Raw genomic sequence first — 72,089 nt, 5'->3', positions numbered from 1 at the left:
AGGAAAAGTGCACCCAGAGCAGTGGGCATTTAACCCGGCTAAGCTAGGATTCATTAGGGGAAGGGCTGGAATTAGGCACAGACTCTTCTTGTCAGATGATCTGCTTATGGAGGTTGACCTTAAATATTGACATTATAATGACAAACACATGACCACTAACTAAGAAGTAATTAGAAACAGAGCCACACTTTCTATTTGGGAAAGGATTAATATAAAGTTGTACTATAAATAATGAGAGAAATATATAAAAGGATTAACTTGAAACTGTGCTCACAAAAGCTTTCTGAGTTCAGTGTTTATCCGCTGTTTCTTCCATTGATTTTGCTTTACACTGATATATATAATAAATCATGAAGCTGTAAATCCAGGTGGCTACACATACTGCTCTGGGCCAACCCACAGAGAACAATGAGAAAAAAAAAAAAAAAAAACAGTGTACAGAAAGATGTGTGAGGTTTTTAAAATCTTGAAATCCAAAAATAGTAGAAAAGTTGTTTGTTTTCAAGATTACTTTGCCCAACCCCTTCCATTTAAAGATGAGAAAACTCAGGCCTAGACAGATGAGGTTTGTCTAAGGTGCAAAGCCAACCAGAGCTCGAGCTGGTATAGAGCTGAGGTTGTCCATCTTTATAAAGCAATTGCACTCCTGCTGTTCCCGCGACTTCCATTGCACCCAAACTGCGTTTATCTGCATTTGACAAAGAGGCAGTTCTGTCCAGTTCGGTCATGATTTTATCTGAAGAGCAGTAATTTCTCCAGTTATATGTTAGACACTTGAAAGATAGTTTGTGGATTAAAATAGCTTTTCGGCATAATCCACAGAAGGACCACTTAATCGTGTTTTTCCCTTGGCGATGCAAACTGAACACTTGCTCCGTCAAAGTTGTGGTTGAATCCCTTCCAATCTGGAATGTTCCCTCTCTAATTAAGTACTTAATATCCATTATTTGCTGCTTTTAGTGAAAATGACTGGGATTCAAGCTGCTCTACAAGCTCTCATCTGCTCACTCTGACAGAGACATATGCTGATGAAAGTCTAATGCAGTTTTGCTAAAGGCTAAACTCAACACATCTGGTACAGCCTCACTTGGTCCCCAAACTCAAAACCTGCTATTCCAACAGCCTGCCATGAAATTAGGGCAAAGACTGGTAAAATACGTAAGCATCTATCTCTAAGGGGAAAAAGCAGAATTGTGAGCAATACTTGATAGAGAAAACAATTGCAAAGCTACTAACATTAAAAATTTAGACGTATTTAATATGATTCAGATTTTAAAAAGCCTTTTAGGTTTCTTAAGAAGCTTCTCCAATTTGGCTTTCATAACATACAATGACACTACAGAAGTTGCATGTGGTGTGGCAAAAAAAATAAGATATTCTCTTTAAGTGACCTTTAAAACAATCTGTTAAAAATAATTAAATGAGACTTGAAAACAGCAGGTTAGCAGGCAGCTGGAAGATACCGTTCTTTTTCTCAAGTGTAAGTAGCCAGACAGGTCTGATTCAGACGACCAAGAGGCTGCAGTATCTGTGATTAGAAGAGAAATGTACATGACATTTATAACTGCTGGCTATGGAGTAACTCGAAATGATATAACATCAAAATAAACCACAAAATATCTAAATAAACATTTCTTCGCTTAGAAAAGTGGCATTATTTGTGATATATACACACACACACACACACACACACACACACATCCACCTGATACTACACACTTAATCATCAAAGGACATTCCTGATATAAAATTGTTATTTTCCAAGCATTAAAACATTTTTCGTTTTGCAGAAATGATTTCTTGAGGGTACTAGTATTTAAATCAGCATTTCCTGAAATGTGTTCCATAGTTTAACTTTCTTTTTTGCATGATGCTGTGAGGTGTCCCACAAAAAAATTTAAAGTACAATGTTTCTCTGGTCTAATAACCTTGGGCAACAGTGTGTTGAGCAAAATCACGTTTCTTAACTGCAGGATCCTATAACATCCTACTAAACTATACTGTCTGTTTCTGAGTGGGGAACATAAGCGGAATCTCCCAAAGTTGATTGCATGGCCTGTTGTCTGTGCATACTACGCAGGCCTGATGTGCTGCAGTCACTTGGTGAAAGGTGATTAAAGACAGGTGTATCGCTCTTCCCAAAGACGTGAATAGGGCTTTTGCCATTGGTTTCCAAGGTGCCAATCTTAATGATTATATTTAAAATTTAAACAGAAAAAAAAAAAAAGAATCGCACAGCTTTCTCTGTATATCCATTACTGTATATACAAAAACAACAACAAAAAACTCACCTTGCCTTTTTCTCAAAAGAAGATAGTTGGAGAAAGAGTGAACCAGATACAAAGAGGTGGGCAAAGGTAGATTTACAGTTATAAGTACATGAAATAGTTTATTCTTGTATTATTTTTGTTAGTTATTATGTTATTTTTCATACAAACAACTGTAAACTTACTTTTGCCCGCACCATATTTTTAACTTATAATAGCTGTAATGTTGGCAGAATATTAACTCATTAATCAGATGGATAAAGCAGGCCAGGAAACTAGGATCTGTGTGTTGGCTGAATGGACTTGTAACTGGGGAGTCCCTTTGAGAAAATAATGCATCATAAGGGTCAAGAATTACATATATGTAATTTTATCTAAATTTACTTTCTGTTTTTCTGATGTTGCTATTTTGCTAGAGTCCTCAACATATAGACATTAGGATTTGTTACAGAAAGTTATTAAATGGCTCAAATAAAATTAACCATCTTGAGAAGGAATTTCCCAAATATTGGCCTCCCCCTTCACCATGTCAACCGTTCAGGTCATGCAATTCTCCACAGTGTGAATGGGACATCGCTGTCCATGGCTGTGGCCTTGAATGCCCATGGCAAAGAGAAATCCATGTCTCTTATTCTCCTGCTGCCACAAACATGCCAGTGGTCAGGCAATAAAGGCCTGAGGTTTAGATCTCTTGACACCTCCTCTTGGCTATAGCCAGGCTACATGGAGTTGCAGTGGGGCCTTGCAGTCACACGGAGGCAACACCACTAGGCCAATGGGCTCAATGACAGCCATGGAAGGGGACTTAGACATCTGAATCTAATGAAAACCAACACAAAACGGAGATACCAGCCAGTGTCCACTGAAGGTCCAGCAGAAGGTCAAGGAGTGACCTTCTCACCAAAATTATATTAGACCTCATACTACTAGATGCCACCTCCGGAAGTAAAGCAGGCACAGGAAAATGCTGGCTGGGCACCAGCGCAGTTTTATCTAAGAACAACGGTGCACCATCCATTACATGATTAATCTAAAATATGAACTAAGTCGGACTAAAATTCATTTTTTCCAGGTAATTACCAAGTGGAGTCTTGATCATAGAAATGAACAAGAAGATTTATTATAGACGAAATAAAGACATTCCATGACTCCTTCACATAACGCATTGTAGTAGAAGTTGAATCTACAACCCCATGTGCATCCTTCAGAGAATCAGAGTACAAAGCACATGTCATCGTTAAAAAGATGACACTTATTACATTAGGTGGGGTGGGGGAAGGAACTAACCCTGTCATCTCACATTAGAGATTAGCATCATTTTTACCTCCAAGGATAAATTCATCATCTCCAGAAAATGTCTATGTGATTCAGTCAAAGCTCATCCCCTGTATTATCACCACCTGCTAAGGAACCTGGTTACAATGAAGGATTAGACTTCAGAACCACCAAAGAAGGGAAACTCAATTTTGTTCCCTATCACATGAAATGACCACAAAATAGCCCCAAATCAGTCCAGTCCTGTCATGAATCTGACAAAATCCAGATGTGTCTAAGTTCTCCCTCAACTCTTTGATATTTAAATAAATATGACAAAGAAAGAGAGGAATGCAATTTTGTCCAGGTGCCTAAGCTTCTAGTTCTGTTAGAAATGTACTCTATGATGGTTGGCAACCTGTACTATCTTTTGATGTCTCTCCTCATGTAAAGTGAAGCTAATTTTTTTTTCATCTGTCAAGTGTTGTAAGGATCACTGAAATAAAGGAGAAGGGATACAAAAGAGATTCCTGAGGCCTGTTTTCAACAACAACAAAAAATAATGTAACTTTGCCTTCAAGAGGCCTCAGCAACCTGGCACAGTTCCCGTTGGACAATGAATTAAATGTCTGGAACATTTAGTAAAGAAAACAAGTGATCTATTCTATTTGGATACTAGCCCTGAAGGGGAGGGGGAGGCTCAATCCATCACGGAAAGAACTGTTTTCTTGGCAAAGACACGTGGAAATTCTAAAATGATGTTACTTCCTGTAATAACCACAAACAATTTTGATAATCCAGTGAACATCAGCAAGCGCTTCCTTCTGCTAGAAAAACTACCAGGGAATGAACTGAGGTCTTCATCTCACATACTCCCAAACTGGTGCCAGATTCTATAAGGAAAACTGTAACAGGGAGTGGAATTACATTGACGTAAACATTACCTTTACACCAGGTGTAAAGGTTATGACAGAAACCATGAACTGGATCTGATTATCTAAGGCAGATAGCTGCCTATGAATGCTTACATTTCCTGGCCACGCTTTGAATGAGCTGCAATCCCCTGAAGAATTGTGACCAGTGGGATCTGAGTGGAAATTATGTGCAACTTCCAAGATGTAGTCTTAGAGTGCACAAGCAAGCCCTCATTGTCCCTTTCCTATCTCCCACTGGCAGGATTGCAGGTAAGATAGTAAATTAATTACTCTACAAATAAAGGCAACACCCTATGGATGGTGACACAATAAAATAAAAGAACCTTAGATCCTTAACATCATGAAATGTCTAAAATATACCAGATTGTTGCATAAAAGAAAAGTAAACTTCTATCTTGCTTGTGTCAATAGTATTTGGAGTATTTGTTAGTGTTCAAAGTGACTTCCATCTGATAGAGAGGTGCTACTTGTCTGGGTTGCCTTCCTTCAGTGAATCTTTTCTGTTTATGTATTAGGTGTGAGGCACTACAGCAGTGATGGCGAACCTCTTGAGCTTGGCATGTCAGCATTTTGAAAAACCCTAACTTAACTCTGGTGCCGTGTCACATATAGAAATTTTTTGATATTTGCAACCATAGTAAAACAAAGACTTATATTTATTTTATATATTTAAATGCCATTTAACAAAGAAAAGTCAACCAAAAAAATGAGTTCGCGTGTCAGAGGTGTCATAGGTTCGCCATCACTGCCTTAGAGATAAAAAAGTGTACAGCTTTACAGGACAACAAGATACCTGGAGCACTGTCCCCATATTTGTGCTCATGGTACACAGAGAACAAAATAGAAAGTCATCAACTCCACATGTAGGGCTAAGAAGTGAAATTTTGGATAAAGAATATTCATTGATCTGATAACTAAATCAGTCACTTCTTCTAGCAATGCCTTACCTGAAGAGGCTTTTTAAAACATAGCAACAAAACAAAACACAGAACTATTAACTCTGAAGCACACACTAGATAATATGTATGTGTGTGATGTGTGTAGTGTGTGTGTATGTGTATATATATATTGGAGAGCCGGTTTTGACCTGATCCCTGAAGGTCAGGCCAAGGGACCCCATCTGCTGGAGGGACCCCACTCACTCCGCAGATGCCCTTTGAGCCACGGTGCCGTTCCAGGTGTGGCCGGCAGGGGAGGGACCATGGGAGGTTGGCTCCAGAGCATGTCTGGCCCATCTCACCCAGTCCCGTCCCACCAGCCACCTTCTAATTAATTTCCTATCTATTTCCTTTCAAATCCTGTGGGATTGGGCCTAAACTGGTGGTCGGACATCCTTCTCACAATCTGGGACTGCTGGCTCCTAACCACTCACCTGCCTGCCTGCCTCATTGCCCCTAACCCCTCTGTCTGCCTGTCTGATCACCCCTAACTGCCCTCCCTTGCAGTCCTAATCTCGCCCCCAACTGCCCTCCTCTGCCAGCCAATTTAGTTCTGATTGGTCAGTTTCTATGCCAGTCAGTGTCAAAAGCTCCGCCTCCTAGGCAGCCATTTGCTCCTCACAGTTGACCCAGATTTGGTTCTGATTGGTCAGTTTCTATGCCAGTCAGCGTCTCTGGGCCTATCAAAGGGGCCTGATCAGAAAGGCGGGGCTGATCAGCAGCCTGGGGTGGAGGCCTGGAGAGAAATGGAGGACACACTTGGCAAGGCTGGGAGAGAAAGAGAGGCAAGTTCTGATCAACAGTTGCCACAGAGGCTATGGATCAGATCCTGCCTCTCTCTCTGCAGGCCTCTCTCTGGGTCTGATCCGCAGCCCCCTAGGCAGTCAGTGCTGGGTCAGGGGTGGCAGCGGCCCCAGTCAGTGCTGGGTCCCCATAGCCATGGCAATGAATAGAAAACATTCCAAGAAAAAGTTATGTTGTTACCAATGTGTACTATGATGGTTGTATCTATGCAGAACATGTACAAACTTCATTTTTCTTGTAATTCTGTAAACAATACAGTATAACAGCTATTTACATATTTACATTGTATTAGGTTACATAAGTAATCTAAAGATAAGTTAAAGAATACAAGGGAAGCAAGTAACTTGTATAAGGGGAATTTGAACATCCTTAGATTTGAAAATGGGGAGGAGGGGGTTCCAGGAACCAATCCAGGTGGATACAGAGGCATGACTGTACAGTATATACACACACATTATATATGTGTACACACATACACGTATCACATATGTAATACACACATATAAGCATAGGCAACCTCCTCAAATATACTGCGGGGTTTAGATCTCACTACTTTCTTTCAACTCCAAATTACCTTGTATTTAACACTTCCCAATATAATGACTTACATCATAGTTACTTGTGTACATCTTATTTTTGTGCAAAAATTATAAATTCTTGGCAGAAAGGGTTATGTTTTATTCACTTTTGTGAGACAATAGTAACACAGATAGTGCTTGGGACAAAAGCAACTTAATATACACCTGTGAATAAGTGACTGACTGACTGAATGAATGAATAAGTAAATGACAGTTTGAAGGGTCATGCCAGGAAAGGAGAGAAGGCAGCCGAATACAGATTTTCTTCCTGAGTCGGGGTTTGTGAAATAAACTGGCATATAACTAGAAATTAGGAAACATCAGACATAACATGTAATAGCCACTTAACCAAATACTTATAATCCACATCAAGCCTTTCTACGGCAATAGGTCAAGTCCTTCAAAGAAAATGTGTATTTATTTATGGAAAGTGCCTCCATTATGGAGAAAGAGTTTCTTGATCTGTCCAAGTTAATAAAATGTGTCAAAGGCCAAAGTTAGGTTGCTTTCAGACTCAATTGCAAGTAAGCAGTTACACTGGAGTCCACTCATTCTGCTAGAATGCTGAAATGTCCTGATTTACCAAAACTTACTCTATAAATATAACTAACTAACAATGAAGGAAATCATAGGCAATTCATGATGAAACCAAGCTACCCTTAGAGCTTAAAACTTAGTCTTCAACATCTGCTGCAAATATAAATACTTGAGAGCCATGTGGGCAAGCATCCAAAGGGCCATGCAGACAGCAGCAGCCCAGTCCAGAATGGCCTCAGCCATCCTCACAAGCACCGGCCTTGAAGCCATTTACCTTCAACATCAATGATCAAGGGATTTTGACTTTTTTCTCTGAGACGTCCTGTATAATGCATACCACGTGTTTCTGAAAATAGGAAATGGTATGCCTACTGCTCTCCTCTCCAGGTAATGTTCATATGATTTATATTGTGCTTTGAATTTTTAGTTTAATTGATATATAGCAGAGTGGGAACCTGCCTTTATAAAATAAGGGGCTTGAATTTGATGATCTCTGTAAATTCCTTTCCAGCTCTAAAAGGATTTCTCTGCAATCATTCATAAATCCCAATAAAAATGCCATCCCAGGGAAAGTCAATGCAACCTTCCTTAGGTTTTTGTCCTCTTCTATTTTGTCTGCCTTTTTACAAAGTAAGTTATTAGGAGGTCTTAGAAAGAAAAATGTAAGAGTCAACAGTTACAAGGATATATAACAACAGTACTAACTTGTACGGGAAAAGTGGGATTCCATACCATAGTAACTGAGAACATGGGGGCGATTTTATACACCCAAAGGCCTTAATATTTTCAAATCTCACACAATTACAATCCAAATAATCACTAAATTCAATCTTCAATCTAACCTAGTTTTAAATCTGATGATACTTTTATCCACTGTTGCACAGGATCTAAAGTAGTGGACATGTTGAACTCTGCCCATTACCTCTGTCCATGTGCCATCCAGAGAAAATGCACACTGTCACTTATACGTGGAATCTAATGAACATAATAAACTGACGAACAAAACAGGCCCAGAGACATGAAAGCATGGAACAGACTGAGAATCTCAGAGGGCAGGAGGGAGGCAGGGGCCCAGAAGAGATTAACCAAAGAACTTTTATGCATATATGTATAACCCATGGACGCAGACAATAGTGCGGGGAAGGCCTGGGTTGGAGAAGGGGGGTGGCAGAAGTGGGGTGGAGGGGGTCAGTGGGGGGAAAAGGGGACTGTCATATTTTTTTAAATATATATTTTATTGATTTTTTTATAGAGAGGAAAGGAGAGAAATAGAGAGTTAGGAACATCGATCAGCTGCCTCCTGCACCCCCCCCCCCCCCGAGGAATGTGCCCACAACCAAGGCACATGCCCCTGACCGGAATCAAACCCAGGACCCTTCAGTCCGCAGGCCGACGCTCTATCCACTGAGCAAAACCAGTCAGGGTGGGACTGTCATATTTTTAACAACAAAGATACATTTTTTAAAAATCTATCTATATAAAACCCTAATATGCAAATAAACTGAACAGCGGAACAACCGAACAACCGATTGCTATGATGTGCGCTGATCACCAGGGGCCACATGCAGAACATGGCAGGGGTTGGCCATGGTGGGATGGTGGAGCAGGTGAACGGGGGCACTAGACCAAGACAGGGTGCCAGTCACTATCATTGAGGCGAGGCTCTGGTGGTTACTGAAAATTCTTTGCTCCCACGTGCTGTGGTCCCGCCCGGCGCTCGCATCTGCTGCCAGCGCCTGGCACTGATCCCAATAGCCCCTGAGGGCTTTTCCACCTCCCCATGCTCCTGAGGGGCGATTGGAGTCAGCAGCCATCTCTTGCACCTGCTGCCAGTGCCAGCCCTGCTCACACCTGCAGCCGGCGCCGTCACTCACACCTGCTGCCGATGCCCGGTGCCGGTCCCGATCACTCAGTGCAAGTCAGTGGGTGTGAGCGGCAGCTGCCAGCTCCAATAACCCCTGAGGGCTTCTCCACCTCCCCCTGCTCCAGAGGGGCAATCAGGGCAGCAGCTGCCACTCACATCCACTGACAGCAACAGCACTGCTCGCAGCTGCTGCTGGCGCCGGCCCCAATCGCTAACCGCCATCAGCAAGTGCGAGTGGGGCTAAGACTATCAGCTCATGGGAGCGGGGCTGCCAGAAGACACAGGACCAGGGGCCGTGGCAAGAGGGGCTGGGCGGGGGCACAGAAGATGGGTTGAGACCCACCCCTGTGTCCACTGCAGCCTCGTGGCCCACAGTTCCTTTCAAGATATATGAATTCATGCACTGGGCCCCTAGTAGTAAAATGAAAACCCAATTTTTGAAATGTGCACACACATAAAATATCCCAGGATAGATGAGTGTCCAGGGACGTCTACCACTTTTCATGTTTTCTAAGCAATTGAAATTTTCCACCTATTCTGCCTGGAATCATTTGAGGCAGAGAACTTAATATTGCCAAAAGAGGTAGGTTAGGACAGCCGAGGGACAGTGTTGTAGAGAAGGATTTTTAAAATCTCAGGAAGAATTCGGCTTATTAGTGGTTTTTTGTGTGTCTGTTAAAATCCACAGCCATTATTTTTCTAGAAGCAAAGTGTCAAGTTTGTCTATTCCCACGCAGTACATTATTAAATGGAAATGAGCCTAATTATTCACCTGTTAGTGGGTGGGATTGAGGAAAAGAGAAAATGAAAAGAATAACATTTCCCTTTCAACAGCTTGGTGCAGAATCTTATGCTCTAGTCCTATGAATAGCAATCTGGCCTTGTATGACTGGGTGATGGGATAATAATTTTAGGTGATACCCAAGGTTTCTTCTCACCCACAATTCCTTGCTCCCATTCCTACACCCCCTATTTCCTACCCATAATGCACCCGACTGTACCTTGCAGTCAGAGGAATCCATCCCCCCGAGAAAGGACTGTGTCAGCAGAAAAGCAAAGCAAGAAAAGCCAGATGGTCTTTGCTATGCTAGGATGGTGTTTAGGCCTTTAGGGAATTAGACACTTTCAAAAAAAATGTTACGTTTTCATATATATGCAACCTTGGGGGCGTGTGAAATTTGTATCTATACCAATAACGATAGTATTGTTGAGTCTTTCCCTAATAACAATAATGCACATTATTTTACATGTTGGGACTACATAGGACTCAGACATACTCTAGTGGACTTACTCTTTAGTTCCCTGAGACACGCTGACCAGTTTCCCCGAATCCTAACCTACTTCCAAGCTGTTCTGTGCATACACGCCAGCGTGAGCCAACAGCCCGATAATAAGCCTGAGAAGGCTCTCATTCACCCTTCCATGCTGAGGTATCAGTATCCTTTTGTCGAGGTTAAAAGGGAAACTGCACTACATATTAGAAATATGGACCTTTCTAAAGAGTTACTGAGGTCCTACACTACAAGTGATGCTCACCTAAGAGGACCTGGAATTTCATTTAGACCACAGAACCTAATAAAATAATTTTGTGCAAACTGTTTTACGAGGCCTTGTTTTTGTTTTTTAGTATTTATCTGGCTAAGTCAGGATGCTTATGAGAGTGAAATGAAGCAATATGACAACTCTCCTAACCTTTTCAAGCACACTGAGTTATCTGAATCAGAAATTCAGAAAATTTTATTAAATTTTAAAATGAAAATGTATGATCTCATATTTACCACCTTGAACTTTTTTTTTTTCAATGTTGCTGCCTCTTTTGGTTTTGAATGTCAAATATCAGGGAATTAAGAGGAAGGCATTAGCCCTGGCCTGGTAGCTCAGTTGGTTGGGGCATCATTCTGATAACCCTAGGTTGTGAGTTTGATCCCTGGTCAAGACACATACATGAATCAACCAATGGATGCATAAATATATGGAACAAGTCTCTCTCTCTCTCTCAAGTAAATAAAAGATGAAGGTATTGAACCTACTGAAGAAGGCAACAAAAAAGTTGACTCTTGAGATGACTCTTTATTGTGGAAGTGGCCATGGCATGATAGTATTTGATTAGTCCTCAAATCCTAATGTGAAATGCCTAAAGACTGCGGCTATCAAAATACCTTCTTACAAAATGCTGCCTTCTGAATCATGCAGATGAGCAGTAGCCCACAGTCTGATGTCCAAAAAAGATTCAGGTGGAACTGTTAGCATTTAAAAAATAGGATCATCTCTCACTCTTGGCAATGTTCCATTTCTTGAACCGGAAGGTGGATACGTGACTGTGCCCTCTTTGTGATAACACATCAAGCTTTTGATTTACGATGCATGCACTTTTCCTTGTATGTGTGTTTTGTTCAGTTAAACTTTAAAAAAATCATCTGTGCAACTAGGAAAATCTAAAGACTCTCTTAGAGCCCTAGCCAGTTTGTTCAGTGGTTAGAGCATTGGCCGATGGACTGAAGGGTTGTGGGTTCAATTCTGGTCAAGGGCACGTACCTCAGTTGCAGGCTCAATCCCCAGCCCCAGTCAGGGCGCTTGCGAGAGGCAACCAGTCGATGTGTGTCTCTCGCATCTTTGTTTCTCTCTCTGTCTCTCCCCCCTCCCTTTCCACTCTAAAAATCAATGCGAAAATATCCTCTGGTGAGGGTGAACAGCAAAAATGAAAATAAAAATAACGACTCTCCTGGAAACAAAGCACTAACTCTGTGCTATTCTTCGGACTTTGAAAACTGAAAAGGGTATAGCTAAATAAAAGTATAGCGGCAGCCCTGGCTGGTGTGGCTCAGTCAGTTGAGTGTCATCCCATGCACCAAAAGATTGCCAGTTTGATTCCTGGGGTCAGGGCACATACCTAGGTTGTGGTTTTGATCCCCAGTCAGGCTGCAAGCAGAAGGCAATCGATGTTTCTCTCTCTCTTCCTCTCCCTTCCTTCCTTCCTCTCTCTCAAAAAAAAAATAAAATAAAATCAGTAAAAACATATTCTTTTTAATTATAGAGACCATCCTGATATTGAAACATTTACAGTTTAAAAAGCACTTCCATATTCACAGTATTAGTTCTGTGAGAGATTTAGTACTTACATTTTAAAGAAGAAACTAAATTTCAAAGCAGATAAATGACTTTTGCAGGGTGGTTAATTTAATAAGCTTCAGAAATCTGTCTCATTCCCAACAATTTTCTATCTGAATATAGTAGTCTTCATGCCACAATTTCACAGAGGACTCTACTACAAAACCCTTATTAAAACTAATCCTGTTATTAAGCCAAAAGACAAAAGTTATATGATATTCCAAGAGGTACGAAAAAGGTCTTTTTATAAATTCCAGCACCTATTTTATAGTAGTTTAAAAAAATGTATTGTTAAACCTCTTTAATATGATAAATAATACTAATCTCAAAATAGCATTTGAGCCGAAACCAGTTTGGCTCAGTGGATAGAGCATTGGCCTGTGGACTGAGAGGTTCCAGGTTCGATTCCGGTCAAGGGCATGTACCTTGGTTGCGGGCACATCCCCGGTAGGAGGTGTGCAGGAGGCGGCTGATCGATGTTTCTCTCTCATTGATGTTTAACTCTCTATCTTTCTCCCTTCCTCTCTGTAAAAAATCAATAAAATATATTTTTAAAAAAATAGCATTTGACATTTTAAAAGAAGCATGCTCATTAATGGCAAAAATAACCTGACAATGTCTGTTATCACTGCTATTAAACACGCTACGATGTGCACTGACCACCAGGGAGGCAGATGCTCCAACTGGTAGGTTAGCTTGCTGCTGGGGTCCTGCCAATCGGGACTGAGCGAGATGGGCCAAACACTACCTGGAGTCCCCCTGCGGTCCCTCTCCAGCCCGATCGGGCACTGGTGGGGTCCCTCAGCCTGGCCTGTGCCCTCTCGCAATCCAGGACCCTCGGGGGATGTCAGAGACTGGTTTCAGCCCAATCCCGCAGTCCACTACCCTTGGGAGGGTGCCAGACACAAGCCTCTCTTGATCAGGACTGACTGGGCGCAAGCCCACCGCAGGCACTGTGAGGCCAGGATGAGCCGGAGCAGCAGGTAGAAGCTGCAGGCTGCGTTGGACTGCGGGTCTCAGCCCGATCCCTGCAGGCCACCCAGAGGGACCCCACCTGTGCACGAATTTGTGCACCGGGCCTCTAGTTTATGATAATAATAAAAATAAAAACCAACTAAATATTTGACAATAGGGAGTAGGTAAAATATGGTATAGTCATATAATAGTACGAACAGCCATAAAAATATATATAAAAATATTCCATGGCTTGGAAAAATGTTCAAGAGGGACAGTAAATTTTTTAAAAGTAGGTCATGAAATGATTTTTTTGTTAATGAAAAAAGAGAAAGAGAGCATGCTTTGTATTTGCATTGTATTCTGGAAATTGGGCACAGAAGTGATGAAAACACCATGCAAGTTTAAAACAAATTCTAAGAGTATTTTAAATTCTTAAGAGACCAGAGGTAGGGCTAGCTTGGGTTCTTATTTCAATAATACACAAGAGCTGAAATGCTGGTGGTCCACCATTCAAATATGGATTCAGCTCCGTAAAATCATTCTCCAAGACTATCTGGCTCCTGAAAGAGAGCATCGAATGCAATCTAAAAAATTATAATCAGTCTGGGTCCTAGGGAAACTGTAGGAAAGGACTTCCTTAACACCCCACTTAGAAAGTTAACCTTCCTTTTAAAAAATTCATCTCAGAAGTGCTGCATTTCATGCATACACATGAACAGCAATAGTTAAAACACAATCAATACGCTTTCAAGGAATACACCTCAGCATACGACATGATTCACATTTTTCCTTTCTTGGTGTGTAACACTGACTTCGGATCACGCTGAGGAAGCGGGCAAAATACGATTTACAAAATTTACCTCGTGATATATTTAACTACCTTGCAAAAGTTTTACATGCATTATGCCTTGCAATAAATACTGACATTTAGCATCTAAAATTCTCATTCATGCTAAAGGCAGGCTCGTTCTTGCACTTAGGTAGTAAAAATTTTAATATAGTATGTGCATGAGAAGGAAAGGGGAGTATCAAATATATTAAGTAATTCACTTGGCTATTAAACTACCAGAAACAGGACATCATTTTTATTTTCACATTTCTCAAGCAACACATTGTGCACCAAAGCCGCCAACCCATGGGAGGGTTCGGGCTGAGCTAACACATCAAGTTTACTGAGAAAAAAACATAGCACTGTGGGTGATTTCCACTTCCTCAATATTCACGATATTCTTATGGAAGAGCCAAAATAAACACCTGTTTGCCCCTCATCTAAACCAGGATTTCCACCTGTGGGTGATCGTAACTGAATCAGCAACAACCTCCACAACTACTTACGTTGGTAAAAAATGGAAACCTCATCACCCAAAAGCAGCTTCCTCCATTTTTTTCTTTCTATATGTCATCTAACAAACAGCATGTTATTTCCAAAGACAATTTTTTCCAAATGAATCACAGAACGGTGAGGCATGGACACATATGAAGGGAGCGAAAGAGGAGAGAGTATTTGAGGTAAAATTGAGCAGTTTGACAGAAAGTCAATTTTCTGTCGAGTATATATTTTCTTGGCTCCAAAGAGCTCACAAATATGCAGACGGATGATGTCGAATGTTACTGATTTGTGCATATGTTGTTCATTTAAGCATTTCATTGCTGGCATTTTTCTCTGTGGATGTTGCCAGTTCCACCTGAGCGAAGTTGATCATTTTACACTGAAATGAATGTGCACTTTAGGTGCAGGGGAGTCTCATTGGAATATTCCCTGTGGGTGCATAACTTCGGGTTGCCTTACAACAAGATATCTGAGGTTCTTCTAAAACCATCCTCCAAGGATAGATTTTTAAGACAGACTGACTACGTTAGTGAATTTTAGACCATAAATTTTAAAAATGAAACTCCAAAATTTAAAAATAAAATCAATTAGATGATTGTTCACCAAATATTTCCTTCTTTTTTTCTTGTGCTGTGGGCATAATATATGTTCCCACCCCAGTGGTGTTTGGGCTTGGCCAGGTGATGTCTTTGGTTAATGGAATATAAGAGACATAATAAAAACAAAGGCTTGAAAAATACTGACGTAGTAAAACTCGCCTAATCATGCTTTTGTCATTGCCATGCACCATGGCCTGAATGTTTGTGCACCCCCCCACACACACACCCTAAACCAGTATGTTAAAATCTTAACCCCCAAAGGGGATAGGGCCTTTGGGAGGTGCTTAAGTCATGAGGGTGGAACTCTCACGAATAGGGTTAATTTCATATAAAAAAGGATCCCGAGAGATGCCTAGCCCCTTCTGCCATGGGAGAATGCAATGAAGTCTGTGGCCTGGAAGAGGGCCCTCACCTGGACATGTTGGCCCCCTGATCTCGGACTGTCAGCCTCCAGAACTGTGAGCAATAAATGCCTGCTGTTTATAAGCAACCTAGCATCACAAATAGATTAAAAAACCATGGAATGACCACTCTTGGGTTGTCCCTTATTCCAAGGAGCAGAAGAGACCCATCAAACTGACTTGAACTCAGCCTGTGACTGGGAGTCAAGCTCATTTGAGCCCAAATTAGATCAGCTGACCTACAGCCACTGTACACATGGATAAATAAGAATAAAGGTTTTGTTTAAAGCTACTGCATTTGGGGTACTTTGTTACCAAGCACTACTGTGGCCATAGTTGACTGATATATACCTGGCTACCAACACATTGTTAACGTAGTAATTATAACATATAGGTAAGTCCTTGCACTGACTCTAAAGCAGTTATAATGTAGCAAAACTTAATGAATAACCACATTGTGTGCATATAACTAAAAATGTGATGTATGTCAAGCAATCGATTATCAAGATATTATGTTAAAGGAGAAATGACTGTGCATTTTGAGCTAGCAAAATATGCCTGGATAGCAGTCCTCTCTTTAAATAGGTGGATTTAATACTTTCCCAGTCCAGTTCTAAAGGGGGAATCCAACACCCTGATGAAGAACAAGAGAGGCAGCTTAATTTTAAGTGGCTATCCTGATGCTTAGTAAACCGAAGGGGGTATTTTCTAAACTGAGTTAACAGGGGGAAAAAAAAACTAGTAATAAATGAATACAAATTAAAGCTGCTAAAAATAATTTGTTAGTCATTTTAGACACCATATTAAGAATCAGATGATAAGTATTCAACACTAAGAATCAGATTATAAGTATTAGATATTATTATTCTTAAACAAATCTAGCCTGGTATAAACAGATCCAAATAAAAATTCTCAATTGTCAATACAGATGAAAAAAAAATTGTTTGTTTATATTGAATAAAGTTAAATGAATAAAGAAAAAAAGTTAAATATTTTTTATAATCCTCACCCAAGGATATGTTTTTATTAAACTGAGAGAGAAAGAGTAAGGGAAAGAGAGAGAGAGAGAGAACCATTGATGTGAGAGAGAAACATGGATTGGTTGCCTCACATCCTAACTGGAGATCGAACCTGCAGCCTGAAGTTGGCTTTTATTGTTTTAATTACCACTATAGCACCTTGATTAGAATGGCATATTTCATATAAACTACAAAAGAATACTAATAATTTGTCTTACAGTACCTTGGAAATGCTCTTTAGGCTTAAAATTCATGAAGAAAATTTGGGAGGAAACAAAATAGAGGAGTCAGATAACTCTTTTGGCCTGAATAATTAAAGATTGAGATTGACCACTGCCTATGATGGGAAAAACTATGAGTAGACTAAGGTGATTTTTTTGTTTGCTTGCTTGCTTTTAGTAATTTAGATTTAGATGACAATTTAAATAATATATTAAGTTTGAGATATTGGATGGAAGTGTTAAAAGTGGAAATGTTGAGAAGGTGGTTGGCATACACGTTGAAATTTAAGATTGAAATCTGGAATAGAAATATAGATCTGGGGTCTTCATAATATAAATGAGATTTAATTCATAAGACTTGATAAGCTTTCCAAGGATATAGGAGTAAATTAGAAGGAAAAATGTTCCTGAACCAAGCCCTCAGGCACTCCAACAATTAGTGGTTGGGGATATGAGACAGAATTAGCAGAGAAAACCAAAGGACCACCCAATAATGTAGGAAGGAAACCAAAAGTGTTGACACCTTCTCACTGAAAAGCCATGTTGAGTCAAGCATATCAAAAAGCTGCTACTGAAAATTCAAATGCTACTGAAAGATCACATAAATCTTTCAGGGAGTGAAAATTGATCCCTGAATTAGCAACATGGAAGTCAATGGTGGTCTTGAAAAAAAGAAATTATTATGGAGTAGGGAGGGCAAAAGTCTGTTTAGGAGAAAGAAATAGGAGAATGGGAGACAATTAGTATTGACAACTCTTTTAAGGGATTTTGCTTCAAAGGGGAACAAAATAATGGAGCAGTAACTAGAGAGGAAATGAGGGGGACAAAGCAGTTTTTTAAGAGACAATGAACAATCACTCTGTACTGATGGGAATCATTCTGTCTAGAGGTGGGGAGGTAGTGACATAGGTAGAAAGAGAATTGAATGAGAGCTGTCCTTGAGCAGAGAAGAGAGGGAAGCTATGGAGGAGCCAGCCCTAGATAGGAACACAAAGAGTTCATCTAGTTTTAAGAGAAGTTGAATGTTTGAAGAGAAACCAGGAATGTGAAAAGTCAGTTAGGAGAATGGAAAATAAATGAACTAAGAAAAAATTATTCCTAGGCAGCATTAAAAGTCCACATTGTTAGGGTGACTGAAGGGGAAACACACGAGGCCAAACGTGGTAAGGAATTATAAATGTACTAGAGGCCCGGTGCACGAAATTCGTGCATGGGAGAGAGGGGTCCCCTCAGCCCAGCCTGCACCCTCTCACAATCTGCAACCCCTCGGGGGATGTCCCTGAAGGATCGGGCCTAAACTGGCAGTCGGACATCCCTCTCACAATCCAGGACCACTGGCTCCTAACTGCTGGCCTGCCTGTCTCCCTGATCACCCCTAACCTCTCTGCCTGCCTGCCTCATAGCCCCTAACCACTCTCCTGCCTGCCTCATTGCTCCTAACTGCCTGTTCCAGCCTGCCTGACCACCCCAAACCCTCTGCCTGCCTGCCTGACCACCCCTAACCACTTGCCTTCCTGCCTGATTGCCCCTAACCACCTCTGCCTGCCTGCCTGCCTGATCACCCCTAACCACCTCTGCCTCGGCCCCCACCACTGCGGCTTTGACCTAAAGTGCATCCGGAAGATCATTCGGCTGTCTGGTCTAATTAGCATATTACGCTTTTATTATTATAGATATTATAGATTAGGTCATCTGGATACCAGATGGGCTGAGCCCCAAAATGGCACCAGCACCCAGGAACGGGGAGTTAGAGATTTTAAAGGACTCTAGGCAGGCTTTTTCTGGGCAGAGAATTCTCTGATTCTTTGGGCAGGTCCAGATCCTAGGAAGGTCTGAAGGGAAAGAATAATGGTCTTAGCAAGTGGAATGTGGTCTAAGAGAAAGGGAATGTCCATTGTAAAGTGGTCTAAAGGTCAGTTCCCAGGGGAGGGGATATTGATTCAATTTTTTAATCAGACCTAACACATAGGAGGCTTGTTCATGAAATTTAAGTCAGACCATTAATAAAATATATTTTTCTCCATCTATGTTTTGTGACTTTGCCTCTAGGTATAGATTATGGAGAAAATGTGAATTTTTCAAGTGAGTACCACAAAGTGAGAAAATGGCAAGAAAGTTAGATATGTGGGAAAGGGACTGAATGTAATTATTAACCACAAAATTTAAGCCATCTAAATGTTAGGGGCAAAAATAGAATATTGGAGACTAGCTATAGATAAAAGAAATATTAACTATGCTCTGTTAACTATGATTGCCTTGTTCTGGTTAAAGAATGGACATTCTAACCTGGCTGGGATTTGTACGCCCTGGGATCTAGAATCAACCTTGGAATGGGGTCCATTCTCATTCAAGAACTGCCTATTATCATGGAAAGATTAACAACCTAGTTGCCCAAACAGTGGAGTTCCTCCCCAGACTGCATAGCCTACTTCCCCATGCCTATAATTCTTACTTCCCCTAGTAATCTTTGTCCTACCCAATACAAGCAGCTGGTTTATGGGGGGGGGGGGGGAAGGGGGGGTGGTGCAGAGCAGATTTTTATGAATGACCTGCTGCTAAGCCCGGACCCATTTTGTCCAGTTACATAAGGAGAGGAATGAAAACTCCAAAGGATTTAGAGAAGATTAACATCAGTAGAAATGAGTAAATTAGAGGTCCCTGTAAGGTTGGCGGCTTTTTAGTCAGGATACAGTGAGAGTGAGCTGGAAAGAGAAAAAAGAGCTTATCAGAAAGTGCAATGCATGAAACTGAGGTTAGAGATAACTTGTAGTTATTAGTGATGCAAAGTCTGAGGCATGTTCATGAAGTGGCTGAGACAGGGGAGAGGAGAAAAGTTTAAGGAATTAGGAACACAAGGTTTGGGGAGGGTCATCTATGCATATTAACATCAACTGAATTACAACAAACAGGAGTAATGTAGATAGCAACAGTAAGCCAAAAGCTTTAATAAAAAAAAAAAATAGAGAAATAGCCTGTTTGGTTCAGTGTTGGCTGGTGGACTGAAAAGTCCTGGGTTCTATTCTGGTCAAGGGGCACAAACCTCAGTTGCAGGCACAATCCCCAGCCCTGGTTAGTGCACGTGGGAGAGGCAACCAATTGATGTGTCTCTTGTGCATAGATGTTTCTCTCTGTGTGTCTTCCCCCCACCCCCACTCTCTCTAAAAATCAATGTAAAAATATCCTCGGGTGAGGATTAACAAAATAAAAAATAAAAGTAGAGAAATAAAGAGGAATGAGCCAGAAAATTGAAGAGAGCAATAAGGAGCAGTGGGTAATTTATAGCTCCAAAACATGATGTTCAAAGCTGGCTATTTTTATGTATAATGGAGAGATAATGATATCAAAGGCCCAAGGAAAGACTAAAGATGGAGGAACAACCACAATGTAAGAATCTGCAGGGGAAGCAGTGTCCTCAGAGGGGAGCCAGGTTCAATGACAGCAGGAGGGCAAAAGCGATGCTCACGTAAGAGGTAGACTTATATAGGGAAGTGTGCTGACATTGGACCATGAATTTCAGAAAGCAAAATGAGAGTTTCAGGAGCTAGGGAGAGGAGAAAGATGGGGTAGGATAAAATAATATGCAAAGCTATATGATTAAATGTTGATAATCAGGGATATGTTAAGACAATTTTCTCAAACTATATTTGTGGCTTTTTATGGTGACTGACAAACAGGAGTAAAGAGCAATATGGGAAAGGTAACAGACTATGTTAAAAATGTACTACTTGAGTATATGAATCAGACACAGTTTTGAGTTTATCAGTGAATCTTGCCCAAAGAGCCTGATGCCTACCACTTCTAAATCTTCTTATGAAGCAAAAGCAATTGGGTCCTCCAGTTTTCTGGGCATATTCTTGAGATATTAAAACCAATAAAAGGTAAGTTGCCACCCTTGATATAATAATCTTGAGATGACTAGGCTGTTGAGGAACTGAACTGCCTTAAAATGGAGTAGAAAAGGGGAGAGTGAATACCAAGGAATGCTTGAATCCCAGGAAAGAGTAGAGCCCTAGCTGGTTTGGCTCAGTGAATAGAGCATTGGCTTATGGACCAAAAGTTCTCGGGTTTGATTCTGGTCAAGGGCATGTACCACGGTTGCAGGCTCCTCCTCCCCGGCCCTGGTCAGGGCTCCTGCAGGAGGCAACCAATCAATGTGTTTCTCTCATATCACTGTATCCCCCTGTCTTTCCCTCTCTCTTCCACTGTCTCTAAAAATCAATGGAAAAATATCCTCGGGCGATTAAAAAAAAAAGAATAGAAAATAATGAGACTCATGATACCCTGACACTTCACTTGACACATTTAACTTTCTCTATTGAGGATCCAGCACTTACGAAGCATGGTCTAAGACAAGTTTCTAAAACTGTATCTGTTATCTATCTGCTCGTCACCCTAAGGGTGAATTCTTGGACCATAAGAGCATCCTACCACAGTAGAAGAGCCTGGATTACCCCCCAATTGGTCTCTTCTTATGTCATGTTTCTATTGTTAACAATGCTTAATATCACTCCTCGAGAGTGACTGAGGCCATTTCTCTAGCAAGCTAATGACAAACCACAGTAGGTAAAATTACCATAAGCTACACATCAGTTACTGAATAAGGCTCTTACACTAAGAGATATACTAAGCCTATGTGGTCATAGAAAACAAAAGAGTATTGTTTTAGTTTCTAGACTTTTTAGAATTTCAGTTATATATTTTTCTGGAGGTTAGCAATAGTATGATTTTAAGATTTCTGTTTAAAAAAAAAAAAGTGGCCCTGACCGGTTTGGCTCAGTAGATAGAACATCAGCCTGTGGACTGAAGGGTCCCAGGTTCTATTCCAGGCAAGGGCATGTACCTTGGTTGTGGGCACATCCCCAGTAGGGAGTGTGCAGGAGGCAGCTGAATTGATGTTTCTCTCTCATCAATGTTTCTAACTCTCTATCCCTCTCCCTTCCTCTCTGTAAAAAATCAATAAAATATATTTTTTTAAAAAGTGGGTTTCTCCCACACCCTAAAGGGAAATGTGTGTGTAAGAGAGAAAGAGATGTAATTTTGTTACACATATACAGAGAAACCTAAATTCATCCCAGCACTGGACCCCATTTAGACCTCTATCGGTATCCTTTGTCAACCTGCAGGAAATCCATAATTATAAAACCTGACACTGAGAAGGCTAAATTGTATTACTTATAGCAAGGAGGTAGCTTAAACACTCTAAGCTTAACTTATTAGTTGCCTCTGAATGTGTAAAAAGGTATATGAAAGAATTCTGACCAGCTGTGACCAAAATGACAGAAAGCCAAATTATAGCCTAAGTACAGGTTAACATAGGGAAGAACTTCTCAACTATATAGGTGATTAAGTGGACAACCAGGATACTACCACTGATTACAGAATTACTCTCTCTCTCTGAAAATCTTTAAAAAGTAAAATATAAAAAGATACTTCTGATGCTCATTACAGGCCTGAGCAGATGTAAAGGACTAAATGTGGAAATCCTTTGGGATACACAGCTCTCATTATAAAATGTCCCAAGGGTAGAATTGCATTTAAATATATACATCAGAATATAAAAGTAGGTACTTTGGTTCTCGGTAGTAATCAAGTAAAGGTTTTGGAATGTGCCTATGTTACTTTATTTTCTCTTAACTCAAAAATAATTAACTAGACTTTGCAGATGCTCTCAAGCACATCCACTTAGTCATGGTGTATGTTTTAGTCTAAGTGGTTAGAGTACAGAAAGTCCCAAGCCAATGAATCAATGCTTAACCCTGGAAGATTGTCCCAATTCGTGTTCTCTGCCTAATGCCAAATTAAGAGAGATAATTGTGTTAGGCTTCTGCATTCAGCTTTCCAGACCTGGACCATTTTAAATGTTCAAGTGAATTCATGATGACGCCATGAGAAGTTAGAGATAAGTGTGGTCCAGCCCTGCTCTTGGTGAACTCCAGCCTCGTGATAAAGTAGACATTCGTGACACACTATGTTATAGGAAAGATCTAAGAGGTTATCTTACCAAAGCAGCCTTGGGGAAAGGCATTCTGATTCCCTGTGTCTTGTGTTCTCTCATTGGGCTTTGCAGAAGGAAAACTCACCGCTACCTGGGATGGGTACCCTAACATTCGTAATCTATGAAAGACAGTGATAGTCGAATCCAACTTTATCATTGCAAAATGAAAAACCTTTGTATTAAAAAACACTATTAAGTTTGTAATACATACATAAAAGAAGAAAACAAAATTTTTTCTAAGATGTTATAAAGATTGAACATGTTCATTTTTGAGGTTTTAACAAGTAACTCTTTATCACTAGGAAAACAGACTTTGCTTTAAAGACTAGTTTGCTTAAGACTAATAGAGCGCTACCATCTTTTTATTTAGTGTTTGCCTAGTTTCTTATTCTATCTTTTTAACTTTCTGTGTCATTCTGTTTTAGACATGACTGTTCAATAGTATGAAATTGGATATCTTTTAAATTCAGAACACATTTTTCTCTGCCAAATTCAGTTCATTTACATATAGCATAATTATTTATATATTTTCTTTAAATCTGCAATTGTTTTTTGTGCTTTCTCCTTGAAACTTCTTATCTTTTCTAATCTTCTTTTTGAATTTCTTATATATTATTTTTGTCATTCTATCTTTTCCTCTCTACTAGTTTGAAAATTATAAACATTTTTGTGGTTATCCTATAAATTAAGGCATGCATCTAATGGTATAATTTATAAAATAAATCAATAACTTCAATAAATCAATAACTCCTCCAAGACAGCATGTGGTCTGTAGAACACTGTAACTCTCCCAACTAATATGCTGCATTGCGTTTGTGTGTGTATATGTGTATACAAACACAATTACATATACATAATTGGAAGTTTTGTTTACATAGGCAATATTAACATAGATATATCCAGATACAACTTTGGTTTTCATTTCTTCTCAAATCTCAGATCTCCAACGTGAATAATTTTCCTTCTGCCTAAAGTATGTCATAAGAATTTCCTTTGCAAGTCCATTATGACAAATTTCATTACTACAGACAGCAACTATCTTTAAGCAGGGTTAATTCACAGGTTTCCAGATCCATGAAGATGATAAAGTGTGGCAAAAGCAGGCTTACAGTTGTTCATGTGGAAAATAATACAATCTACACTAATAAAAGAGAAACATGGTAATTGGCATACGACCGCTACCCTTCCCATTGGCTAATCAGGGCAATATGCAAATTAACTGTCAGCCAAGATGGCGGCCAGCAGCCAGGCACCTTGAAACTAACATGAGGCTTGGAGAAACTAAGATGGCGGCATAGATAAACACCGGGAAATAGTCGCCTCACACAACAATTGAAAAATATCCCAAAGGACGGAGCAAACATCCTCCAGAACAACAGGAAGGCTGGCTGAGTGTAATTTCTACAACTAGAAGAAAAGAAAAGCACGCTGAGAGCCAGAGGAGCTGCGGAGGCTGAGTGCAGAGGTACGGCGGCGGCTCGCGAGCGCGGAAAGGGGGTGGCACCTGAGGACGCGGCTGTCTTTTTGAATCACAAGCTCCCGACTGCTCTGAACTCCGGTTCCAGGAAGTCTCTGGGGACCCAGGACTCATACGGGGAGAGGCTGGTCTGTCAGGCGGCAGCGGGCGAACTTGAGGGCGGATTTCCCTCAGAGGTGCTTGCAGCCGTTACCGGGACACTGAGACGCGCGACTCCGGCGACTCCGGGCGGGGCGCGGAGAATCAGCCATAGCTTCTTTCTCCGCCCTTTTGACTCCCTGAGACCCCGCCCCACCCAGGCTGCGGCAGAGGCTTTTGCATGTGAATGTACCTAACTACAGCCCAGCCAGGCAGACCCGGAACTTCCAAGAGAAGGCCCAAGGCCCCGCAGCGGCTTGCATTGCTTCACAGCTGAGCCTCTTCGTGGCTCCGGCTGTGTGGCCTCAGGCAGGGACTGAATTAGCACCTCCTTAGATCCAGGAGCCACTGTACCCAGTGGTCAGAGGGGGACCATTCTCCCACTTCAGACACAGCTGCTTCCCACAGCCAATTGGCCTGGAGGTCAATTCCTCCCAGTGATCCTACAACAACCAAGGCACCAAGAGTGCACCAAGAGTGTCCACCCCAGGTAACTGGGGAGGCTGAGCTACTGGGCCCTACAGGACACCTGGCGCGCAGGGCCACTCTATCAACACAGGGAAGCAGCCAAAATGCGGAGACAAAGAAACAGGTCACAATTGGCAGAAACGGAGGAGGACAGACGACTGGATATAGAGTTCAAGGCCACGTTTATAAGGTTTGTCAAGAATTTTATGGAAACCGCCGATAAATTTAATGAATCCCTCAAGGAGTATAGTGAGACCATGGAGGACATGAAAAAGGACCAACTAGAAATTAAGCATACACTGACTGAAATAAAGAATAATTTACAGAGATCCAACAGCAGACAAGAGGATCCCAAGAATCAAGTCAAAGATTTGAAATACAAAGAAACAAAAAATACCCAACCGAAAAAGAAAAAAGAAAAGAGATTCCAAAAATATGAAGATAGTGTAAGGAACCTCTGGGACAACTTCAAGCGTACCAACATCAGAATTATAGGGGTACCAGAAGGAGAGAGAGGGCAAGATATTGAAAACCTTTTTGAAGAAATAATGACAGAAAACTTCCCCCACCTGGTGAAAGAAATGGACTTACAAGTCCAGGAAGCGCAGAGAACCCCAAACAAAAGGAATCCAAAGAGGACCACACCAAGACACATCATAATTAAAATGCCAAGAGCAAAAGATAAAGAGAGAATCTTAAAAGCAGCAAGAGAAAGACAGTCAGTTACCTACAAGGGAGTACCCATCTGGCTGTCAGCTGATTTCTCAACAGAAACCATGCAGGCCAGAAGAGAGTGGCAAGAAATATTCAAAGAGATGAATGCCAAGAACCTGCAACCAAGATTACTTTATCCAGCAAAGCTATCATTCAGAATGGAAGGTCAGATAAAGAGCTTCACGGATAAGAAAAAGCTAAAGGAGTTCATCACCACCAAACCAGCATTATATGAAATGCTGAAAGGTATTCTTTAAGAAGAGGAAGATGAAAAAGGAACTCTTACCATTTGCCACAGCATGGATGGAACTGGAGAGCGGATAAATACCACAAGATCTCACTTATTTGTGGAATATAATGAACAACATAAACTGATAAACAAGGACTGATCCAGAGACAGAGAGGCTTTGATTGGACTGTCGGGCCTTGGAGGGAAGGTAGGGGAGGGTGGGGGCAAGGGGGAAAGGTCAACCAAAGGACTTATATGCAAGCATATAGGCCTAACCAATGGACACGGACAACGGGGGGGGGGGGGGGTGAGAGGATGAGCGGGGGGGGGGGGGGTAGAGGGTACACATATGTAATATCTTAATCAATAAAAAAATATTTAAAAAAAAAAAAAAAGAAACTAACATGAGGCTTGCTTGCTTCAGTGATGGAGGACTCCAACATTCCCCGCCGGTCGCTGCAGGCCTCTGAGCCTGCAGTTTCAAACATTGTAACAAATATAGACGCTAAACAAAACCCCAGAAACCAGTTTTCAACCGGCTGGGATCTCAGAGCTGGAGTTGATACAGAGTTTCGAGAACCTAAACAAACCAGATACCTGCTTTCAGGAGCGGAGGCCTAAGAGCTGGAGCCTCAGAGCTAAAGCTGGCCCAGAATAAAAAAAAAAAAAAAAAAAAAGGAGCAGTTGGGAGCTTCAGTCCCAGCCTGAAAACAGCCCTCAGCCCCTCACCCAGACTGGCCAGGCACCCCAGTGGGGACCCCCACCCTGAAGGGTGTGTGACCAGTTGCAAACAGCCATCATCCCCTCACCCAGGCTGGCCAGGCACCCCAGTGGGGACCCCCACCCTGATCCAGGACACCCTTCAGGGCAAACCAGCCAGCCCCCACCCGTGCACCAGGCCTCTATCCTATATAGTAAAAGGGTAATATGCCTCCCAGCACCGGGATCAGTGTGACAGGGGGCAGCGCCCAAACCCCCTGATCGCCCTGCGGCTCTGTGTGTGACAGGGGGCGGGGCCACAACCTCCCTATCCACCCTGCTCTGTTCCTGGCAGGGGAAGGCGCCCCAACCCCCTGACTGGCCCTGCTCTGTGCGTCACAGGGGTTGGTGCCACAACCTCCCCATCAACTCTGCCTTGAGTGTGACAGGGGGCGGTGCCCCAACCCCCCAATGGGCCCTACCCTGAGGGTGACTGAGGGTGGCATCGCAACCTCCCAATCTGCCCTGCTCTGTGCATGACAGGGGGCGGCGCCCCAACTCCCCAATCAGCCCTGCTCTGAGCCCAACCAGGGGCTGCACCTAGGGATTGGGCCTGCCCTCTTCCACCCAGGAGCAGGCCTAAGCCAGCAGGTCGTTATCTCCCGAGGGGTCCCAGACTACGAGAAGGCACTGGCCGGGCTGAGGGACCCCCCAATACCCCCCAAGTGCACAAATTTTTGTGCACCGGGCCTCTAGTAATTAATAAATAATGTCATAAGAATAAACTCTGTTTTGTGTACTCACAACTGTAAACCTCCTTTTGCCCCACCCTGTATATGTACCTAGGCTGCCTTACTCTTACCGGATGATGTATTACTCCTGCTTATAATTTACTGTGGAGTCTCCTACTTGATTCCTCTCACTGTGCAAGTTTTGGGCTTTAATTTCTATATTCCTCACCAAAATGAAGTTCTAACTTTCCCAAATCTGCCTGTACTCTCAGGGCAAAAGCAGTTTCCTACCCAGTTCCTTTCCCTTTCTGAGTTCCCATATTCTCTTTCATTTGGGCCTAGTAATCTCTATGTTCTTAGTTCTTCCATGCCTTTAGATTCTTTTATCTTTACATTTATTAACTATTTGGGGCTGTTTTCAGAATGAGAGTTAGTTCAAATGATCAAGTTGGCTATTATCAGAAACCGGAAGCTCAGTTTAGTAAACTTCTGAGGGGCATTTATGAATGAATTCTTGTAACAAATGTTTACTGGGTACTAGGGATCCACCAAGCATTCAGCTGGGCATGGAGAAATTGACTTGGCCCCTAGCAAGAAGTAGTTCCTAATAAAGGCAATTCACATCCCTCTGTCTTTCTGTGGGAATACATGACATCAAGAGAGAAGACACCATAGCAAAAGATCGGAGTAGCAACAGAGTAGGGTTTGAGAGCACAGGCTCTGAAATGCTCCTCCTGTTTTTACTACCTGCTTGACCCTGGGCACATTGCTTATTCTCTCCATGCCTCAGATTCTCCTCTTATAAAATGTGGATAATCATAGTAACCATCTTATGAGGTTGTTGTGGAGATTAAATTAGTAGTACATACCAAGTTCTTGGAACATGTCTGAAATTTAAGTCCTCAAAAATATATTAGCTATTTTTATTATATCCCACACAGAATGTCAACTACTTCCACGGCATTCTTGATTTAAGATTTTTGAATATCAGCAGCTCTAAAAATAATCAGTGACTATGCGTGGTCTGAACTGGACATACATTCTGGGAATTAACATGTATTTTGTTTATTATCCTCTACTTGGCATCGGGCAGTGGAGTTCACCTGGCCCACAACTAAATATACTAAATGTATTTTATTATTCTCTTATTTGGCTCTCAAGTGGAGAGGGTTGAGTAATTATACTAATTAGTTATAACACAGGTGTCGAGGGTTGAGTAATTATACCAATTAGCTCACATACAGTGTCCTCATTGGTCCATGCAAGATTCCTCATGCTTTATTTACATTTTCCTTTTACCAGTCATCTTGATTAAATTCTTCCTTCCCCAAGCAACTATTCTAGTGTTTTTCTTAATGACTCCTTGAATTTGTGGATGTGTGAAAAAATTGTTGATTTTATAATTCAAATCAACTCCAAAATGTACACCCAAAGCCTTGCACAATACCATGTACAACAAATGCCTAACAGCCTCACTAACACAAATATCAATTTTGTGCCATCTACCCAGCCAACCAAGGCAGAAAATTCAGAATGCTCTTTTATTTCTCCATCTCTCAGCTCCCTCCATCAAACCCTGCCAATTCTACCTGTCTGCAAAATCCATTTCCTTCCCTCATCGCCACTGCCACCAAATCATTTCAAACCCTCACCAACTTATTTTCTGTCAACGACATCAACCTCATATCTCTCCAAGCAAAATCTCAGCTTTATACAGCCAGGGTAATTTTTCTAGGTAAAATTAATTAAAAGCAGATTGTTTGTGATTCTAACTTAATAATATCCAATAACTCCCCATTGCTCACAAGACTAATTCTGAACTTTAGAGGTAGCTTTAAAAATCCTTTACAATCTGCCCAGGTTCTAGGCTCGCTTTCTCCCATCATTCCCCATAACCTACCAAAGTCCCTGTGCCACCCAAAGGCACAGGGCACTTTTGTACATCAGGGATTGTGCTCATGTTGTACCCTCTACTTACAAGGCTTTCATTCTTCCTATTACAGGTGAATACTTTTCCTTTAATTCTGTTTTAAATGCCATTTCATCGAAACCCCTAAGCCTCCAGCTGCCACCAAGACTACCGCCATCACTGCCCAGGAAAAAGTGCTCTCGCCTCTATGTTTCCTCAGAATTGTGTATAGATCACTGGTACCACATCTGTCATAGTACACACTTAGGATGGTATACTGGGCTGAATTGTGTTTCCCCAGAAATTCACTGGGTCCTAAACCCCAGTACCTCAGTGTGGTCATATTTGGAGATAGGGTCTTTAAAAGGGTTGATTAAAATGAGATGATTAGGCTGGACCCTAATCCAACAGAACTGATGTGTTTATAAGAAGGGGAAATTTGGACACAGACATGTACATACAGAGTTCTGCCTCCAGACTGCCTTCAGACATAAGCTTATAACATCAATTCTTCCCTGGGTTTCCAGCCTGTCAGCCTGCTATGCAGATTTTTGACTTGCCACAAATTGATGAATCAATTCCTTAAAATAATTTTATTGTTCTATCTATGTACATACACATATATACACCCATTCCATATATTGTGTGTGACAACATATATACATTTATGCATCCTAATATATGCATATACTAGAGGCCCAGTGCACGAAATTCATGCACGTGGGGGGTGGGGGTCCGCCTCCATGGCTCCACATGGAGCCGCCAGGATCCCCAGTGTCACCACTGGGACCCACCACCATGCAGAGCCACCAGAACCCCCAGCGTCACCGCACAGAGCCGCCGAGACCTGCCTCAGTGCCGCGCACGCAGCGTCAAGTCCCCGCCCACTGCACGCACCTGCCGCGCACACAGCTTCCTGGTGATGGATTGTTACAGCATGAGGGCATCACGGCGTGAGAGTGTGATGACCACATAGGCTTTTATTAGTATAGATACATCACTATAATGTATGTACATATATAGTGTATCTGGGTTATATATGTATACATATACACATATACATGCATTCACATGCATTTTATTGGTTTTATTTTTCTGGAGTACCCTAATAGAGTCTCATCAACTCACTGCCAATATATACTAATGCATTTAATCCTTACAAACCTCATGGGAGAAATACTATTATCTCTATCTTCCTAATGAAGTATCTTACCCAAAGTAATTCAGCTGGTAAATAATAGGAGCAAACTTTGAAATTTGGCAGTCTGGTTTGCAATCCCCTTTTTACCACATGCTAGACTATAAAACAGTCTGAAAATAATTTTATCTTGTTAAAGAATACATGATATGTAACCCAATGTTGGCACAATGTAAATAGTCAATAAATGTTTATGGAATAAATAAATGAACAATATTAATAAACATTTATTTATAAAATGAATAATGTCAGCTTATATATTTATGCTACATATATACATATTATAAATATATAAATATTTACTTACAATTGGAGGTTAAGCCATTTGGGATGTGTAGCTTCTGTTTTAAGGACCAATGTATAAAATTCACACATTAGTATTTATCTGCCCAATATTATATGGTGATAAAAGGATAACAGGAATGCAAAATACTTTATAAGAATTATAAGTATCAAATGGTAATATACCCTTTAGAATGAGATTCCATCAAACTATTCCCATATACCTAGCCAATGAGATAAATAAGGATTTTATCAAGACTACGTTTTAGTTTTTGTTTTGTGTTTTAATTCAAACAGAACAAAATTTTACCAATATTTATAGTATGGTCACTATTTATTTCATTTCAGAATGTCTTACATCTTTGTATGTACTTGTTGAACCTGATGTGCATCTTAGTATAAAGGCCAATAGATTTTGTGCCTGAAGATGTGTTAGAAAGTAGAAAAAAGTTTTATCCAGATAGAGATATTTTATGAACTGTCTTAAATACTATTACATTAAAGATGTAATATGAGGTACCAAACATTATAAAACTAACATCCAAACAATGTAGTAGGTTTATCTTTTTCTGAAAAGTCACTCACAAAAACAAGAGACAATGCATTATTGATTCCCCATCACCCACTTTAAGCTGTCAGATGGGTCCATTGACAAGTACTGAATTGGAAAGAGAGAAAACAAAAGCCTGAGTGGTTTGACGCACTTGCTTCTCCACTCCGATTTTCCATCCTTATTGTCTGCACACTGATTGTCCAGGCACAATGACAAGCTCAACAAATTGCCTTTTACTGTTCCTTTGATTTGCACAATAACATGTTAATTGCAACCTTGAGCTCTTCTTCTGCCCTATTGATTACATAATCACCTTTGCCAATTCATGCTTCCCAGAAGGTTAAAAGACACCCAGTACAATTAAATACAAAATGAAATCGTTCTCTGCCCACCGTCTCCCAGTAAATATAGTTTCAAAGCATCTGTAACCTCAAGATTGTTGAAAGAGCACAAGGTCCGGTCTTAAAACTATACTGAAATATCAGAAAAACAACCTTTTTATCTGGTAAGTACACCCTTCACCACTTCCAGTATTTCAGACCAGGTCTTCCTTCCCTGACCCACTGACACCCAAAGGCTAGATTTGCCAGGAGGAATTAATAGTGATCATTATAATATGGAAAACAACAGCTGCACCTGTTCAGCTCCATGTTAGGGATTCAGTTGTGTGGAGCAAGGAGACACCAACCTAGACAGCAGGGCTTAATAACATCATCTTTCACCTTGAAACAAACATCTTGCTGTGTACTATAAAGATATGCACATAGCATGTTTGGCATTTCTATTATTTGAAGAATATTGACATTACTACTGTCCATATTGGATCTGAATATGTAGGAGACAGAATTTACAGACACATGACAATATTACTGTGTTTACTAATGAGTTTGCCAAGTACAGTAATAGCTCAGCTTTCAGAACATTCATCTGACATTGTTACCTAGTCAGAATCTGCCAAGATTTAGGAATCAGGCCAACACAGAATGGCCTCTGAGAAATAAAACTTATGTCATACCTTCTATGTGACTATTTGATATACTTATCAAATAGAAGTAACTTATTCTTTTATTTAATACCTAACATATTCAGACATTAGGTTTTCAGAGTCAATGAGAATCATTAAAGAAAGGGGCTGCATATATATATATATATATATATATATATATATATTTGAGAAATCATGTAATAACAAAGAGCTACTATATTGAATGATATTTTTATTACATAAAAATTCTAAAATCATTGTCATTCTATTCTGATATATATACATGTTGGATATAGAAAAATACTGAGAAAAATGCAGATCTTTAAAAAGAGACATGTTCTATTTGCAGCCTGAACATCATTTACTTATACACCGCTGCTTGATTATGTGTCTTCTATTCCCCCAGCAAGATAATCCCTCACTTAGTAAGAATTCTTTGTTGGATTTGCCTGATCATGGAGTTACCTGTCTTCATCTAATTAATTTTTGCATACTTTCCTTTGATGCTCACTAGCTCAGCCACCAAATGATATCTAACACATCAACTCAAATGAAGTGGCTTCAAAACAACATTTTATTCTATTTCCCAATTCTAAAATTGACTATGCTCAGCTGGAAAGTTCTTTGGTCACACGTGGTTAGATGGCAACACTTGGGATTGCAACATGCCTGGTGCTGTAGCTGGAATGGGTGGGATCGGTGGAATGACTGGGGGCCGGTTGGGCCTCTCTTTCTCCAGGTGTTTCCCGATCATCATGGGGTGGTCTAGCCTGAGTTTTATTATGTGGTGGTTGGAGTCAAGAAGGTGAAAGCTTCTTAAGGCCAGGCCCAGAAGTCACACAAAGTCATTTCTTCCATGTCTTATTGCCCCCCCCCCGCCCCAAATTCAAAGGGAGGGGAAATGAATCCACCTCCTGATGGGAAAGACAGCATATATCGACAGAAAAGGGAGGACATGTAGCAATCAGCTTTGCAGAAAATCAATGTTATACTTAGAATTCCTTCAGACACCATGTATTTATGAATGAAGAAAAAACTATTAGTACATGGGAAGAAGTGAGGTCCAGATAGACAAGGCCAGCAAATAAGATTGAGTCATCAAGGAAGCAGGCATTCATCACTGTCCCGAAATAAGTCTAGCCAGTGAAGTATAGCAAGTTTGGACAGGTGAGCATCCACAGAGCCAAGCGGACATGTGAGCATCCGCAAAGCCAAGGGGACATGTCCCAATTAGCTGATGGTGTAACAGTGTAGAGCGGTGGATTGATCATCCCTGGAAGCTGTAGCTCTCTGCACCGTTTTCAGCACTGTATTCACTTAGTGCAGTAAAGACTAAACATTTGTGATAAGCCTCGGTAAAAAGATAGGCTTTGCAGGGGAATTACAGAGTGGGCGAAGCTTGTTTCTCAGAAGTTCTAATCTAAAAAGGAGACAATTTTGTGTTACCTAAAAGACAAGCTAAGCACATGTGTAAGGCTCTAGCAAATGAGGGGCAACAACAAAATATTATTTGGTAAGGGTTGGATGTTATTTAAGAAATTGAGAATATAAGAAAGTACCCATATTAAGATGATTATAAAATCTTATTGGATGGTATAAAAAACTAAAAAAGATATACCACTTTGTAGCATGGAAATTTGTTAATAGGATAAAAAGTCAATTTTTGACAAATTAGAAATATATTTAATGCATTTCCAATTACAATTCCTATATAATTCTTTTTATAAATTGAATTAAGTCATCTTAAATTTGTAAAGAATGAAGAATAGGCAATAAAAAATACTACATAAATCCACTGTAATCAAATCAATATGTTATTAACATAGAAAAAGACATAATTCAGAGGAACAAAATAAAGAATTCAGGAGAGAAAAATCAAAATAAAAAATCAATACATCTCAAAGATAATACTTCAGTTTAATGAGGAAGATAATAAATTATTTAATAAATGGTGCTATCCTGATAAACTATATCTGGAAGAAAATAAAAGGAAGTGCCAATTTTATATCAAACAAAAATAAATTCCAGGTATATTAAAGACTTAAAATATTAAAAATAAAAACAAGGTCATACAAAAAAAATCTAGGATTAAGATTTGTATAAATTATGAGGAGAGAGGAGCGAGAGCTCTTTAAGAAAAGCAGATGCCACCTGGCTGATGTGGCTCAGTGGTTGAGCGCCCACCCATGAATCAAGAGGTCCCCAGTTTGATTTTCGGTCAGGGCACATGCCCACTTGCAGGCTGGATCCCCAGTGGGAGAATGCAGGAGGCAGCCGATGGATGTGTCTCTCTCATTGATGTTTTTCTCTCTCTATCCTTTCCCTTCCTCTCTCTCTCAAACCAATAAAACATATTTTTTAAAGGCATATTCCATAAAAGAAAAGATAGACATATTTGACAACTGTCAAATCTCAGAGGAAGGCAGGGGTAGGTGGTTGGGTGGGAAGAGATCAACCAAAGAACTTGTATGCATATATACATAACCCATGGATACAGACAATAGGGTGGTGGAGGCCTGGAGTGGGGGGGCAGGGGTGGGCTATAAGGAGTCAATGGGGGGGGGGAAATGTAATACTTTCAACAATAAAGATTTTTTAAAAATAAGAATAATTTTAAATTTTGTAATACAAAAGATATCAGAGAAAAATGAAAAGACAAATAGAAATGTTAATCAATATTAGAAATATTAATAAAGAGAACACGCAAAAGAAAAATATTAAAATTATCAAAATCACACAAAAATCCAACAAATGGGCCAGGAGTTAAAGAGAGAATCCACAACAGTGGAAACCAGCTGGGCAGCACACACAGGAAAAGATGATCACCCTCATAATAATTGGGAAAATGAAAACAACAAAATATCACTTTACAGCCCTCAGACTGAGAAATACAAAAAGGACCTTTCTTTTCCTGAGTTTCCTCTGAAGTAGACTCTGGAGGAGAACCTGGTTGCAGGTTGTTTATTTGGGAGGTAATCATGGGGAAGAATTGAAAAAATGGGGAGAATAAGACAAAGGAGGGAAAGTTGAGAAGAACAGTTACTTTTGTTATAAAGAGCATCCCTGTAGGCAGTGGACACTCAAATCCATCAAGATTTTCTGAAAAGTAAAGAGGGTATATCTTAGAACTGCCCGCTCCAAAGAAAGGAGGCAGGGGCATTATTCAATGGAGGGTGCCTCAGCACTTCTGAGTTGTTCATACTCACAAGGACAAATCCAGAAAACTCTCACCATCATCAAGCCATTGAAGAGACCAGGGCAGGAAATGAAACAGAGCACTTGTAGTTAGAAGAGACCAATTTGAAGTTATTTGAAGCCTACAAGTAATATTCACCATTTCAGGCACAGGTAGAATCCAAGATAAAGCCCTGAAGATTTGAGATAGGGAACCAGACATGGTTTCTCCCAGCTATCAATAACCACATACCTGGTAACAAGGGGGTACAATGGAGCACTTTCATCCACTGCTGGAGGAAATACATATCAACACAGCCTTTTATAAGCTGTTTGACAACAACAATTAACACTAAGAATAGATATTCCTTTACTGCCCTGAGATCCCTCCTCTGAATTCTATACTATAGAAACAAAGGCATAAGTACATAAAGATAAATGTAAAGTGATATTTATTATAGCATTGTACAAAACAGAGGGAAAAATAACTACAAAATAACTAGCATTATTTTGTATGTACATCATGGAACACTGTGCAACCATTAAAAGAATAAATCAGATGTCAGCAGTTAACTTGGAGAGATTCCCATTGAACTATACTTTATGAAAAAAACAAGATTTTAAAATGTGTGGTAATATAAACTTGTTTTTATAAAATAAGAAAATACAAATTTCTGTGGATATGTTTGTGATTACATGCACATGGAGAAAAAGTGAAATGATAGAATGTTATTTACGTGGGTAACCAGGTTGGGTAGGAGAAATAATTAGTAGAAATGGTGTATGTGGAGGAGAAGATAAAGTGAGGGAAATCTGAAGGAAAGGGAGCAGAAGTTTTCCTAACCAAAAAAAAAAAAAAAACAATGTAGTGATATGATTATGATTATGCAAATAATAAAATTGTGTATTAAGTACTTTTTTAAAGAAATCATAATCATACTAAAAATAATATAAAAATTTGAAAGGACTTATTCTCTTTTTTTTTAATCCTTATCCAAGGATATTTTTCAATTGATTTTTAGAGAGAGTGGAAGACAGAGGGAAAGAGAGAAATATCCATGTGAGAGAATCACATCGATTGGTTGCCTCCTGCACGAGTCCCAACCAGAGCCAGGGCTGAGGAGGAGCTTACATGTCCTTGACTGGAAGTGAACCTGGGACCCTTCAGTCTGCAGGCTGATGCTCTATCCATTGAGCAAACCAGTTAGGGCCATTTTTGTTTTTAAAAATGTATAAAGAGTGGCAAAGCGTTACAAGCTTCTTGCCTTTAAGATCTTAACTTGGCCCTGTAGACAATAAAAGAAATTGTGATGTCCTTTGGGCCACTGAAGGTAGAAGGCACAGGTTCATGTGTTCATTAGAGAACCAGAGAAAGAGATTGGAAGTTTCAACCTTATCTAGACATTGAACTCCTTTCTTCATAGAATGTGTATGTATTAACATTTCTGGGAGAGCATGACAGAGACAGAATGTGGCAGAGAGAGAAAGAGAATGAGGGGAAGAGAGAGAGAGGAAGAGGGAGGCAGGGAAAAAGAGAGAGAATGAGAGTATGTATGTGTGTGAAAGTGTGAGATAGAGAAAAATGAGGGAGAAGGAGACAAAGAAGAATGAAGAAAGGAGAACTAGGTGGAAGAGGAGGAGGAGGAGGAGGAGGAGGAGGAGGAGGAGGAGGAGACAGAAAGATAATAAACATTAGAGGAGGGGGACAGAGAAAAGCAGAAGGAGGAAAAGGAGAGGATGAAGGGAAGGAAGGAAGAAGGGATGGATAAGTTTTTTTCCAAAAGAGAAATTTTTCACATCTGGGGGATAGATTGCAGAAAACAACCATAGCATTATATGAGCCAAGGGAAGTTATAATTAGGCTCTTAGAAAATAATAAAAATTCTTAAGCTTGCATATTATATACAGATTTATTAACTTCAAAATAAGAATTCCACTTATATATCACTTCTGTTTTCATTGTTAATGGGGCAGAAATACATTTGCTGTTTGAAATGAAATTGTACATATGGTATTGTTTATTCTCAATGCTTTCATATTTGGAAATATTGGTGCTGAGCTCAGTATAATAGTGAGAATTAAGTTTTACCGATACTTGGCATCCAACAGAGCTAAATCTTAGTGAAGAAAATAGTTTGGGATCTTTCTGCATGAAGTAACAGCCATCAAACTAATTCATGTTCATGTAACTAAAGCCTAAAAATATCATCGTGTATAATGAGTTATAATGTGTTGATCGTCAAAATTATAGAGTAACTTTAAAAATTATTGACTTTCATAGAGACAAGGAAACAATTAACAACCTCTACCCATGCTGCCCTCCCCTCCCACCTCCATTTATCTATTGAAGAGAAAGTGAGACCTAGAGAAGAAATAAGTCAACGTTTACTTGGATTCCTTTTTATATTCCAGACACTGATCCCACAGGTTTTCCTATCTTGCCCCACCACAATGTTGTAAATAGGTCATTATTATTTTTACTTTTACAGATGAGGAAACAACATTTGATAAAGAATTTTCCCAAAATGACACGACCACAGAATTATTAGGATTAAGGTTTAAACCCCAGGCAATCTGATACAAAAAGCTCACTTAATTCTACTGTCACCGTTATTCTGTCTTGTAGTTAAGTGCTATGAATGGCACCACCCAAAGAATTACATGGAGAAATTTTCTCCCTACACCTAACATGTAATCTAAAAGCATACAGACAGTAAAAAAAAAAGAAAAAAATTTTAAATTTAAAAACCCAAACAGAATGCCATTTATTCCAAAGTTTCAAATACCGAACCCCATAATAAGTGCCTTAGACATAGTTTATTATTTAATATTTATGGGAGGCGGGAAAAAAGACTTCAAAGACAATTTGGATTTTATGAAGATTTTAACTTAATACCTACCAAGAGTAATGTAAACAAACCCCTTCCTCCATCTTTTCTAAGGAATCCTTCAACTAATAATTTTTGGTGCAAAGGATGTTTTGGTGAACTTGAAGGGCTAAGAATGGTTTCATTTTTTGAAAGGGGTACAGATGGATACTAATCATAAATACAATGACATGCGAGTCACACCCCAAGGAAATGGGAGCCCCACTTGCTACCCTGCCATCTCCTAATCTGTGGACATTTTATCTTCCGAGTCCCCACACTCTCTGACACTCACCATTAGCACCGCACTAAGATATTAGCTATGAGCCTTTAGTCATTGCAAACACTATTGAGCACCCCTTGTTTCATAAAGAACCAACGAATAGACATAAGATGGGAAAAGACAGAGAAGTCATAACAATAATTACTATCAGATTCTCTATGCAGAACCCAAGGGAGAAAAGAAAGAGTCCGGCTGACAAGCAAGGATTTGTCTCTCTGGCCATTTGAGATGTATGTTCTCCTGTGGCAACACATATATCTGAAATGTTTTCTCTGAAGTAGGAGAAGACTCCTTTCTCTTCTAAAATAGGAAGACTGAGATTTATCAGGGTTGGCTGTTCACTCATCCACCTATAACCCAGAAAGTCCTACAGTACACACATATCACTTACTCTCCTGCAATTGCATATGCAAACTGAAATCAGCAGGCACTACAGTCAAATTATCAGTTCACCTCCAGTGGTCAGCAAACTCATTAGTCAACAGAGCCAAATATCAAATATCAACAGTACAACGGTTGAAATTTCTTTTGAGAGCCAAATTTTTTAAACTTAAACTATATAGGTAGATACATTGTTATTAACTTAATTAGGGTACTCCTAAGGCTTAGGAAGAGCCACACTCAAGGGGCCAAAGAGCCGCATGTGGCTCGTGAGTCGCAGTTTGCCGACTACGGACCTACACCTACTTTATCTCTTACAGTTATCTTAATGTGGAACTTCTGGCTGTGTGACTTTAAGCAAGATATTTCATTGTGCTTTGGTTTTCTCTTCTGTAAAATGGATCTGACAAGGGCATGTAGTAGAAATGTGATAAGGGCTAAATAAGATACACTGTAAAATACTTATTTGATATCTGGTAATCATGGAATAAAAGCTTTATTTCAAAGTCAAAGAGTACAGAGAAATGCTACTATATTTACATACATCAGAGCTTTTCCCTGTGCCTATAATGAAGGATAATATGCCCCCATCCACCCACCCAAGACATCATGGACTAGTATTTCTGTAGTGCTGTGCTTGGTAGTCAGGACAATGTCAAATTGCTTTTTAAAAAAGTTTCAAAATGCATGCTCTCCATTTCTGTACACATTTCATTGTAGATCAGTAAGTCTGTGGACTAACATCCAACCATGAATCATCCTTTGAGTGGCATTTTAATAGAAGACCATAACTATCTCAGAAAATAATAAGGTTAAAATAACAGATTCATTGTCATCATTCCATTTTCTTCATCAGAATTCCTTGAAATTATAGTCCACATAAGCAACATAAAAATATATAAATCCTGGTAATATGTTCATATCAAGCAAAAATATATATATTCACCTTATCTCTCTCTATAATTGAGGCAAAAGAATATTAGGAAGTCAGACTTATTAAAAATTATATAGCAATAATATATCAAGAATTATGTATCAAAGCCTCTTCAACTTTATGTATATCCACTCTACTTTAAAGTGTCAATTCCTCCATCAGGGAAAAGAAAACAGCTCAAGTACTCTACATGGCAGTGTAATGCTATTAAAAAAAATCAGGAGAGTACAGTAAATTGCATCATTTATCAAAGTAGTTGATAATAATGCTACACCAGACCTGCATTTGACACAGGCACGTAACTTATTACCAGTCCCAAGCCATCGGAACATGCACAGAAGAGTATTTTCAAAAGCACTTGCCATTTATTCAAAGTATTTTGAAGTATGAGAAGAGACAAATTCCTAGGCAGTCGGTATATACTACAAGCCAAGCACGCTTAAAATCACAAAGGAATTGATTTGACTAAGAAAAATAGTCAATAATTAATTCCACAATTACTTTTTATGTACATTAGTACAAAAATAATATTTGGAGCCTATAACATTGCATATAAATTACTGCTCATAATGAAATGTACCCAGATTTTTTTATTAGCCTGAATCATTGTTTTATAGAATACAAAACCACCATCCAAGTAAATACCTATTATGGTTTGAAAATGTAAATTACAGAACTGACTTCAAAGAAATTAAGAAAATAACATTTATCTCCTTAAGTAGTGTGTCTACCCATAAAGTGCAAACTAATATTTTCCTTATAATAACTAACAGACATTACTTTATGTGTGATGTGTTAGATAATCTTAGAAGCATCATGGTTGAAAAAAAGTTTAAAATACTACCTAGTTCAATTCAACTCTATCATTCAGTTTTCTCTAATAGTAATTCCTATCTCTGTGGCTAGGAAAATAATTAAAGACACAATGACATGACCTATTAACACTATACCCAACTAGAACAACCAAAAAGAAACAAACAAACAAAACAGCAATGTAAGGTGCTGGCAAGCAGCCAGAACTACTAGAACTCTCATGCATTTCTGGCAGGAACAAAAAGGGTGCATACATTTTAAAAGACATTTAGGTAGTTTCTTGTACACAGTCATTTGCCATGTCACCCAATAATCCCACACCTACGTACTTTCCCAGGAGAAATAAGAACATACTTCAGATTGGTAACATTATGTGTGGTTGTGATAGGGTAAAAATTGTAGTTTTTAGCCAACATCAATAGAACTAAGAAGGTGTGCACTGGTTAGCTTTCTTAAAATAAATGTCACAGCAATTCTTAACTGCATTAAGAATCAAAGTCAAAAATTGTTACAACATTGACGTGTCTGTGTGTGCAAATACAAACACGTCAAGAACATGAAGGCATATGGGCATGAGGCAATTCTAAGACAGAATCTGTTGTGGGGTTTTTTTTAAATGACAGGGATAATAAATGAAAAAGATCCATGTGCCAGACATTGTCTTCTAAGAAACACATACTGCTGATGTAATAGCAACACAATAAGCAGATTCACTTATTTAAAGGATAAATATATATTTTTAATCAGTGAATCACACAAATTCAAATTTACTTCATCAAAAATATATAGCACAGCACTAAATAATGAGGCCTTTTGAATGAACATACCTTAACATTAACCACCCAAATGGATCTTCAGGATACCAGCTTTAGAGAGATCTATTACTTAGAGACATTCTGTGTTCAAAACTTCTTTCACTTATATTTTCGGAATGACCCTCACAGCTTCTTCACAAATCACATGAAAAAGCAATATTTATAATGTCTACCTTTACCAAAGTCAACCAGCTTTATCATTCATGTTACTTCACCAGACTTTGTTTCAAATAGCTTCTGAAAATTTCAAAACAAAACCCATTTTGGAGCACAACAATTTCCCATCTGGCTCTTATCCAAAAGTGAATTGGCTGTGCAGTGGTTTAAGTTTATAGCACCAGCAAAGAAAACTATTGTTCAAGTGAAAACAAAGGTTTAATAAATACATTCTGGGCAGAGCAAGAGGAGTAAGGCACTTCCCTAGAGCACAAAATTCAAGACAAAGAGTGTCCAAAAAACTCAGCTATCAAAATAACTAGTAAGATAATGTAATATATATTGTAAAAATCCAAAATTGATGAAAAAAATCCCCAATGAAGAACATATGAAATTTTAAATAAGCACAACACAGAATCCAAACCTGTGCCTGTATGACTCACCTCACTTGTCTATTTACCAGTAAAACAAAACAAAACAAAACAAAACTCTAAGGCATATAGGGTAACAGCAAAAAAAATTTTTTTTAAATCAACTAACTAAAATGGCAACCTATAGAATGAGAGAAAAGTTTGCAAAGCATATATTAATGAGGATTTAATATCCAAAATATATAAGGAATTCATACAACTCAATAGCAATAATCATAATCCAATTAAAATGAAAGGTGACATGAATTTCTCCACAGAGAGCATACAGATGGCCAACAGACTCATGAAGAAAGACCATCACTGGAAATGCAAATCAAAACCACAGTGGGATATCACCTCACACTGTTGGAATGGCTATCAACAAAAAAAATCCAAGAGATATGAGTATTGGCATAGATGCGGAGAAGAGGGAACCATTGTGCATTGTTGGTGGGATTGTAAATTGCTATAGCCACTTAAGAAAACAATATGGAGATTCCTTTAAAAATTAATAGAACTGCCATATGATCCAGAAATTCCATTTCTGGTATATATATCCAAAGGGAATTAAATCACTATTTTGTTTGTTGCAACCCTATTTACAATAGCTAAGATATGGAAACAACCTAAGTGTCCATTAAGGGATGGATGACCAGAAAAAGAACCTGTAGTATATATGCACAGTGAAATGTTATACAGCCATAAAGAGAACCCCTGCCATTTGCAACAACATAGATGAAACTTGGAGGCATTATGTTAAGTAAAATCAGTCAGACAAAAACACATACTCTATGATTGATCTCACTTAAATGTGGAATCTAAGAAATCCAAACTCATGGAAACTGAGAACAGATTGGTGGTTGCCATGGGGAAGGATGTCCAGGGGTGGGAGAAATGGGGGAAGGTAGTCAGAAGTTACAAACTTCCAGTTATAAGACAAATAAGTTCTGGGGATATAATATATAGCATGGTGACTATAAATATCTATGTGAGGTGATGGATGTTAACTAAACTTATTGTGGTCATTATTTTGCAACACATACATGAATGTTGTATACATTATGTTATAGGCCTTAAACTTATACAATATTTTATGCCAATACAGATCAATAAAACTGGGGTGGGAGGAGCTTCCAGGGGAAAAATAAATCATCTGATTACTTTATCATCACATCTTCCCTTATGGAGCCAAGTACCATGAGTTCAACCTGAACGATCACAGGAAATGAAGTCACAGGTTTTACACAAAGTGGGGAGTGTAGCCTGGCTCCTTCAGCTCCACTGGTAATGTAAATGTGGTCACATGAATAGTAAAATTCAAATTCCACCAGCCTGTTCCTCAAACTAAATAAATGCAGAATTTTAGCCTCTTGCAAGCACCTCCCTCCCTCCCCAGTATAGCTCAGATAGTCAGGAACAGCAACTCCCTTGTAGCTGCTAAACTAGTACACACGTTCCAAGTTAGGGCTGGAGAGAGGTAGATTACATCCATATCCACATACAAAATTCTATTTCAAAATATAGTGACCACCTGTCTCTCACATTTCACAAACATGCTTAGGAGTGGCTTAGGGACTAGGCAGGGATAGTTTTCTTGACCTACTAGTTGTTTTAAAAAAAAAACTCATTTAAAAAACTCTCAAAGCAGCTCAAATAGCATGAATGTCCATTCTACAACCTATGGTGCTATAATCACATGAAAGCTATACTCCAGTTGTCCAACCCTTAGTCACAGGGTCTGTGCTGAATCAATCTTGGGATTTCTTCATCTGCAGAAAAGAATGATGAGACCTTCAGAGAGTGACTTGAGTTGGGTGACTGCAAGATCTCAATTGGATTCTCTCTGTTTCTCATTTAGTGTCCTTCCTGCTGACACAACTCTCTATTAGGGTTAATGGAGGAGCTAACTTACCTCAGAGGGGTATTGAAAGGAGCAGTCAGCAGGATTAACACTGAGACTAGCCTAGCAAAGTATGTTGTAAGTGAAAACCAGTTCTCCTCAGAATGTCAAGTGCAGAATCAAGGCTATTATTTCAAATAATTCAGCTCTTTCACCTCAATTACACACATAATGAGCTAAGTTGTGTCATTTTTAAGGGGCATTCTGGGTTAGGACACACTGATTTTACAACCACAAAATCCTAGGTATTTGAATAGGTCTCCACTTCCTGATGGACTTGCCCTGAATTTCTCTAACATTGTTGACCATTCTATTCACACAGATCTGGAAGGAGAGTCCTCATTCTGAGCTGCACGTTCCATGCTCAGTCTCAGAATCTCTCCTCCTCCCAGCCAGCTCTTGAGCCACCACCTACACTGAGTATATATTCTTTTCATTGACGTAGAGGCATCCTCTACTTCCTCCTATCTTGGTTCATTCATTCAGTTATCAATGCAATGAGTCCCTGCTACTTGCCAGGCACTGTTGACGAAGTTTACAACAGCCAACGAGGCCAGTGATGTCTCTGCTGTCGTAGACTTTACATCTTTAGAAACACACATTACTCCTCCACTTCTTCCACTTTCTCTTCGGAGATAATTGTCTTGAACAAAAGAATGCAATAGCCCCACCTTCATTTCTCTTTCACTCCACAGCCCACCTCATTTTGGCTTTAATCCTCACACTTTTTGTTTCAATGCAGGAGCTATTTTATTTTGGGTATCATTCTTCCTTTTGCCTTTCCATGGCCTCTCTGCAGCATTTCTTAATATTGGCTATTTCATCATTTTGGAACTTTTACTTGATTTCTGTCATACCACCTTTTCCTGGTGTGTGTGTGTGTGTGTGTGTGTGTGTGTGTGTGTGTGTTTCATTTTGTTTTTTCTCTAGCTTCACTGGCTACTCCTTCTTGATGTTATTTCTGGTCTTCTTCCTCACTGCCCACCTTCATTTTAACCCTTGCATATTCAGATTCATTGGGATCCATTTCTCGTCCAATTTTATTTACTCTTTCCAGAGTGACTTGATTTAGTTCTATATACTTAAAGGTCCCAAATATGTATGTATCTTGGGCTCATTATTTCTTTTCAATTCTGAACTCAAATTTACCAACTGCCCTATTTGGCATATTTATTTGCCACACAAGCATCGTAATTGTATTTAGTTTGGGGCAAATTACATCTTCCCTGCTGAATGACCCTCCCATCCCTACACCTCTGCCATCACTCTCCATCATTTCCATTTAGGAATGGCACCACCAATTGCAAGCCAGAAATATGGCAACTATCCTGCACATCTGCTTCTGAATCATTCCTATATCACTAAATCTTGTTCCACTTTCTTACCACAGCTTGACTCTACCCTTTTCTCTATACCAACTCCCCCTGCCTGAGATAAGGCCATGTTTATTTCCCATCCAGACTCCTATAGAAAACTCTATTTGGTTTCTTTGACTCTAATCGTATTTTGCTCTAATCCTTCTTCTCCACATTGTTTTTAGAGTGACCTTTTATAAAAGCTAATTTCATACTATTTCCATTTTAAACATTTCAGAGATTCCTCCTACCATATATAGGACACACAAGGCTCTTCCAAAGGACCCTCTACCTACCTGCCCAGCACTGACTCTTACCTTGTCTGTCCCATTGCTTGCACTCAGGTCACACTGTCCTGAAGTCGTAGATTGTCTCTCAGGCCTCTTGGGCTTTGCACTTAGTGGCCTCTACTCAGAACATTCACCCCATTATCTTCCCTCACACATTCTTTAAGACTTGCCTCTACATTTCCCATAAGAAGCCTTCTCTAATTCTCATCTTCCCAGCCCTAAGCATTGCCTCTCATGTTCCTACAGGATTTGATTCAAATATTTAAGGTGGCACTTTTTATAATGCATTATGATTATGCATTCACTTTTCCGTTTTCTTTAACAGACTATGAGCTTCTTGAGTCATGGTCTGTATTTTATTTGTGTGTGTATAGAGAGAGCTTCACCTAGTATTACCAAATTATAAGAACTCAATATATGCACCGTGAATTAATCTTCTTCATGACTTCTATCCTACAACATTCGCTATAATTTAAATACTTGTTGCTCTCCTCCGTTCACAGTGCTAATCATTCCCTCTTGTATGCTGACTGCATTCCTTCTGCATACTTCCATTATTACACACAGCACCCTATTCTCTCATCATTTCATTTCTTATCTGTCTTCTTCTATTAAAGACTGTGCTGTCTAGGTAGAAAAATCTATATCTATTTATCTTGCCTTTCCAAATAACCTAACACAGTGCATGCCACAGGAGAGGAAATCAGGAAAGAGACACTGAATGGAATTGAGTTAAATATCCAAAGGCATTTCAAAATCAGTTTGCCAAATACAAAACACAACTAAATGTACTAACTTTATCAGCATTTTTTCATCATAACAGAAATTGTAAGGGTGACATTACAATCTAAAAATAAAGATTCTGATGGCAGGCAAATTGTGGATTTTCTTAAAAATCATATTCACTTCTCTGAAGATGTATGCCATCCTATTAATGGAAAAATTTGTATAAAAAGGTATGAATTAAAACCTAATATAGCTTTGAGACCAGAGTTGTAGAGCAGAAATAGGTCATACACAAGACAATGCCAGAGCCCCACAACCTTACAAAGAAGGAAAAAGAAAGCTTCGTGCCTGCCAACCTCTTGGGTGCTTTATGGTTTAAACTGACTCCTACCCAGCAAATGGGATTTCTTAGTGACTAGGAAAACATCTTATTTAAAGTATTTATATCAACTTGAGTCCTCAAGAAACTGTTCAGTTTTTAGATAAGCAGAATGCACATGTTTTCATATTCAAAGAAAACTTTCCTTCTATTTTATCAATCTACCAATACAGAGCAAGAAGGAATCATTAATAGTGCCATAGAATTAACTTGTTGAAATAATGAGGGAAAACAAAAAGGGAAAATGGTGGGTCAGTTTGAAATGTTAGGCTGTCTTCATACCTACAAGCTTGGTAGAATTGGTTGCCACACATTTAATCATGGGTAGAGCTGTAACCTCAAATCAGCTTGGCCATGGCCTTTTTAATATTTGCTACTTCAAAGATAGACACAAAGATATGCATAAAGGGAAGAGGAAAATTACTTCTGTGATCAGATCTTTCCAGTAGGGCCTATGTCTTTTTACTTGAATTATATAAATAACTCAAATAATTAATTTGCTTAGATATACACTAAACAAGAAAAAAACTGATATAAAACATGCTTTAAAAATATAACTATATAACTGTGTATATATGTGCATGCCACAAAGATACATATATCTGTTATGATGAAAATAATTGTGGGATGTTATTGTTAGAGGACAATTTTCATAATAATCATGAATGTCACATAAATATTATCACATGGCAAACATTTTAAGTCATTAATTAGTGAAGAAAGATGTTACCAGTCCAGAGGAGAACTCAGAGGATGAACTTATTAGAGCAATCAGGAAGACTCACATGAATGGACAAACAAATGCAAAATTAGACAATTTCTATGGACAATAATTAATTGCATTTGTCTAGACACAACTCATTTGCATTTTATGAACCAGCAAATTTGCATTCTGATCAATTTTCTACAGTTTATTTACAGAACATCCAGGAATCATTTTTGCAAATTTTAAAGACTTTAACCAGTTTCCTTGACAAACTCTTTGCTCCATTTTGTTTAATAAAGAGACTTATCTGCATCCACCCATCCTTTGCACACAAACAAGATGTCCGTATCTATTTCACTCCTATTACTCTCAAACTGACCAAACTTTATTCTTGCTATAATTTCAGAAACCATAAGGAAAATCCTCCTTACCTAACATCCAAAAGAACTTTCCCACCTGCTGACTTACATCAGACTTTGTTTTACATAGGGAATTGTCAGAGACTAAAACAAAAACTACCACAGGGGGAAAAACTGAGTTTATTAACTTGCCAGGCAAGAGAACATGCAACAATGTCAAAATGCACTGAGTAGTTCGCTTTGGGAGTGAGAGAAGAGGGAATCTAGAATTTCAAGGGAGGACACTTTGAAAAGGAGCCCTCTGGGTAGACCATGAAATGAGTCCTCACATCTGTACACAACTGGTGTTTTTTCACTCTCAGTATTTACTGGTCAAAAATGAGTTTTCAATTAGATCCAATAATAGTGTGATGTCCTCAGGTTATCCAAGCTTCACACTTCCTTAACTTAATTAGCTGCACAGAAAAAAAATTTAGGAAACCCAGTATTCAGCTTTGATACCTCCTAAGTAGAAATTTTCAATCTCAAAATGTGTAGCTTCATAAACAAAGAGTCAGAAATATATAGCTGTAGGCCAAATCTACAGCACTTTTTAGTATGACCTGTGAACTTAGAATGATTTTTTTTACACTTCTATAGGGTTGTATTAAAAAAAGAAAAACAAAAAGTATGCCACAGAGACCATAAGGGCTTACACAGCTTAAAATATTTACCACCTGGCCTTTTACAGAAGAAATTTGCTGACCCCTGTGCTACACCACAATGTTTGATAAGGTTTATGTTGCAGATATCCCTGGGAAATGTAAACTGGATTGCACTTTACAGTGAGGTACAAACACAAAACACACAACAGCCTTGCTGAATTACAATGGATAGAAGAGGGAAGCAGCAGGAAGGCACTCATTTCCTCAAAAGAGTAAGTTTTTACAAAAACTCATAGAAGGGATATTAAGAATGGAAAGTAGAGTGACAGGCAAACATCACAACTGGCCTTGCTGGCAAGGAGGAGGAAAGGAAGAGGCATCAAAGGAAACAAATGAAGGAAAGTTGACCCATTATGCAGGCAATGACCCATGTCACATCCCGCAAAGAACTAATGAGTGCTCATTTGTGGACACTCAAGGGAAATGGCAGTGAGAACAAAAGTCAAATTGTTTTCTAAGAAATACTAAATTGTATTAAATTTTTAAAGATAGACTAAGAGCAAATGTGTCGAGAGGACAAGTTTTCCTGCCAAACAGGAGCCCTCTCCAATCCAGAATCTAGGCTTAAGAGAGGGCAGTTGGGTAGATCTTTTCAAGCCATGGACTACGAACCATCTCTGTCAAGTATTAGGAAAGCCATATCTTTGAGGGCTGCCATTTGGTGGCCAGACTTGAGTCTGTCAATTTGGCAAGCACCCCTAGGGTTGATGGTGGTCTGGCTACAGTGCAATGGGATGATCCTTAGGGGGCAGGTGGGGTAAGATTTCAGCATACACATTTTTAGGGGACATAGATATTCATTTTTTAAAAAATTATCCATATTATTGAAAGAATTATAGATGTCCCCTTTTTTGACGCCCTCTGCCCCACTCCCACACCCTCCCTAGGCCTTCACTGCACTATTGTTTGTCAAATATTCAACTCTTGAGCTGTATGCCCTTTGCTCTAACAGGTTTAGAAATTTATCCCTAAATATATAATCATAGCCGTACCCAAAAGCATATGAATAAGGATATGTTTTGAAATAATTTATATACTAGTGAAATCAGAGAGAAAACCTAATTAGGAAAAAAATGGTTGAACAAATTATGGTACATCCATATAAAGACCAAGCTGAGAGAATGGTAGCATTGACATGTATGTGTTGACCTGAAAAGGTAGCCATAATGCATGTTGTTAAATAGAAAAGCTAGTTATAAGCCAGCATGTTTACTGCAAACTCATAATTCTATATAATTAGAGTTTAATTTTCTATTTGTTATACTTCAGTATGATTTGAATTTCTTACAATAAATATATATTACTTTTGTAATAAATGAAAATACTTTTTTGTACCTTTACTCATGGCAACCCAGCACAAGCCAACCTTTCTCACCTTTCTCCATATAGTCCTCCTACTTCTCCTTCACTCCAATCTGGGTTAACAGTTGCCAAATTATGCTCTTTAATGCCCTGACTTTGGTATTTTGCTTCAGATTTCCCCAGCCTGAAATGCCCCCTGCCCCAGCCTTGTCCCTCTCCCCTCTATTCATCTTTCCAGATCTACCTCCGATTCCTCCTGGACATCTCCTCTGAGCAGTCTCCCTGGGATTGAACACCATGCCTTTAAACTGGCACTTCCAGTTAGTCCTAGAGTTTCTTCACCTGAGGTCAACATCCCTCATGGGTGGGCTTCCCTCGGTTCCATATCCCTGGGAAGTAGTAAGGAATTTCAGCAGATGCATATGTGCATTTCCTTAGGGTTCATAGCTTCCATCAAATGGACAAAAAGGAACACAAACATGTTGTTTGTCTGTATACCTTTAATTTGCCAAAGTATCATATTCAGCTTTTTTATTTTTCCTGTATTGTTTTTCTCAAAACATTACTGAAACCTTACATTATTACTTACCACACACATATCTATGATTTCTATACCCAAATATGTTATGAAATTTTTGAGAATAAGGACAAGGGTTGGCTGGGGGCATGTGTATAATCCCTGATTAAACTTTGCACAGTTCAAAGCACATAGCAGAATTTCAAAAAAAATGTGTTAATTTCACGAGTGTCAGTACCCACAAGAATACGTGTGGATAATCCCGAAGCTTGAAAGAAAAAGTCCACGGGGAAAGAATCAAAGGGGAAACCTGTTGGCAGTTCTTAGACGGCAGTTCTCCAAGGTCTTACTGCTCTGAGATAATCAGGTGACTCACCATCAGGACAAAGGAAAACACAAAAATACCAAGACGCAACGTGGCAGGAAGATAAGACTTCCCACATGATGGCACATATTCAGAATGACTCTAAAGCTTTCTGGAGGTAATAGTCCCCTAAAGAAATCACCAACAAGTCAGTACCAGTACAAATGAAAGGAAAACCCATGTCATTGGGGTTTTAACATGGACTTTTTTTAGAATACTAGTACAATGCTTTCCTTCAAACATTAAGCACTTGAGTAAGGAACCCTTAACGGAAAATAGAGATGTACTTGTGAGACCTAATTTCACTATTAATGAGAAACTTACTCTATCCGGATAATGAGAGAGAATTCTGTATTCCCTTTTAAATGTTCTCAGTTTGGGGCCATTGGGCGGATCACTTGGTGTCCCTCCATTTCATTTCTCATTTGTAACAGAAGAGAGGCTGAGCTAGAGCAATACTCAAGTGCCTAGAAACAGACCAGCCGTGGGCAAACTACGGCCCGTTTGAAATGAATAAAACTAAAAAAAAAAAAAAAGACCGTACCCTTTTATGTAATGATGTTTACTTTGAATTTATATTAGTTCACACAAACACTCCATCCATGCTTTTGTTCTGGCCCTCCGGTCCAGTTTAAGAACCCATTGTGGCCCTCGAGTCAAAAAGTTTGCCCACCCCTGAAATAGACCCATTCTTCTCAAAATTATTAGGATATAAAGGATAAGTCCAAATTTTAAGTTAAAAATGGTCACATGTTGTTGAAGTGAAAAGCATACTAAAGATTTAAGAGCAAACTACTTAAAAATGACATTGATATAGCATGGGGGGAGGGGGAAAGAAGGAGACTACAGAATTCCTCGATTTAATAAAACAAACTTGTTCAAGGAACCATCTCGATGGAAACGTTTACTATAAAGAGGTGGCTAGTGGAATAGTCTGAATTTTCTGAGGCTGGAAAGAAGAGATAGCTAAACCATTCTGGATAAGAAATTAGCAAAAATGATGGGCAAACTCAGATAAGAATGGAGCTTTGGGGGAGGGGGGGAGTGAGTGATGGAATAAGCCACACCGTAGCAGGAGAGGAGCCCCCTTATAAGTGAGAAGATGCTGGCACCAGGGGCAACAAATCCAGCTTTAAGAACAAGGATGCCCAGCATTTACTTTAATGTATATATACATAGCTATGCTGTAAAGCCTTCGTCACAAACATTTTTACAGGATTCTGGTATTTCTGCAGGTACTTTATATGAGTTGCATTATGGGGAAATGAAGGAAACTGTTCTACCTATAAGGGTCACTGAGGAGAACTGAAGATGGTGACTTCAGCTAGACTGAACATGCAGTAGAAACAGGAAACCAGGGAGACAGGTGTACACAGCACATAAGCCCTTCAGAATTTCCAGATATCCTGAGAAGGACATTAAAATTCCTACAGGACATGGGAGGAGGATCCTCAGCTAATTTTATGTAGCTCGGCTGAGATGAATTTTGGCTTAGTGGACATGTACATATTATTGAAAAAGATGCAAAACCTTATGACCTCAAATTGTTTGTTGCTCTTTCCACATACCCCAGGATGTACGTCTTTACCTTCCTCTAACATTGAGAGGAGTTTTGAGAAATATGGGCTAGGGCCAGTGGTTGGCAAACTGTGGCTCGCGAGCCACATGTGGCTCTTCGGCCCCTTGTGTGTGGCTCTTCCACAAAATACCAACTTCTGCGCATGGGCCACGAAGTTTCAATCTCACTGTACGTGCGTGCCCGCACGTGGCATTTTGTGGAAGAGCCACACTTAAAGGGCCAAAGAGCCACATGTGGCTCACGAGCTGCAGTTTGCCAACCACTGGGCTAGGTGATATCAGATGGTTCATTTCAGTCTAACATTCTACATCTCTGGCAAAACATGATACTATTAAGAAAAATTGGTACCTCCCTTTCAGAAAGTAGTTGTACGTAAAAGTAAGACATAATAACTGTAAAGAAATCCATTCTAAGTAAGATTATGTCTACAAGATACCAAAGCAGAGACTGGAATTTGTTCTATTAGAGAAAATTCATAGCATAGTCGGTGCATTTGAACTACACATGATAGGAAGCTTAACTCGAAACTCCCTGCAAAGAAATATTGCTTCAACCGGATCACCATGACATGGAAATGTAAGTTAGAAACTAGCCTCTTAGGTCCAATCCAGGGGCACTTCTGAAATTATCAATAATTCAGTATTTTTAAACAATTCATTAGCATTAGTGTCAGGTTGTAAATCTGTCCAGGCAGACATATCAATCACATATAGTAATGATGACGGCAGCTGCAAATCAGAGAAAGTCAAATTACCTGCCAAGGCCTCCCATACTTAGAAAAACATTTCACAAAGACAGCCGATTAACTCGTTCTCACATAGTCATTTACCAGCTTTGCAGAGTTCATTCAAAAGTAATTTCCACTACTTTAATAAGCAACCTATATAACTTGCTAATGAGAATGTGTCAGGATATGTCTTTACAGAGTCATTATATGAAATGTCACAGGTACAGGTTGATCAAATCTCTAAAATGTACCAGGCTCCATCTCAAAAAAAAAAATATTATGCAAAACTGTCTAGTGAAGAATATTCTGGAAGTTTGTCACAGTTCCATCATAGTTTGGCTGGAATTATCCAGAGATTAAGTAAACACCCATGTTTATGCCAGCAAGTGAATCATAACTGTATATGAGTTATTTTGTTAGAGTTCTTTAATAAATTCTATAGCAAATATTGTTTTTAAAAAATGTTGAGAAAATATACTTGCTTCATTTTATCCATATCTGGGTACCCTTATTGGATTGTGCATACTTGTATTGACTTATTCACTTTTTAATTACTTTCATCCTGCATGTCAAATAAAACCATTTGGGAAATTATCAGATCATTTTCAGAAAGGTGGCAAAGTAAAGAAGAGGGCAACTGTTGGAGTGAGAATGACTGTTTTAAAACAGTAAAAAGAAGACAAGCAAGTAGGTCTGTTCAGTGTTCACACAGACACTGTTATGATGGTGAAATGTGATTGGGACAAGGGCAATAGACATCACTATTCATAATATGAAAAAATTCACCTGACAGTAATTGACTCTACTCAAGCTCCAGTTCATAAAAATTACTAAGGATTCTAGCCAATGGTTGACTATATGGAATACAGTACTATGCACTCATTAATGATTTATTGGTTGGCCAGATTTATGAGCAAACGACCTCTGAGAATATAACCTTCAGCCCCTTAATAGTCCCTTCCTCTGATATCTCTTGGATATAGAAAATGTGACCTAGCAATTCTGTTCAACCACATCCCGCTCATGGACAAATGTTCTAAGACGCAGATGTTTGTCCAATATTAAAACTGTTCTAGGTGGTCCTCCTACTAAACATACATGCACACAAACACATACACATACATAAAAATGCACATAAACTATTATTGTCATCTTTTCACCTTTGGGAACACATTATAATATTATAGTACCCACATGTATGATGGTAAATTTCCCTGATTGGAATTAAACATTTGCTAAAGAATTGCAGGTGTCTTTAAAATAATCAGGTTAGTCCCAAATGCAAGAAAAAGGAAAACAAATAATCTGGCAATCAGTACACCGTCGGCATCATTAAGTCTAATCTCCAGGGTCTACTCTTTTTAGATGTGAGAACAAAATAAGAAAATCTCACAACTATACTATTATGACAGTCAATTACATTTTGATAGAACAGCTTCATGCTTCCATCTGTAATTAAAGTCAGCAGTCTTATAAATTAAATTCCTACAAAGGGGAAATTGGATGGGAGCAGAGGGAGCACTTAGTTGTTTCTAGGATGAAAGCTGGGAAATAAATTTGTATAAGACCAACTATCTTTGAACAGTCCAAGTTATTGACCTACTTACTAGGCATAATGTGATTAGGACATATGTATAACATCATAAACATGTTAGAAAGTATTTCTCTTATTTGCAGACCACACAATGGTTTAACTGTTATTTACTCTAATTCAGTGTGGGCTCCAAATAATATATTTCAATACTGGACATTTTTAAATGTTATACAATAATAGGTAAAAAAGCATAAAATTGCTGAAAATCCTAAAGTAACATTGCCCACTATGATAGATTTGAATGAAATCTTACCCCTTCTTTTGCAAGTTTAGCCACGTAATTTGCTTTGGCCAGTGGGATATTAGCAGACATAATGCAAGCAGAGGACAGGAATCTTCTGGCACAGGTGGTCTTATTCTCTTCAGGGTCTGACATCGCTCTGAGAAGAAAATTCCCAGGCTGATCTGCTGATCTCAGAAGGAAAATTTTAAAAGTGGAACAGCACCCAATCCAAAATGATATAGCCTAAGAACAGCTTAATACCCAATCTGACTACAGATGCCTGAAGTGAGCTCAAGTGAGAACTGTATGTTCTCCCATTGAATACAGCCTAAATCAGCCAAACATTAGCCACTGATCTGCAGATGCATAAGAAATAGAAGCTTACAGTTCTATTATGACATTGTGTATTTATGGCAGTTGCTAACTGATACACCTACCAAATAAAGCTTAATTCCTTAACACAGAATCTAAAATCTTCAATGGTCTCTTATAGCTTGGCTTTACCTAATTTAATGAATTCATTAATTCATTCAATTAACAGTCTGGCACCAGGAATATACTTATCAAAAAGTTGAACAAATTGCCCTAGCTGGTTTGGCTCAGTGGATAGAGAGTTGGCCTGTGGACTGAAGAGTCCTGGGTTCGATTCTGATCGAGGGCACATGCCTGGGTTGTGGGCTCGATCCCCAGTAGGGGGCATTTAGGAGGGCAGCCAATCAATGATTCTCTCTCATCATTGATGTTTCTCTCTCTCTCCCTCTCCCTTCTTCTCTGAAATCAATAAAATATATTTTTTAAAAAGTTGAACAAAAGTTCATATTAATATTGAGTTTAAATTCTAAAAGACAAAGAAAGCAATAAACAACCATAACATGACAGGTAGTGATAGCCTCAATGAACAAAGCCAAATAAAAGTATGGAGAATGATGGTGGCAATAGGGTAGTCAGGGAATACCTCTCCACTAAGGTGACATTGGAGCAGATATTTGAATTGAAATAAGGAGCAAGAGATGTATATATCTTAGGAAAAAGAGTTTCAATAGTCTAAGAGAACAGAAAATGCAAAAACCCTGGGGAGAACATAAATATATTTCAGCAAGAACATGGAAGCTGGTATTTTGAAACACAATAAAAATATAAAGGTAAAAAAATCAAAACATATCCACGTACAAAAAAAAAAATGAAATCACAAAGAAAAATAGGAAGAGAAGGGAGAAACAAAAGAACTACAAAATAGAAACAACAAAATGGCAATATTAAGTCAAAAATTACTATTAATAATTACTTTAAATGTAAATGGATTTGACTCTTCAAGATACAGAGTGGCTTAATAAATTAATAAAAACAATGTCCAACTCTATGTTGTCTATAAGAAACTCACTTTTGATTTAAAGACATACATTGCTAAAAGGGATTTTAAAAAGATATTCCATGTAAATTATAACAAAAAGAGCAGGTATGGCTATACTTATGTCAAAATTGACTTTAAAATGTCTCAAGTGATAAGGAAAGTCATTACATAAGGACAAAAGGGTTAATTCAACAGGAAACATGACAATTATAAATATGCACCCAACATCAGAGTACCTTTAAGAGTTCTGACAGATCTGAAGAGAGAAATAGACAGACATACAATAGCAGTAGCAGACTTCAATACCCCACTTACAATAATTGACAGATCATCTGGCAGAAGATCAATAAGGAAAGAGCAGACTTGAACTACACTATAGACAAATGGACCTTAATAGACATACGAAGAACATCCCACTCAACAGCAAAAGACACATTCTTCTCAAGTGCACATACTAGCAAATCTTCTCCAGGACAGATCACAGGAGAGGTAAAAAATGAGTCTTAACAAATTTAAGATTGAAATCATTGCAAGTATCTTTTCTAGCCACAGTGGAATAAAACTAGAAATCAATTTTTAATATCAGGTGAATGGAAAAATTCACAAATACATGGAAACTTAACAACAAACCCTTAAACAATTTCCAGGTCAAAGAAAAATCAAAAAATAAATTGGAATATATCTAAAGACAACCTAAAACAAAAACATAACATACAAAAACATATGGGATAAATCAAAAGAAGTACTAACATGGAATTTAGTGATAAATGCCTACATTAATAAACAAGTAATACCAAGTAAACAACCTAATATAAAACCTCAAGAACCTAGAACAAACTAAGTCCAAATTTAGCAGAAGGAAGAAAATAAAAATTATTATTATTATTAGCAGAAGTAAATAGAGAAAAGAATAGAAAACAATGACAAAACTGAGTTGGCTCTTTGAATAAACAAAATTGACAACACCTGAACTAGACTAAGAACAAAAGAGAAAAGACTCAAAATAAAAAATGGAAGAGGACACATTAACAAATGATACCATAGAAATAAAATAAAAAAAGATCATAAGGGACTATTATGAATAATGATAGAAAGTCCTCATTTACCATTTTTGATAGGTTCTTGCATACTGCAACTTAAACAAAATGGCATACAATAAAAGCAATTTTAGCATAAACTAATTTATATAAATAAGAGCTAAGTTCCTATGGCATATTTCTGGTCTCAAAAAAATTCTAAAGACCAAAAACACTTCTAATATTAAACATGAAATAAGTATGAGCTACACATACATTAAAGAAAGAATAATAAAAACAAGATAATGATTTTCCAAGTGACTTATTTCAGTTCAAGGTTGCAGGTGTCCAGAACCTAGCCCAGAAGCTCAGGGCGCAAGGTGGGAAACAACCTAGGACAGGAAACCCCCCATTTTATCAAGGTTGCATGCACGTGTGCCCCATTTCCACTGCCCCATACACACACACACACACACACACACACACAATCATAGTGGAATAATTTAGACATGCAAATTAGTCTAATGTGCACATCTTTTGGATATGAGAGGAAACATGAGTAGTCAGAGAAAATCTACACAGACATGGGGAGAGAATGCAAATTCCACACAGTGACGTTGGCTGGGAATCAACTTTTTTCTTTTTAATATTATAACAAAATGTTGAACTAAATGACATTATTTGAGGACCTGCTGTATATGCCAACAAATTAGACAACCTGGAAGAAATAGATAAATTTCTAGAAACATGAGACTAAATAAAAAAGACACGGAATGCCTGAACAGACTAATCCTATATAATAAAAGGCTAATATGCAAATTGACCAAACAGCCGAATGACCGGTTGCTATGATGGGCACTGACCACAAGGAGGCAGATGCTCAACACAGGAGCTGCCCCCTGGTGGTCAGTGCGATTCCACAGGGGGAGCGCTGCTCAGCCAGAAGCCAGGCTCAAAAGCTGGCAAGCGCAGTGGTGGTGGTAGGAGCCTCTCCCCCTGGGGAGCGGACCTAAGCCGACAGTCGGACATCCCCTGAGGGCTCCCAGACTGCGAGAGGGCACAGGCCAGGCTGAGTGACACACACTCCCAGTGCACGAATTTCATGCATAAGGCCTCTAGTAACAAATAATAAGATTGAATCAGTCACCAAAATCTTTCCAAACAACCCTTTCAGCAACAAAAGCCCAGAATCATATTGCTTCACAGGTAAATTCTACCAAAATTTAAACAAGAATTAATACCAATATTTCTTAAACTTTCAAAAATATTAAAAGGGAAACACTTTCAAACTCACTATGAGGCCAGTAGCACCCTGATACTGAAGACAAAGACACCACAAGAAAAGAAAACTACAGGCTAATATACCTGATAAGCATGGATGCAGAATCCTCGACAAAATATTAAGAAAATTAATTCAGCAGCATATTAAAAGGATTATAGAACATAAAGGAGCAATTTATTTCTGGGATGCAAGGATGGTTCAACACACACAAATGAATAAGTATGACACATTACATTACCATCATTTTTTAAAGGTTAAGACTTTTTACATCACAGATCATCTTAATAGATACAGAAAAAAAAATTTAACAAAATTCAACATCCTTTTATAAAAGAAACTTTCAACAAATTAAGTATAAAAAGATTTTTACCTCAACACAATAAAGCCTACAGATAACATTATACTCATTGGTAGAAAACTGAAAACTTTTTCTCTAAGAGCTGAAACAAGGCAAGGATGTCAGCTCTCAACACCACTATTAAATATAGTACCAGAAGTCCTAGCCAAAGCATTTAGGCAATAAAAATAAAATGAACACAAATCAAAAGAAGGAAAATTATATGTTTCCAAATGACAATCTTATATTTAGAGACTCCTAAAACACCACACAAAAAATTCTGTTAGAACTAAAAGGTAAATGCATAAGTTCAGCAAAGTTGTGAGATGTAAAAAATCAATGTACAGAAATCAGCTGCATTTCTATACACTAACAATTATTCAAAAAAGAAATTAAGAAAAAAGTCCCATTTACAGCAGTATCAAAATTTAAGTAAAATGTTTGGGAATAAATTTAACCAAGGACATAAAAGACTTGTAAACTGAAAACTACAAAACACTGATTAAAAAAATTAAAGCAATCACAAGTAAATAGAAAAAAACATTCCATGCTTATAGATTAGAAAAATAAATTGTTAAAATCTCCATACTACTAAAAGTGATCTATAGGTTCAATGTAATCTCTAAAAAAAATCCCAATACTATGTTTTACAGAAACAGAAAAAAAAATCCTAAAATTTATGTGGAACCACAAAAGACCCAGAATAGCCAAAGCAATCTTGAGCAAGAAAAATAAAGCTGGAGGCATCACACTTCCTGATTTCAAAATATATTACAAAATCACAGTAATCAAAATACTATAGTACCTGCATAAAAACAGGCACATCGATCAATGGAACAGAACAGAGGTGGCTATTATCAGAAAAATAATGTTGTCAAGGACATGAAAATAATAAAACGAACTCATACACTCTTGGTGGAAATGTAAACTGATGTAGCCATTATGGAAAACAGCATGGAAGTTCCTCAAAAAAAATCTAAATATAGAACTACCATATTAGGCAGCAATCCCCTATCTGGATATATATCCAAATAATTAAAATCAAAGTCTCAAAAAGATATCTATACTCCTATGTTCCTTAAAGCATTACTCACAATAGCTAAGACATGGAAGCAACCTGAAGATTTATTGATGGATAAAGATATTTTTAAATGTGGTATAAATGCATAATAAAATACTACTTAACCTTAAAGTAAATCCTGCCATTTGTGACAAATCGATGAACCTAGAAGATATTATGGTAAATGAAATAAGCCAAGCACAGAGAGACAAATATTAGATGATACAACTTATATGATGATCTAAAACAGTCAAACTTATAGAAGCAGAAGGTGGGATGGTGGTTGGCGAAGGGGTTGCGGGGCGGGGGGGGGGGGGGGGGGGGCGGGGAACAGGAGTCAAAGAGTACCGAGTACAAAGTTTTGGTTACAAAGATAAGTTCTAGATATATACAGTACAGCATGGTGACTATAGTCAACAATACTGTATATATACTTAATTTTTTGCTAAGAGGACAGATCTTAAGTTTTCTTATCACAAAAAAAAAGTAATAAGAGGGGAAACTTCCAAGAAGAGCAATAAGATTCTGGCATAGATCGTGGTGATAATTTCACAGGAGTATTCTTATATTCAGACCATCACGTTTTATATATATATATATATATATATATATATATAGTACAGGTTTTTATATGTCCCAAAAGGCAACAATAAGAAAGGAAGGGGATATGGTGTCAGATGGCTGCAGGAAGCTAAACTATGTAGACCTTGAGGCTGTGATTTTACCCTAAGAGATTGAAAATACCTAAGTCATTGATGTCTACTTCTTATCATCAATCTACTTATCTATACATCCATCTGTGTACCTGTCTATTTACCTATCCATCCCATTATCGATTATCTATTATCCATCAAGCTTTATTTATCTATTTATCCATCTTCCTATCACAATATAATCTGTGTTATGAATATTGGTGTCTCTGACATAGCTTTTTTTTTTATTGCTTAAAGTATTACAAAGAGTATTACATATGTCTCCTTTTTTTTCCCCCACCCTTGACAATCCCCTGGTCTCCCCTACCCCCCAGTGTCTTATGTGACATAGCTTTCCTACTAGATCTTGAGATCCCTGATGGTAGGAGCTATGTCTTACTCATGTCCTTATTCCATGGAATGACTGACACACTGCAAGCTATCAAATAATAGAGGAATTAATAAGTGCACAAACACATGAGCATTTAGTACAAAAACCTCACTCCTTATGTTTTTAATACAAGAATACAACAAGATTTCCTTGGTTCTTGGGATCAAAGGCTAGACACCATGCAACACTGCGTAGAAGCAGAGAGTTAGGAGAGCCCCCGCTGTTGCTAGTCTGAGGCCCTCCTTAGGAAATTCATCACCTATATAATATGTGGATAATTCAGAAAAAAATTCTCCCCCTTTCTACATTCTCAGCCTTAGAGCCCAGAAGCTTTTGATAATAGCAATGCTGACAAGTCTTCTGGGTGGCAGTTTTTCTTTGACTCTATGCCTAAACAATATAAGTAATACGCGCAATGTTGTGGTACATCTGCATGGTTGCATGGTAGCTACTTGCATTCCCAACCAGCTAGTCCTATTCTCAGCCACGATGAAAAACAGCCACCCTAAAAATCCATGCAGGGAACTGAACTGGATGAGAGAAAATTCCACAAAATAGATTGCATGGCGGAGGAGAAATCAATATGGCTTTATTTACTTTACAGAAGGCAACTCTCAGCCACAGCACAGTTATATGATGTATAAAGAGCTTTTATTCTGAGTTTTATGAACTTCCTTCTCTGAAAAGTAGGCATATAAGTTATGCAGGTAGCCAAACATTATTGAGACCCAACAAAGACCACCCCCCCCAAAGCCCTGTCACCTCATAACAAAAATCAACATGAATTAGTTTGTTGCATAATAGAGGGGGGACAAGAGCAAATGGGAATGAAGATGCAACCGTCTTTTTTAGAATCCCACCCTACAATCTCGCAATATCCATAAGCATTCTTGGCCAACAATTCCTCCACAAACAAGCTGACTTGATTATACCAGGATTCTAGGCATAAGATGCAAACGGATTTCTTATGAACTTTTTGTTTGCCTACAGAAATGGTTCTAAAACCTGAATGCCCTTCAAGATTTATGTTGGATGGTAAAATGCACTGGAGAAAAAAAAAACAAACAGCATTTGCCCCAAATTCTGAAAAGAATGATTGGGCTTTTGATAAGATGTTTGTGCGCACACACAGACTCTCCTAATTTATCCAGAGCCTGACTCAAAATCCAGGCTGTGAGGCCAGATAAGAGTGTATGTGGTGTGTGTGTGTTTTTAAGACTTCAACTTTGAAATGAGGTCATTTCATGCTTTTAAATCACAGAGAGAGAGAGCTTTGTAAGCCATTCCTCCACCGCAAGCCTCCGGCAGGTCTTCAGAGATTTAATTCTTTCCTCGCTGGAGAAACATCTCTGGAACAATAGTGGGAGTTGATTTTTTCTCTTCAGTCAATTCTCCCCGTTAACAATTAGGATGCAGGGAGCTGCGTTGGATCAGGTTGAAATGGTAGGTCAAAATCCATACCGAGTAGATTTCAGCATATTTCCCAAGATGTTCCTGCTGTGGCCTTCAATTGTGCCTGTGGGGTCACGTCACTATATGTCCTATATTAGTTGATTGTTTTTCTGCTGAAGTGTACTCACCTCCAAAGACGAAAAGACTGTCGCTGAGTATTTTGATTATTTCTATGTTTGTTTTGTTCGCGGCAGCTTCCCTGGAGCATAAATTATTACAGCAACACTCTGCCAGGTCATCACCATTAGCGTGCATCTGGACCTGTGTTCTTCTTGAATTTCACTCACAAAGCGATATGCAAAAGGGAAGTGTCATGAAGGTGTGACCGTGTCAAACGCTATACTAGTGGTTCTCAACCTTGGCTGCACATTCGAATCACCTGGGAATCTTTTTAAAATCCTGATTTCTGGGCCTCATCCTCCTGAAATTCTGTTTCTTTGTTATGGGGTCAGGCCATATCTTTTAAAAGATTCCCAGGTGATTCGAATGTGCAGCCAAGGTTGAGAACCACTGACCTAGAAGGCTTTTTACAACACAGGTGGCTGGGCCCATTCCTTGTCTTAATCAGGGGGCCTGAGGTGGGGCCCCACAATTTGTTCTTCTAACAAACTCCCAGGTGACTGCTGTCCAGGGCTACACTTTGAGAACCAATGGATTAGCCAATCACCTAGGAAATGTCTGTCCCAATTTTGCTCCCTTAATTGTTAATTATTAGTAGGAGAAGGGCCCACAAAAAGGGGAGGAGGGCCGGTCAAATTAGTCTGCTGGTTGCAAAGTTTGAAATCATTATTGAGGACAAATGGAAAGTCTGAGTGAAGATATCCACCAACTAGAGTCATTCTAGCCAAGTTCCAACTACAAGGGATCATCAGTAGAGGGAAAATTGGGAAGGACGGTGTCTTGGTGTGCTAAGGTTGCCAGTAATTTCTCCATAAACAAGAACGCACTCCCACCCTTGCTGTTTGCTAAGTCACTTACCAAATTACATGCTTTAAACATGTAATGGGCTTAATGTTAGTTCTAAAAAGGTCCAAAGAGTGTCATGTTTTGTCCCTAATTTTTTTTCCTTAGTTGAAATCTACCTGTGCTCATCAGTTATTAAAACACAAACACACACACACACACACACACACACGCCCAGATGATCTCATAAAGATAAAGCAGTTTGGAAGCCTGATGCATTGACATCAAATTATCAATAGATTTGTACGTAAAATGTTAAGTTTAGAAGTAAATGTAGACTAAGACAAACTGATTCACTTAAGACTTCCTGATATTTAGTCATATGTAGATAATACTTCCTAATGTAAATTTTATAAATTCATGGTAAAATAGCAATGAAAAGACAGTTAACAAATCTGTAAATTAAAACTAAGATTTATTGTCAAGCAATATCCAAAATCTGGGAGGTATTTCCACTACTAAGGCAGTGGAAACTTAAATTGGTGATAACTAGAGAGAAAATTAATAAAATAAAAATGAGGCAGTTTCATTAAACTCCAGGTGCATCAGTTAATGATAGCATTTGGCTATGGGTAACCAAACGTTTGGCAATCAGGGGCTCAAACAGGATTTGTTTGTTTATGGGGGTTTTTTCATATGCTGTCCAGAGGTCATTGTTCTCCCATCACTACAGCAACTCTTATCCTTTTAATAAACAATAACTGCCATTGTAAGAAGATGGAGTAAACAAGCCTAAAATGGAATTTTTCTCTTCAGTCGCAGGTATTTCCTTCAATATTTTCCCCTTGTGGGTGGGCTTGTAGACTCCAAATGTTCCAGTCAATCAGGTTTAGGACTGGGCCTCCAGATTTCTGTATTAGTAACATTCACTAAAAACCATGTATGCCCTCCCCATATCAAAGTTACTTAAATGTTACATAGCATACATGAGGAATGTGACTACCTAACTCAGCCATTCTTGAATATTATAGTGGGAAGAAAATATCAGAGATGCCTAGAAAATTTTTCAAATTTCAAATCAAACTGCCCATGTCTTCCCATGCAAAGATTTATCTATACCATCTCTTCTCCCCAATACAACAGCCCAGATTTATGTAATCATTGTCACAGTAAGCTCCTGTTAGAGATGGGGTAGGAAAAATACAGGACATATAGCCCAACCAACATCACAATCAAAACAGAGAACGCAAACAGTAGAATACAAAAGGTAATGTTGGAGGCCACTGGGTTGCACTAGCCAACTGGAAAAGTCACTACACAGAAGGGCAGAAGGAACCAGGAATGCAGGAAATTGATGGAGATAAATTTGATCATTCCTCTGAAAACCAATTACATTTCACCAAAATTCTGTTATTCCTTTTTTTAAAAAAAATTCCTACACAGTATAATCTTACAAATAGAAGAAATTAAATGTCAATATTTTGGGAATCGGAGTAAAGGTATACAGGCTTCCCTTGTTCCGTTTTAGCAGCTTCTGCTTAACTTTGAAATTGTTTCAAATAAAAAGAAAGAAGATTTTAAAAGGAAACATGGCTTCTGGCCCCACACATAAGAAGCTTAGAAGTCACCACCCCACCTCAACCACTGAGCAGGCTGAAAAATCAAGACTTTTTAAAATCCATTAGAGAAGGTAGGACACAGGACAAACCTCAGCCCGCAAGACTGAAGAGACAGGCGAGGACAAGAGTCACAACTTACCAGAGCAGAGACCCAAGGGCAAAAAACACCACGGAAACCAGCTCCTGGGCAGGAAAACAGGAACGAACTTGCGGAATTGCTGGAAACTCAGTGTGGACAATTGAGCTTTAAAAACTCTAGGAGAGACCCAGTCACAGAGGGTTCCTCATAATATTATGAGATTTACCTCCAGGAACTCTGCCCCCAGTAATTTTCGAAACTTCCTTATCTTCAGGCAGGAGGAGGGGGAAAGAGCCATTTCTAAAGCCCCTAGAGCAGTGGTTCTCAACCTTGGCTGCACATTCGAATCACCTGGGAATCTTTTAAAATCCTGATTTCTGGGCCTCATCCTCCGGAAATTCTGTTTCTTTGTTACTAATGTTGTGGCCTCACCCCATAACAAAGAAACAGAATTTCCGGAGGATGAGGCCCAGAAATCAGGATTTTAAAAGATTCCCAGGTGATTCGAATGTGCAGCCAAGGTTGAGAACCACCACCCTAGAGCAAGCACTGTTTTTCCTAACAAGGTCTGTCCTCAGAAAAACAAGTTAAACACAGCCTAACCTGCGGGAGAATTATCAGGGCCTAACTGACCTGGGGGTAGGGAGACACCCAACTCCAGCCGCTCTAGCCATCCTGCCCCACCCACGAGGGAGGAAAACAGAAACACCTGTGACGTTCACAGTCCAGAGGCATAGGCTCCCTAAAGATAATGTTTCCTTTTATTTATTTTGTTGTTAATCCTCACCTGAAAGTATTTTTTTAATTTTTTAAAATATGTTTTTATTGATTTCAGAGAGGAAGGGATATGAGAGAGATGGAAACATCAATGATGAGAGAGAAACGTTGATTGGCTGCCTCCTGCACACCCCCTAATGGGGATATAGCCAGCAACCTGGGCATGTGCCCTGACAGGGAATCAAACCTTGACTTCCTGATTCAAGGTCGATGCTTAACCACTGAACAACACCGGCCAGGCCTCCATTGATTTTTAGAGAGGGTGGAAGGGAGGGGAGAGACAGAGGAAAGATCAATGTGAGAGAGACACATCAATTGGTTGCCTCCTGCACATTCCTCGACTGGGCCAGGATCGAACCCGCAACTGAGATATGTGTCCTTAACCAGAATGGGACCTGAGACCCTGCAGTCCTAGGGCCAATGCTCTAACCACTGAGCAACCAGCTAGGGCTCCTTTTTTTTATTAAATTGATAATTCTGATTTGGAAGGATCCCCAGTAGGATAGACTTATCACAAAGTTATGTGCATAGAGTGTCAAAGTGGTTGTGGTAAGTTTATACTTTTCTGAGTGAATGGGCAGAATACAGGATCTTGAGTTTCTAAACCAGTACTCTTCAAATGATTTTGACTGTGCCTTTATCAATTTTTTTTAATTGAACATGCCTTTCTCCACATTTTGTATATGTACTGCTGTTGCTACTTACTATCCCAATGTACAATATAGGACATTTTATTGATATTAGTGATGAGTGTATATCTATACCTCAAAGAGCCTTCCTGATTGGTTGAATTTTTTACAGTAGCTTATCAGATTATTGCTTTTACTCTGCAGGTGACAGCGAAAGACCTCATTCAGCTCACAGAGAAGTAGCGGCTGTGCCTCTGCAGGGTTTCCAGGTCTGTTTGTATTATTAGAAGCTTTCCAAACTACATTTTCTCTGAAAAAAATCTTGTTAAGCTATTTGTCCATTGTTGAGGATTACTTCAAGTTGAAACTAGATATCAGGCATTATTCCATCTAACCAGTCACAAGTAAACAGCAGGTGTCATAAAACACTAAAAATAACCTGAATGAGAACACTCTGGGCAACCCCACTGTAATTTTCTACTCTGAATTATTCAATAAACCTTCTGTAATAGGTCAGGTCCTTTTAGCTGCTATTATATAGAAACCCCAAAATGTATTTAGCGTAACACAAAAGTCCAAAATGGTTGTTTAGGGGCAGCTTGCCTCCAAGAAATAATTTAGAGATCAGGTCCTTGCCATGTATGTCTCTGTTTTCTCCCAACATGTGACTCCCAAGGTCTCCATGTTCACTTCCACCAACTCATAAAGACCATGCAGAGGAGGTGTGTTATGGGACAATGGGTCGAGAATGATGTGCATCACTCACTTACATACTCTCTTGCCAGAATACAGCCAATGGCCACACCCATCTACAAGAATTTCCAATGTCGTCAACTTTGTGTCAGGAGGAAGAAAAGGGTTTTTGAGAAGAGCTAGCCAGTGTCCAACCATTTCCATAACAGACAGACTGAATTATGGCATCAGTGTCAAAGTGAGTATTAAATATGTCATGCTTAATCTGTTTCTCTTAAAATAATCACGTAATCATAGAGTTTTTTTAACGTTTCCAATATACCAGTAAATAGAAAGATGACAATACAAAATGAATGGCTGTCTACCTTCTTGTCTTCTGCTGACATAACTGAAAATAAGAAAACCCTAAAACTCAGGAAAACTATAGTCTCTGATTAGAAAACTCATAAGATCAAAGCTAATGTAAAGCAGTGGTTCTCAATCTAGGGTTCATGGACTGCCAAAGATCTATGGGTTTTGTCTCAGGGATCATACTCTTGATATTATAAGCAACTTGTATGCATATGGTTTGCTGTGTGCATGGGCGTGTGTGTAAAAGTGTGTGTTTTGCAGAGAAGATTGATATGCATCATCAGAATCTGGAATGGGGGTGTGACAAAAATAGTATTATTTTTTAAAAACAGCAATTAAGAAGTAAACTTTTCTCAAACTGGTCAACAAACATAAATCCATAAATCTATTCTCCAGACACTCTCAGAAGTCATCATACATACATGCTTGAATAATATATTGCTACAGTACTGTTCTATTATTATCACTAAAGCAAAAAAGAAAAAAGAACAATTATCCCATTATATACGAAAGGATGGAGATTACTGTAAAAACATTCACATCCATATGCTTATATTCTATGCTTCTTACCTTGACAAATATGAGGAACTGAGGGCTTCATCAGTGGCATTCGGAAGGGTATACAGCAATAAGAAGGTCAACAAGCCTTCAAATCCAGCTTAGAAGGTTACATTTTATTTAACTCTCAAGTTATCCCCTCACTTGGGAAGAACTTGGACCTATAAGATAATAATCCTTTCCAGAGGATGAATTATTATATAATATGCCTATAGAATCCATTTTTTCTAACATGAACACTTGCCATAGTTTAAAACATAGTAGGGAATCTAACAAAATTTTGTTTTAGTATTTGCAGTCTGGTTCCTTAGTTATTACTTTTGCAAGATTTAAAGTTGTTCTGTAATGTGACTACCCAGTCAGTTGTTTGGCTATGTTTGGCAAAAATAGGCAACATCATATTTTAAAATTGCCTGGTCCTCTGCCACCTGCCCCTTACTAATCTTTGTGATCTTAAAACCCACTCGCTTAAAACAGCAGTGCTTTCTCAAGAGTTCTACAGCAAGCATTGGCAAAACTAACATCAACCCTCCTGAAATAATTTTTTTTTCCTTCCTGATTAGTGACATTTTGGAATAAATTGCTTGAAGGCTATATTTGTAAATGAGATATAAAGAGGGAGATAATTCAGAAGTAATTGAAAATTGGGATTTTCTGACATGGTAAATTCTATGGTCTGAGACTAACCCAATTTGGTCTTGGGAAAGGGAGATCTTCACTTTCCTTAGGAGACACTGTTGTGCCTGCAAAGTTCAACTCAGAGTTAAGGGAAGCCAGAGTCCGCTAAGTTGGGCTGGAAGAATGAGAGCTAGCAGAGAGTGGGTTATACCCACACTTTAGGGAGCACAAGGCAATGTCTGTCCCTTTGAAGTTCTCCACTGTCTGTCCTGCAAAGGACAATATGTATACCACTTAGAACAGAAAAAATACTTATATGTATTGGGCAGAGAAATGAGCATCCAGAAGAAATCATTTTCTTTACAACAGGCATGACTCTGTAATGGGAATTGGGCTAATCATGAATTAGGTAAAAAGTAAGGCAATAACTGGTTTTTAAGGCATATCAACCATCATCCTATGCTAGACTGGTGCTATAATAAGCTTGAATTTTAGAAAAAAACATGATTTGATCACATCCCCAGAATATAGTAGGCATAAAAATTGCCTGGAATTAAACTGGAGTGGAACAACCTACTTATTAGAAATATAGATTGATTTTTGTCAATATATATTTGCATGACTTACATTTATATGATGATATTCTTTTGTGACAATAACTGAGGGGAAACCTTATTAAATTATGCTCATGTGGATTATCTAATGTTAGCATATTTGTGTTTATTTAGGGACCATACTTTGAGTAGTTGCTGTGTTCCAGACATCATCTGGAAGAGCTTCATCTTCATCACCACCATTTATGATAGGGGGAATGAAGATGTCGGATTGCATGGGCATTTTAATGCCATCTGCCCCAGCACGGCTCCATCACCAACTAATGCAGCTGGCTGATGTCTTGGAAGAACAGCAATGAAATGGCAAAGCCATTCTACCACATACTTTGTAGCCAACAATCCCCCCAAAACAAGCCACCAGAGCCCCTGCATTACATTATCCAGAAGTGTTTCATTTCAACCATCCATGCGCTCACTCCATTTCTTAAGGTTGTCCTTATTTTCTCTGCTTCTGATTTCTAACATCGCTTCTTTTGTGTAAAAATATGTCCTGAGATTTCAGGGTTGATGCTACAGCTCTGATACTTACCTTGTCTCATTTCTTTACACATAGCCCAGCCCAACACAGTCTATCGTCTGGCAACTCAGCCCACTCATGCTGAGTTACTTCACGCCCAACATACATAGCCTCATGGGGAACACCAGCCAAGAAGAACTTTAGACGAGAAGATGAGAAAATTAAAGCTATTCTCCCAGAGAGGTAGAGGGATGGACCTCTACTCTAAGTAATTTGAAAGGTGCTCAAAGGCCTGAAATTCTAAGTAAACTGGAAAGAAGCCAATAGTTAAATAATTTTAAGTGCAAATTAACTATTTCATATTCTCAGAGTTTCTTTTCTTTCCAACCTGATTTATTCCAGGTATGAGGTACTAATTTGCTTAACTGTGTTAATAATACCCAATAAATGATAAATTTTAAGTATTGCTTTCTAGGTGAAAGGTACTAATTTCCTTTCCAAACTACTTGAGGTACCCAACTCCTTGTAAAATAACATTTTAAAGACGTTTCTGCTCTGACTGCTTGCATATCAAAGTGAAATAAAAAAGTGGGGTTATTATATCTCTTAAATCAGGGTTCAAAGACATTTTCTGTAGAGTTAGATAGTAAATATTTTAGACTTTGCAGACCATACAATCTCTGTTGCAACTACTCAGCTCTGCTTATTATGCACAAAGCAAAACAATATGTAAACAAATGAGCTGTGTGACAATAAAACTTTATTTAGAAAAACAGACAAATATGTGGGCCATAGTTTTCTGACCCCTGCCTTACATCATGATTTTTCTTAAGATGTAATACATCCTTCTCATTTCATTAGTTTAAAAATATCTTACCAATATAAGTGATTTCTGATAAGAGAGATTAGAGGTACCCAAATCTGGGGAGGTTAAATATTATCAGAGAAAACATTCTCTATATCTGGCATAGAGTAAACATAAAAAAATTAAAAATTCTAATTCACACATCAAATATATATATAGTACAGTTAGCCAAATTCTGAAATAACCTTGAAAATAGTTTTATTTCACAACTTTTTGCTATCTTTACCTTCCAATTACTAGACATTTTTAGATATTCTCAGTGTCTTCATTATTATGCATACCCATTTTTTATCATTATTCAGCAACTATAAGCTTTCATCAAACTGGTACTCTTCAATATTGCTGTATTAAGGGAAATTATAATAGCTTATTGACTGCAGTTCAGTCGATGATCCATTCATTATTCTGTCTTGAAGGCTAAGTTCGTAAAATAATGGATGTGATTATCACAAAAGTCAATATAAGTATAAATGTGAGGATGAAACTAATGATGACCATAAGCAGTTAACTTATGTTTTTGCACCATTTCACAAATACATGCAACTGAATCTGGACATCCTTTTCTACCCATTGTCTACTTCAGCGATCTTCTAAGTGAGATGTGGGCATGTCAGTGGGTTGGCATGATGTTTCATTGTGGTGTCAAGCAAAATTTTCAGAATTCCTTTTTTATTCAGTTTTATCTCATTCATTTATTTTCTATTTTGTGAATTTTATAATGTACTCAATATATTATTACAGTTGTGCATGCATGTAATGGGTGATCCATATTCAAGAAAGTTTGGATAGCCTTGGCCAGGTGGCTCAGTTGGTTAGAGCAAGGTCCCATACACCAAAAGGTTGCAGGTTCAATTCCTGGTCAGGACACATACCTATGTCGTGGATCCCTGGTCAAATGTGTATGGGAAGCAACTGATCAATGTCTCTCTCTCTCTCTCTCTCTCTCTCTCTCTCTCTCTCTCTCTCTCATCAATAAAACATATCCTTCTGTGAGGATTAGGGGGAAAAAGTTTGGATAACTATTGATGGAGTCTACATAGTGCCATATAAGATTATCACATGCTCTTCTAAACGCCTAATGTAAATATTCAGAGAAATACTCAAGTTTTAATGCAACTTTGTATGTCCTACATATATATATACATATATATATATATATATATATATATATATATATATATGTATGTATATATATATATTTTTATAAATGGGTAGGAAATGTAGGAGATAATTTGGATTGCATAATTAGCAGCACTCTGCTATTTCATATTATGATTTGTGTTTAATTTATTTGCTAGTCTGAGTATTTTACAAATACATGCTATAATGAAAGAATAAAGAAGTACATATCATTCAGAAAAATTACAATGAATTTTGCTGCATCAAACACCATCCCAAACTTAGTGGCATACAACAGCAATCGTTTTATTATGCTCATGAATTCTGGAACAAAAATTTCAGGAGAGGGCACAGCAGGGATGACTTGTCTCTGTCCCACATAATCTGATGCCTCAGAGGGGAAGAGTTCACTGGCTCGGGGGAGGGGGAAGTAGAATGACTGGGAGCTAAAATGATAGGAAGTCTTTTTCACTCACAT

This window comes from Myotis nattereri (assembly GCF_964212035.1).
Source record: "Myotis nattereri genome assembly, chromosome: 14".
In the NCBI taxonomy this organism is placed as follows: domain Eukaryota; kingdom Metazoa; phylum Chordata; class Mammalia; order Chiroptera; family Vespertilionidae; genus Myotis; species Myotis nattereri.
The sequence above is the reverse complement of the archived record's forward strand: the minus strand, read 5'-3'. Positions refer to the sequence as shown.